The sequence below is a fragment of the Cryptomeria japonica genome, chromosome 7 (assembly GCF_030272615.1).
Source record: "Cryptomeria japonica chromosome 7, Sugi_1.0, whole genome shotgun sequence".
Taxonomy (NCBI): Eukaryota; Viridiplantae; Streptophyta; class Pinopsida; order Cupressales; family Cupressaceae; genus Cryptomeria; species Cryptomeria japonica.
The window spans coordinates 621743408-621804355 of record NC_081411.1 but is presented as its reverse complement, the minus strand read 5'-3'; the positions used below and the strand labels follow the sequence as shown (position 1 = coordinate 621804355).

Sequence of the window (60948 nt, the reverse complement as noted above, 5' to 3'; positions counted from 1 at the left end):
GGTGCAAATGAATTCATTTAGAGGTTATGCTTTAAAATTATGTAGCCCTTATTATAAGCTTTCCAAAATTATAATTTTGAGTTATTATTATGTATATTTTTTATTTATTTCTTGTGAATGTAGGATTTTCATTGAACATTAAAGTGATTTCACACATGCCAAAAAAAAGATTTCTAAAAAATATCTATTCCTTAGGTATTTATGTCTTCACTTCAACAAAAAAAAAGTTAATTCAAAACCATACGAAAACAATTATATGATATGACACAAACCTCTATCCAGATTATAATTACTTTGACTTGAAAAAATAGATAAAACATATATGCAACAAAAAATTATGAAAAAATATCCATGCATTAGATATTGGTTTGACACATCGATATTTTAAAAATTAGAATTTAATCCTTTCCATAAAAATTGTTATGCATTATGACATAAATGTCACTTTTACAAATGTTGTTTACTATTAAAAAAGTTATTAAAAGTTATATAATAATATTTCACAATTTATTTCTAATTTTCTTAAAATAAATATACTTAGAATCTACACACCAAATCTCACAAATTAGTAGTTTGCATTGTGTGCTGAAAAGTGGGGAATCTGCAAGAGAGAGTCAAGCAACATCAAACACACACATGAAACATTATGTTAGAGTTAGGAATCAAAATAGAAACTAAACTAAGTTAGCTTCAAAATTAAGAACCCCAAGCACATCTCATGTTCCTCTATCTCCAAGGATCTTCAAGATTTAAGGTGGCTCTCACTTGGAAGAGCACTTGATCTTTTAGATGTCAACCTAAAGAACGAGATTGAAGGATATGCCAAGATCAAAATGAATGCAACTAAGATCCTAGCTAGATGATCAAATGATATGAAAAGATGAAATGCAAGATGGAATACAAGATATGAGACTAAGATTGATTCCAAATTGGAAACTTAGGTGTGCTAATTAAACTAACATAAAGATTGCTATAAAATTGATATACAATGACTATGCATTAAGCTAGCATGAAAATGGGATTAGCATGATACTATCAACATGATGAAAGCTAAACTAGCATGCAACTAAGATGATCTAAGTGCTTGAAGATGACAAATTGAGCTCCTTGATAACCTGCAAAATGACTATAAGTTTGATGCACAAGATGATGGATCCTAAGATTGAAGAAATGGGCTCTATTTATAGAGAAAATAGAGAAATGGATGACCAAGATTGAACAATCTTAACAAGGGTTAGGATTGAAAATTATCAATCCATGAGGGGGATTCAATCCAATCCCAAGTTAACAAATGCCACCTTGAGATGGATTGAGAGGATCCTAAGCAAGAATTAGATGCTAACTAAGCATTAGGGATAACCTCAAGAGATGACATCATTGGATAATGCTATTATCCAAGGGAGCATGCTATTGTCCAAGAGGTAAACTCTTGTGCAAAGTTGAAGGATGGCCAAAGGGACAACCATCATGGGCTAGGGTGATGTCTTTGTAAGAGGCATTAAATGCCTTTGAAGACTTTGAAGGTTAACTTGTTGAAAGTTAGATAACCTTCAAGGATTTTGTAAGAGCCTTACAAGTTTGGAAGACTCAACAAGTTAACTTGTTGAAGAAGGTAAAGTCTTCAACACATTTTGAAGACTTTTTCCCAAATTTGGAGAAGTGACGCCCCAAATTTTGGGACGTGACATGATTAGAGGAATTAGGCTAGTTCTTGAGGGATTAGAGGGGTTCTAGAAGAATATTAACATGCTAATGGAAAATGTAGGAGAATGCAAGTGGAGGGAAATAGGCAATTTTAGATAAAATAAAAGATTTATTTTAGCCAAAAGGGGTGCAACTTGCATTTGTAGGATTTTGCAAGTGGGGGGACTATTCACAAAGAAATAATGATTTATTAAATGCAAAGAGATTTTAATCAAATGTAAATTCAATTAAAAGGAAAAGGGGATTTTAATTAAATAAATAAGATTTATTCAATTAAATGGCTAAAGGGTATTTAATTAAACCTTAGTTTAACTAATAGATTAGGCTAGAAGAAAATGATTTTAATCAAATCTTTAATTTGATTAATAGGCTGATTGGAAGAATAGAGATATTAATTAAACCTTAGTCTAATTAATAGGTGAATAAATGATGATAAAATGAATAGAATTCATTTAACTAGTTGTGCAAGTTTTAGGTGTCTACATGCATCATCTTTGAATCCTCAATTGTTTAGCTTCTATATGTGTTAAAAAGAAACGATTTGGTGAAAAAATGCTAATTTAACCATCCTAATTTGGCCAAAAGGTGGGAGTTATTATTGTGGGCTAAACTAACATCATGAAGAAAATTGAAACTCCATGACCAAGAAAGAAAGAAAGAATCATATCATCAATAAGAAGATATGCTACACGATTAAGGATTGTTCAAGTGGCTAAGACATGAGTGCAAACGTACATTGTTGACATGACTCCCATGAATTATCTTGGTCATTCAACAAGAGAACACAAGATCTTTGAGCTTTAGGCCAATGTAGATGTCATGGTGGCGAGAATAGAGAAAGTCAAAAAGAAGAAGCAAGAACTGGAAGCTCTTGTGATTGAACTAAAAATCTATATCAAGCAATTAGTTAGGTCAAGCCAAGCAATCGATTAGTTGACTTCTAATGGGCACTATTTCTATCCTAAGATGAAATATCATCTTTGGAAAAATGTGACACGAGGCAGGCATGCCATAAAATTGGATAACGGAATTGATTTCTCTGGGAGAAGAATAATCTAGATTGTTGTTGGTAGGTACAAGGAGGCATCAAACTAGGATAAAAGAGCAAAGAAATTCAAGAAGAATTATGAGGATTGGCTATCACAAAATGATATAAAGTTGATAAGGCTAAGGGAAGTTGGATGATGAAGTTCTATTAACAAAGAAGATAGCTACAAAAGAGACCACCCCAAAACTTAGGACATGGATCCAACAATTAAAACTTGAGGACATGCTTAGAGTATATTGAGATTAGATGGATGCTCTTCATCAAATGGTAGAAGACCTTATGGCTAAAGTTGCAACTATTATTGATGGGTTAATTGGCCAAGGCAATGATATGAGCAATCTAGAGGATGATGGCTATATTGTGGGTAAATTTAAAGAAGATTTTTCCAAAGCATTAGATCCTATCCATAACATGAATGAAGAGGTGCTAGAAAGGTGGTGAGAGGAAAGCTATTGATAAAATACTACAATAGGAAAACCAAGGAGAAAAAAACATACATAATGAAATGAACAAAGATAGATGAGAAATATAAATATACATGTCCAAACATGTTGCAAGACTTAAGGATACAAGGGATCAATAAGATGTTGATAGCTATTAGTGAGTATAGAAGGAAACATGAAGCCTTGGGACAAAAATTAACAAATGAAGATGATAATTAGATTGGGTAGATCATGATTATTACTTAGTTTTTTAAAACTTCAATTGCCACTAGGCTTTGGTAGTGAATTCATTTGAGGGTTTGCTACCAAAATTTGCCAATTTCACATATCTACAATTTTGTGAGATTTTAGATCTAGTTTCTTTTCACTTCCACGACACCATGATTTCTGAGATGTATGCAAAGAATCTAGTACAAAATATTTTTCCACTTGTCATACAAGTGCAAAGGTGCAAATCTATAATAGGATATTCTCAAATGCCAATTGGAAGATATTGATCATGACAGAATATAATTCTCATGCCATTTTGAGTTGCTACTATCAATTGTGTTGATGAGTCTTGGACTGCCAATTAATGTAACATTTAGCTTCGTTGATAAAAGGGCTAAATTTATTCTTTTTAAGGGGAATGATAAATTGTTGATAATTGTTGTAAAAATATTGAAGAATTATCAATATTTAGTCTACTTTATGATTTTTTCTCACATTCAGTGTGATTACTTTTATATATTCTCGTGTAAAATAGTGAATTTTGAGAGCACTTGTAGGTCATTTATAGATTAAAAATCATACATGACTATACATTTATCATTTTCTTTGAAATACCAAATTATTGCACTAATATTTGGATGCATTTGAATAATTTCTTTGTGTAATAAGTCTCCTCTAAAGATTTGCATTATCTATGTGTAGTTGTGAGATATTCTAGCAAATAATATTCTAATTTAGATCTCTATTCATTTCTTCGGTGGGGTACTCATGGGAGCACGAGTGGAATGAGTAGAATGTGTGGAATGTGTGTGAATCGATGAGAAGTGTATGAAAATGATATGCAAGAAAATTTGAGTTTGTGAATGTGTGAAAGTTAGATTGTGAAGAGATTTGAAGGTGAAATATTCAAGAAGTCAGTGTGCAGAGATAGAGACAATGTTTAGAGATGTTTGCCATGATATTGGTTGCTTGATTATGTTGTTGAAGGACAATTTCATGTTCTTGAGATCCTTCTCATATCAGTTCTACTATTTCTGTTGTTGTTGAATGACATTGAGTCTTCTAGCAACATTTTTTGTATCTTACCCTGAAGAAACGAGCCTTAGTTGAGCAAGTCCTTATCTTGTATCTTGCCTAAGGTTGTGCTCAGTTTTGCAAGTCCATTAGGTGTTGTTTCTTCATGACATTGAGCCCAAAAATTTGTAATCATTGTTATTCATATTGTAAGTTAGATTCTCACCATGGTTTTTCCTAGTTTGTGTTTTTCATGTAAATTTTTGTGTTCATGTGTTGGTGATTAGTAAGTTTTTCAGTAGCATTTTGTATGGTTGAATGTTGTTTATAATTAATCTATTTTGAAGTTTCGGACTGCTTCACCCCCACTCTTAGTTTTGCCTTGGGTTCAACAATAGATCTATACACTTAATAATTCTTTAAAATATATAGATAGTTTAAAAAGAATTAATCAAAGCTATCCTGATTTTTGAAAATTTGTCAAAATAACTATTGATCTTAGCAAATAAATGATAGATCCCATGAATAGTGAGATTGTATCATTTAAGGCTCTAGTATGTAAAATATTGTGGGTATGTCCCTTTGTTATTATAGTCTGTAATGAACCTTGAGTGAACCTAGTGTGTCAAGAATTGACAATCAAAGCCTTGGGCTTCTAATTTCTATCTTAGAGTATGCATATTTCAAGAGAGGGAGGATTTTGTTGTAGAATTATATCTATTTGTATGTGACTAAAAATCACATCAACACTTCCTTACCTTAGTTGTAGACACAATTTGTAATGACATTGGCCGATACACCCTGTGAAGTTCCATGATAACTCCCTATTCATTTAAACATTTTACTACCTTTCCACAATATATATATTGGCCTCATGTTCTTCTAACCAATGTAGTCCAACTATTAAAAAATAAGGACCTACCAAGGTGACAAGGAGAATAATCTAGGTTTTTAAGGCTCTCTTCTTAAGGGCACAATTCTTAAATTGGTTGAGAAATAATTTCCTATGAATATATGTCATTTCCACCATTCCTAATTTAGGGGTTAAAAAATAGTTATACTATATTTCTTAGCACAAGATGGAAAAATAAAACTTTTGATTCATTGTGATGAATTTAAAAATTATAGATTCAATTTTGACCATAATTGGAGCTTCAACTACCATGGATTTATTTTTAGTTGAGTATTACTCCACAACTACATTAATTTCATGATTCAACTATACATCCTCTTTAATGATCTTCTTCTACTCCTAGATTACATGCTTCCAAGGATGATATAATTTGGTAAAATGAGGTCCTCCACAATTTAAATAGGATATTGATGAATTTTTCATGTTGCCATTCAGGCTCATTACATTTTCCATTTGGAATGTGGTATTGAAACTTTATTTGATTGGTTTTATTTTTAGAACTCCCTTTTAATATTTACTAATCTCTTTGTTAAAATATATCAATTCTTCACATGAATTCATAGATTCTTCTTTGTCCAACTTAGCATAACCCATATCTTTAATTTTTTTGTTATGCAAACTATCTTTCTTTTACTCATTGGGATGACTCTAGTCATTCCTTTTGTTTTCTTTAAAAATAGGATTTCTTGGTGACTTCTTTAGTTTCTTGTTCCTAACATGTTGCATCAAATAATGTTGTTGCTCTAAGATTCACACTTTCATCTTGATCTCTTAAGATATCAAATTAATATATCTATTTTCTTTATTCAATTCGTCATTAATGTAATTTATATTATTCAAAATATAGAATTTAATTCTAGCATCATGTGTTGCTTCTTTAAGGAATACAATACATTCATCTAAGTATTGTACTATGCATCCATTAAATAATATTTTTGAAATTTCTCTGTAAATAAATCTTAGGACATATTGTCATTATTCATAGCCAACCTACTCTCTTGATGGTTGCATAATATTGTAGTTTCATCAATGGGAGGATATGTCAAAAAGTCAAGCTTTCTCATTACTAGCTCTCTTTGAAATATTAAAACACATCCACATGCCCAGTAGCCAAACTTTGTCTTTAATAGTCTATAAAATTTTTCCATTAACTTTGGAAATGTTTTTTATTATGACCATGTACAAAGACACATCAAAAGGCCATAAATAATTGGTCAAGAACATGCTATTGACAACAAGGGCCCAAATAGATCACTTACAATGCACTACCATAACAACTAGTACCCACATAAAGAGTGGGGAGAAACATCCACAACTCGAGGAAGAGTTGGGGAGGAGGAAGGATGATCTCTTCTTTATTGATGAACCACAATCCAAGCAATAGTATTGTTTGGAATTCCATCACAAGGGAGATCAGGAGGGGGAATCCCCATAGTGAGTTTGTCAGCACAAGGAGCAGAATATTGACAAGGAAAAATGTTAGCCATGAAAATGAGAAACAAATAGAGAAGGGTCCATGGGGTCAGAGGGGCCCACGTCAACGATAAGAAGCTGAGATTGATCCATGGGCTATGAGAGGCCAAATTAGTAGAATGAGGCAAAAAATCCTCTTGGGAGGAACCATCAACAACCTGTGAAGAGTTATCAGAAGAAGAATCAAAAGCCTAGACAATCAGGTGATTATCATGAGCATCATTCCACCAAGAGGCAACACCCTTATGATGTGAGAGAATAATCCATGGCCAAGTGACCAATAGAGAAGCAACAATGACATTGAAAGAGGAGGCCCTCATAATCTAGTAACTGAGTCCGTGGCCTATCTGCAACCATGAGAACCATATCTCTAGGAAGGGGTATGAAGATGTCGATATCGAGCAAGAAGCGTGCAAAAGCATAAAGACCCATGGAGGAGGTGGTCTCATCAACCTTCAAGAAGCAGTTGGTAGAGTTACCAATGGCCTCAAAACAAGAGCTCCCAAAAATGAAGGGGAATATTGGAGAGACGAACCCACACTAGACACACATTGTGTGGTTTAGTAAGAGGGTTAAAGGAGAATGTTTGAAAGGTTTAACCAAGAGGGAGTGAACATCCCAAACCCATAGCTTGCTCAACACCAAGTCTTGACCATCAGAAGAAACAAAAGTAGCAAAAAAAAACCCTTGACACAAGGGAACAACACTATGATACCTACAACCAAGGGCTTCCTATAATCCACCACCCATTGATGAAAATCTGTGAGAGAGGGCCAAAGGCTAGAGCAAATCTACACACCAACGCACAATGCTGGTAAAAATCCACATTATCCACCACATCTTGGCCACAAACCACAATAAGGGAGGTCTTGGCACAAGAAAGAGGACAAGAAACAACATAATTGACAACAAGAGCAAAGCTACGCCCACCAACATAAGACAAATTTTTTGGAGGGGGCACCCTAGCATCCATAGCCACAAAAGGAAAAATACCCTTATGAGAAACAATTGTACTAGGGAGAGGAGTCTTGTGCACCATAGTTGTAGAAGAAGGGGCATGAGCATCCATTGTTACATCAGATCCACCCACTACCTGTGAGGCAGAGGGACCGTCCTAGCCACGCAAGCTTGCAGTAGCAACGAGAGTTTTTGAAAACACACCAAGCGGGAGAGACATTGTGGAAGAATCCATCGCGATTGATTTGTATTATTGTTTTGGCCCAAGACATTGGAAATCATTCAACATCTATTGTTGAAAGATACACATAGATAACACAAGTAATTTTTTTATTATATTTTAGCAGTTTACAAAACATGTGTAGACACCTAAAATTAATATTTAATTAATTTAAGCCTATCAACATAATTAATTAATTTAATTGTGTTATCCTTATTCCTCTCAGAATCAATTAAATCTAATTTAATTAATCCAGCCACTATTGTCCAATAATTAATTTATCAAATAAATTAATTATTCCCTTATTCTTCTAAAAGGTCCCCTCCAATAATTACTTCCTTTAAACCCACTCAGTTAATTAATTCTAATTAATTAACCTAGTCATGTGATTCCTACAAATCACTTTTCCTAATCCCACTTATCCTAATTAATCCTTCTAGAATCTCTCATAATCATGCTTGTCATTATTCTCCTATTTTTAATTCCCACTCATGTCACATCAACATTGAGTCTCTCAAAGAAATTCAAATTTCTTTGAATCTCTCAATGCATCCTTATTTTGGAATTTTTAATTCCTCAAGTTTGAAATTCAAATTTCTCCCCCCTTTTTCCAAAGGAATTTTATATTCCTGTTTATTTTCCCAAGGCACCCTTGATCCATGCCTTCTATCTAAAATCAATCTCAACCATTCATAATCAAATCAATTGTGGCCCTCCATTGGCCTCCTCCAATTTATAAATTGGAGCTTATTATCCTCACAAATCATCCACTTCTCATGCATTGTCATGCTGCCTATTTCTTCTCTCATCCTATTCTAATCCTCCCTCAAATCTATCGAATCCTTAAACCATCATTCAAATCCAATCCTATCAAATCCTTCAATCCACCTTGTTGAGCACAAAGGAGAGCATTCCACATCCAAAATCAACCAAGGAGCATATCAAGTGGAGCTTCATCAAGGGGTGCCTTCACTTCATCAAGCTCAATCCGAAGGAGAAGGTAAAATAGCAAGGTAAAATGGTCTCTTGATGTTTTTGGCATTTTCATGTTTATTTCATTATGTTTTGATCATTTGACCTTCTAATCCATTTTCCCCTCTTCAACATGACTAATGTAAAACATAACATTTAAATAATATTTTGTGGGTCCTCATTATGAGGTCCTTAGGGCTTTGGCTTAAATAGTAGTCTTAATCAAAACAAGTGATTATAGTGCGTTATACATAGGGTGTTATAAGAGTGATAAACCCTAATTCACTTTTGGGCTCTACTATCTATCTAAGTATCACATAACATAAAAAAAAGTATCATGTAACATTAACATTGAACATTGGAATTTCATTTTATTATCAACTTACATTAGTATTCCCATCATTAGTGACATCCTAAGCATATTGCATGATTGCTTGGTGTCTCCTCATTCATTAAAAATAATGTTAATTTAGATCTAAGGGTTTGACATGTAAGGAGGAGATCCTCACTCAGAAAATTTCCAAAAGTGTTCATCAATATCAATTTAGTGTTTTAGACATAAGTTTAGACACCCGAGGTGAGTAAAATCTGGGCAACACAAGTGTGTACATCATCTTTACAATCAAAGGACATTTTTTGTGAATAAAAATACCATTTTCATGAATAAAAGATCAACTCTGCAACGCACAATTAAATTCACGCAAATTCTTAAAATGACTTGGTTCAAATTTAATTATTATGTTTCAAACTTTCCAAATTTAAATGATTCTCAATTAAAATTCAAAATTTATGATCAAAACAATGAATAGCTATTTATCGATCATTGAAACAAACTACATATTCACTCTTTTTAATCTTCAAATTTTTATATTTTATTAAATAATATCTTACAACTATATGAGTTCAATTATATTAAGCTTAGTAACTAAATTTATTGCATTTCTTTACAGCTATACAAGGTCTTCAACTAAGAGCAAGGGGATTGCCATCATCATACCTAGCTAGTTGGGACTGGCCATTGGTTAGCCAAGGACACCTAGACATGAAAACACTGAAACGAGTGTTTGTATACATAGATATACAAGGTAAATAAATGAACAAAATCTCTAGCATACATATTATATTGCCAATTCCCTTGCTTTATTTGAACACTATGCGTAAGCCACGTATATATAAAATCTTCAAGACAAAGAAGCCATTACGTGCCCAAAAGAAGATGATCTTGCAGTCATGCAATGCAACACCATTCCACGAACGAACTCGAATCTTTGTACTTATCCAAAGTAAACCTCTGTATACATTATTGCGGTGGAGAGATTGAGAAACATCAAATAATAGTAATAAGAAGTTTTGAGCAGAGAAAAATGGCGGAGCTCCCTTCATGTGAGAAGATAGAGAGTTTATCAGTTAATTGTGACTACAACTTCAACATAGGAAGTGAGCATATTGGTCAACAATGTGCTGCCAATAAGAGTGATGAAAAATTACCATCTGTGAGGGGGATTGAAGACATTGGAGTGCGTTATGGATATACAGTAGTGTTTGTCAAGGATGTTGGATTGTCTCTAAGCTTCTATAGGGATGCTTTTGGTCTCCAACCAAAGTATGTGGATGAGAGGAGGACATGGGGCGAGCTGGATACTGGTTCTGCCATCATTGCCTTCACTCCTTTACATCAGAGGGATGCCACCATTGCATGTCAGTGAGTTTTACTCTTTTACTTTTCGATGGAAATAATTGGATTATATAGATATTGACATTTTTGTCGTTTTAAGTCGGTCGCTGAGTTTTGTTTTTATCTAAAACATATGTTTAGAGTTGATAGAAATATTGGATTCTATATATAGTGCAATCTTTGTTTTTTTTAAGTGGGTTATTGTTTGTTTTAGTTCTCGATGGAAATAATTGGATTATATAGATGTTGTGATCTTTGTTTTTATGAGAAGGTTATTGTTTATTTCATTTTCATTTGAAAAAGTTTAGAACAGCCAATGTGTTTAGTTATGACTGCCTCTTCATTTATAAATTGACATGTAGGGGGTTTACTTTGAGCATTATTTTTATACACATCTTTTAATCCTCATAAATCTTTCATACAATTAGATTATATAGGTATTGACATCTCTATCATTCTAAAATGAGATATTGTTTATTTTCATTTCCTTCGAAAAAAAACTTAGAAGAACCAATATGTTTAGGTATGACTATCTATTCATTTAGAAAACAACATTTTTATTTTTTTAATGGTCAAACAAGAATGGTTAGTCTAGTTTCTAAAGATTCTTGTTAGACAATGGTCCAACAAGAATTGTTAGTCTAATGTCTAAAGATTTTTGGTAGACACTAGACTAACAAGAATAGTTAGTAGCATGATAAGTGTCTATGTTGAAGCTATTATATTAATAGTTATATTTATCTTAAGCCCCCACAATCACTAGATATTGGAATAAAAATTCTTTAAATTAGGTATGATTGTTTTCTCATTTACAAAACATCATATTTCATTTCCACTAAAAATCTTTAAACGACCAATATGTTTAGGTGTGATCACCTCCATGATAAGTGTCTATGTTGAAGCTATTATATTAATGGTTATATTTATCTTAAGCCCCCACAATCACTAGACATTAGAATAAACATTCTTTAAATTATGTATGATTTTTTGCTCATTTACAAAACATCATATTTCATTTCCACTAAAAATCTTTAAACGACCAATATGTTTAGGTGTGACCACCTCTTCATTTATGAAACAAAATGTGAGTTGTTTACTTTATACATTACTTTTATACACCTCTTTTAATTCACATAAAACTTTCATAAAACTAGGTTATATATAGATTGACATCTCTATCTTATTTTAGTGAGGCATTCTTTATTTGCATTTCGAAAAAAACAAAAAAACAAAAACAAAACTTAAACCAATATGTTTAGGTATGATGGTCTACTCATTTACACATAAAATATAGATCTTGCCTACCGCTTTCGGTCTTATGCCTTATTAGGTGGTCATTTAAATAATTATTTTATTCTAATAAATAGACTTACCTCTTTATATGCACTTAAACCTTTCTAACTAGTAACAAAGATTTATGGATCAACTTAAAAATCTATGATGAGAGAACAATTTTGAAGGGGAAATTCAAGGATTCAAAGTATATTATGGATAAAAAACCCCAACATTGATTCTAGCTATAGAGATGCATACATATAAACCCACAAATCATAGTTTATGCACAATATATAAATTAAACAATAACACATGATATACACAACATTGAAGATTATTATTATGATTACAACAATACACATTTTTTAGACATAGGCCACCCTTGCTTAAAGGGTACAACTTTGAGATTTTCTCACTAAAAATTATTATAGAACATCTAATACTTTTCTCAACTTTCAATATACTCACTTATGCATAGGAGGAATGTTAAGATAGATGCAAGACCCTCCTAGTTTCCTAGTTTTATAATAATTTATCTTCTAGAATTATGTAGGTGCACATTGCTTCAACGCAAGCAAGCCCATGCTTTTGATAAATGTAGAATATTTATTGGCATGTGACACCAACATAACCATTTGCTTGACCTCTTACACATGCATCTCATAAAAATAAGATACCAATTAACTTATTTAATTACTAATTATTATCCTAAAGTTATAATGATAAAGGCTTCTTTTAATTAGCCTATTTAGGGCAGCAACATGGCCTTAATTTGTCTCTAAAATCTATAATCCCTCTTTTACTTAATTTTTTGATGATAATTTCTACTTCACTTCAAATTTATTGTTGTAAAGGACAAGTTGATTTATTTTGAATCAATTTAATAAAGTAGTGATGATGAAACTCTACATGTTTTGTTATGCATGGTATACATAATTCCTTGTTAGTTTTATTTTAATTTTTTGTATCACAAGACGATTTAAGGTTCATTTTATAGAAAATACATACCTCCTAGTTCTCTTTTGAATGATTTTACTTCATGTTGTTGTATACTCTACTTTTTTTGTCTATGGAGATGATATCTCCTAGGAATTGATTTGAAAATTGGATGGATCTACAATTTCAATTCAATATAAGGTTAGTACATTTAGATTAGAGTTGAACTTATTGAACAATAAAATTGAATAGTTGTAGCAAAACCATATGGCACATCTTGAATGACCACTATTGATTGGTTTGTCAAATATTAAGTATTTTTAAGGATCCATTGGAAGCCCAAAAATGTTAACCTTAATGAAAGGAAATTATATGTTATTGATTATGAGAAGAGTTCAAGATTTATAGTGACTCCTATATTTTAAATAAAAGAAAAAATGTCTAGTGTTTATCAAAACTAAAACTTTAATTACAATATTAGTCAATATTAAGTATTTTTAAGGATCCATTGGTAGCCCAAAATTGTTGACCTTAATGAAAGTAAATTATATGTTATTGATCATCAAAAGAGTTCAAGATTATAGAGTCTCCTAGATTTTAAATGAAAGAAAAAAAGTATCAAAACTAAAACATTATTTATAAGATTAGTCAAGTAGGTGTTTAATTTAGGTGATATAAAGAAAGGCGTAGATTTGAAATTGGTTTAATTTACATTTCCTGCTATAATTCAAGTTCAAACTTGGTGGATTTTAAGTTATATCAAAATATTAGTGTATAATTTTGATAGACGAGGAAAGTCAATGGGAGTTAATGTAGTAACCCAAGACTTATCTTAAGTTATTAATAGATAAATAATATATATTTTTTTGGCCATACACATGTGACACTAGGTTTGCCATGTTGTACTTATATGTGCACAAGATTGCATGAAACAATGCAGAAACAGAATTGACATGCTTACCAATTCAAAAGACTTACTACACCATGACCTCAAGTACCACATGATGGATTCAAGCAATGGGATATAGAGGAAGCTTTGAATTCCTTTACTAAAGGATGATGCCCTAAATGCTTATTAGTGAGCCATTCCTTTTACAACTCAAATTCAAAAAGATGAAGTAAAATATACATGGGTTCAAAATTTAGAGGGATATTTTCACAATTTCATACTTTAAAGTCACTTCTAAATTTTTTGAACTTAAGAGTCCAAACTACATGTTCCTTTACAACTCAAAATTAAAACCTTGGAGAGAATTTATTAATCTAAAGGGCCCCTTCATATCCCCAGGATGGAATTCCAACATTTCATAAATTTTACTCTAACTCGAAAGATATAAATTTAAATTTTAAATTCAACCAATATGACTCATGCAATCAATTCAAAATTTGAAGATTTAAAGAATTTATTGTGGGATTTAGCCTTTGAACTATAATTATATCTTTCAAGATAGGGTGAAAAATTTGAACCACCCACAAGTTATACCTTAAGATCTCAGTGTCTAATCTATCCCAAGAAACTTAAGATGCAATCAATTCCAAAGTTAAAGATTTAAAGAATTGGTCGTGGGATTTAGCCTTTGAACTATAATTATATCTTGCAAGATACGATAAAAAATTTGAACCACCCACAAGCAATAGCTTAAGATCTTAGTGTCTAATCTATCACAAGAAACTTAGGATTTTGGCTATGCGAAACTAAGCATGTAAAATAGAATGTTTCCTCCATTAAAAATTAAATGCTTAATGTGAACCACTCAAAATTTAGAGTCTATCATGCACTATACACTTTATAATTTAGTATAAAAGTACTACATGGTAACAAAAACTAGTCCAAACACAAATCTCCTAAGAACTTCACCTTGAGATTTGAACTTTACCCAAGAAATGTATTTTTTATAGATGACAGAATACTAACCAAGTGCTGAATATTTAAAAACACCAAGGGATACAAAATGAAATTTAGAGTTTAAGAAACAGAAAATAATTTACAAATTCTAAAAAAAGAAGAGATAAATTCTACCTAATGAGCATCTAGGTTGAAATTCAGAGTCTAACAAAGAAAGTTAATTTTAGACTTTGGATTCAAAGTTTATCTAATAAAAAATATAATTCACAACAATATTTTGAACTCCTTGAAGAAGACAATTAAAAATTAATAGTAATCTTGGTAGTGTATTTTGGACTTTAGGGTTTCAAGTGCATCTAGAAACACCTAGAATTTGAACTAGAATTTTTCATCAAGATGCCTACAATTTAGACTTTAGGTTCTAAGAGACAACCTACATTTAGAATAGCACAACATTATTCACAAGGTAAGGTCAATTTTCAAATTAAATAGGAGGGGCATAACTCTACCATTTTGTGTTACATTTGAAAAAATGGTCTAGAACAAGTACATAGGCAGACATGGCCCCCAAATTATCTAAAAAATGAGTTTTTCAATCACCTTGCGAATCTATATAAGCCCAGGTAAGGTGGATTTTTTTTAAAGACCTTTCCTTGCAATAAAATAGTCAATTTATATGAAATAACTATAGATGATGATGAACCCCTACCAACCAATATTAAAATAATTTTACAAATAATTTTACTCAGAAAGGGGAATATGAATCCCCCTTAATAATATGATTAAATTGGATTAAAAGGAAATAAATGACACCATAAAATTAATTTCTATAAAACTTAATAAATACGATGAATAAAATTAAGACAAACATACACTATTATAATTTAAAAGTTGGTTATAGTCTATCAATTATTCAATAATTGATCACCTTCAATTGTATGACAAATAGCTATCCATTAAAATACCAAAAAATTTAAAACTAAAAAATAAAATTATTAATTTATAATACCTTTCTAGAAACAACAAAGGATAACAATAACAAATGTTGGAATACATAATTGAAAGCTCTCCAACATCTCCAAGAACACATGGGATTCCTTAAAAATGATTAACCGCATGATTGACCACCATTCAATTATGTGGAACCATTAGGAATAATATTCTAAGTTATGTGGCAACTTGTTTAGGTAGTCTAAAACAATCAAAACCACACATAGGGTTGGATATGCACATAAAACCACCACACACACAAGGATTCATCAAGAAAGCATACAAGAGGGATTCTATTTAGCATTCAATGCATGAACATGCCAAGTGCATTACAAAATATAACACAAATTACAAATGAAAGAGAAGAGCATAAAAAACCACTAAAAAAGCATTTGAAATTTTCTACAAGGCTTACACTGGGAAAGGGACACCATTCATGCATAGGCATGGAAATCATAAGATACCATCCATGCATAGGCATGGAAATCATAAGATTCCATTAAAAAATCAATTAAAGGTACAAAATAAGGATTTGATCACTCATATATTATACACATGTCACATATGTGGGCTTATATACAATACACATGAAAGAGAAGGGACCTCCACTCAAGCATTTGTAAGCTAGTTACCCCAATATATGTATAACCAAGCATGCACACTCAAGCATTTGTAAGCATTTGTAAGCATTTTTTTTCTATTTTTTTTATAAATTTTAATTCCCTAAAATCCTTTTATAAAAAAACTAAAATACGCTTAAGGAATGGAAAGATCTCCCCTTTTCTTCCCAGCACCCATTTTTCTCTTCTGAATTTTTTTTCTTCTATTTTTTAATAATTCCCTAACATCATTTTATAAAATTAGATGAATTAGGAAATTTGATGAAAGCATAATTAATTAAGCTAAGTAATAGGAATCGATATATTTATTAAAAAATAATTAAATAAATTAAAACATAAAACTAGAAAAAATAAGGGATATGATCAATAATGTAATCATAGCTGTAAAGTTTCAATTAGGTCTTTAATAGAATTTTTTTATATCTTTATTTAAACGAGTAGTCTTTACAAAGTCAAGATGCTTGTCCAGTCTGATATTGATTTACATTAATCTTGTTTCTGATTCTTTTTATTTCGGTTGTAGCCCAAGGTGTACTGGGACCCAACTTGTGGCCCCTTTGGGGTGAGTTGAGGAAAGACTAGTCCCTCGGGGCAACAGAAAAAACTCGTAAGCTCATCTACCATTGGGTAAATTGAGGTGGCATGAATATTATTCTAATTCTATTTCTTCCTCGGGCTCTTCTTCAAAAGTTGGAATTGTAGACTCACTCTTTGGGTGTGGAATAATGTTCTAATATTCATTTATTGATTTGTGGTGCATTCCTCGCACATCCAAAAGGAAAAGCATGAATTTTTGAGGGCTCACTTTCTTATGTGTAGGCTCTTTTATTATTGATTTTCGTTTAATTAATTTTATTTAGCTTATTTTTGAAGCCAAAGTAAAATTAAGTAAAGGAAAATAAATAATAAAGGAGATTGTGTAGGCACATAAGAAAAGTAAGCCCTTGTCCATTTATGATTTCCTTTTGGATTTGGGATTCCCCAAAAATCAATAAAAGAAATATTATAAAATTATTCCCAAACACATCCAAAGAGTGAGTTTCAAATTCTAAGTTTTGAAGAAGAGCCCGAAGAATAAATAGAATCATAATACAATTTTGAAATTTGAAAATATTTACTAACATAAATCAATATTGGATAGGGCAAGCATCTTGACTTTGTAAAGGCTACTTGTTTAAATATAGATATTAAAAAAAACTATTAAAGACCTACTTGATTCTTTGTATGTGGTATCTGAGCATTAGTCAAAATAAAAATATGATTCAAATCATCATACTTTGTAAACTAAATTAACATCCATTTATTAATACAAATCAAAATTTAATTCACTAAATATTTTGTTAGGTTTCATTCTCAATGTCAATGTTGATACTGATTATTATCTTAACTCATACATAGATCAATCATTTTTCAAATTTGTTCACAATCATAGGTATATGCACAATATGCCTTGTTTTTTCTAAATGATTCATGTTATACATTTAGCAAGAGCTCTTTTTTTCTCTCAATAGTATAATTCCGCAAATATTAAGATCAAACACATTCTTTACTAATATCTGTAATAATTTGACTACCTATATATGCAATAATAATAAAATCAAGGAAATTTTATATTTTTTTCCTTGATGATAGTATTTTAGATTAAATTGGTATTGTGTAAATAAGAAGGTTATTTACATATAAATTATGTTTTAAAATTAAATTCTTAGTATAAAATTATTTTTTTTCATTTCCTTTTTTCCACGTTTTATGCCTTTTAGTTCATCAAAAGTAACAGTTGTTGTTGATATATCATTGTTAATTTAAATAAACCATCTTAATATTCTCCATTGCGTGAAATATTTGGAATAAAAAATTAAAGAGAGACGGACAATAGTATTTATACATGAACATGAGAATACGATTATATATTCTTGAAAATACTATTTCTATTTATTTAATTACAATCAATTAATGATTGATATGATGTAGGTGGTGTACAAGAACATGATGCATCAATCCCTCCAATAAATGTTGCAATTGGCTTTTTAGTGGAAGGCTGTAAGAGTGAGGGATTAGAAGATGATAAAAATGTTACAACAAGAGTACAAAGTGTGCAAAAGGTGTATGATCGAGCTATAGATATAGGGGCAGTACCAGTACAAGCACCTGAAATGAAACCATGGGGTCAAATTGTTGCTTATGTAAGGGATCCTGATGGAGTTCTTGTCCAACTTGGAAGCCTTGTTAAAAGATCTAAATAAGATTAGCATGACACTAATCCATAAATTATCATCCAACATTGTCAATATGTATATGTTTTCATTTTTACATAATCATGCACTATATATTGTATATTTTGTACATGATTAAGTAAAACCATTAATAAATTCTAATGTACTCATTTTCAACTGCCAATTATTATTTAACTTCAATTTTCATTGAGATAACTATTTAAAATGAAATATTTTTTTAATATTGTAAAATTTGGTACTATGTATATTAAATTTTTCTAGAGATGCCATACAATGGATATAAATGATCTATGTAATATTAAGAATGTTATTATGTTCAGGTTAGTTTATCAAATGTAATAATCATTTTTTCTTTAAATCATATAAATCTTTACTAATATATATTTAAAATGTCTAACATAAAAATACTATTTGTCGTATGAGACATATTCTCTATAGTTTCACTTATTTTTAATTTTTAAATTAAATAGTTTACTTAATTTTAAATTACAATATTGAAACTTCTATATTTATCTCTTTATATATTTTAATTATTGATGATCATTTTGCCTTCTAACTTGATTATTTTAATACTTAAAACATAACTATAAATTTTTTAAGTATGATAATTTTAATTTTAGATTAAATTGGTATATATTATACATTACGTTTTCTTATTAAAATATATAGACCATATTTTTTTAGCTTTAGTGGATGGTAAATAATGCAAATATTATTTTATTTTATTTGGTATTCTATCTTTTAATTCATCAAAAGTGTTACTTTTTTATCCTACTATATACTGTGGGTTACAAAAGTTATTTGAAGAAGGTTGATAGGATTATAGTGATTTGGAAGATTTTGTGCTTGGATGCTATTTTCTCGTCACGAAGAAACAATAGAGGAGTTTGAGGCTTCACAAAAAACTTTGCTTCTTTATTTGTATTTTTCATTGGCATGCTCTAAATTATTTCATTGTAACTTTCAAACAATGAAGTTATACTTATTTATTTGTATTTTTCATTGGCATGCTCTAAAAGAGATAATAAGATGATGTACTGCCAGAACTTAGAATAGGATTTGTAGTTAAATTTGTGTTTAAGTAGAGGAAGTATTAAGTCAAAGGAGGAGCCTTCCCTTATAATTAGGAGAAAATCAATCTCACAGAGTGTGGCTAAAACCACAATTCTGTGAACTTCCCAAGAGTTTATTTTGAATAAAGGGGGGAGATTAAGAGTTGGGTTTAGTTTTTGAGTTCAATGAATCTAGACATATGAAGAAAGGACAAAGTAGGATATTGTCACATGACTATGAATTAATATTATAATTCATGTGATCAAATTGAAGGGCTAGTATTAAAAATAAGGCTTTGGGGGCTAAGTTGATTTGGAAATTATACACAACTCCTAGTTGTAAATGGGCCTCCGTTGTGCTTGCTGAATATTTAAGGGGTTCACCAAGAGAAAGGATTTTTACTGCAACTTCCCTTCCGAAGGGCTCTGCGTTTTGGAATTTTCTGATTTCTTGTAGAGAGGTGATTTTGCCTCATTTATCCTGGGTTGTCCATAATGGGAGAAAGGCCCGTTTTTGGGATGAAGTTTGGAATGGACATCCAACTTTCTCATCTATCTGTGATTGGTCCCCTTTGCCAGAAATCCTTTCATCTCTTTGGGGACCTTTTGTTGTAGATTATTTTATCATTGACACTTCAGGGCCTTGTGAAATTGTCAAATGGAAGGAAATCCCTCCCCTGGCTATTAACATTAATATCGTTTTAGATTTTATTGAAGAACTTCGTAAGAGACCTGCAATTTTTCAATATAAAGAGGATTCATTGGTTTGGATTAAAAATGCAGCTGGCTCCTATTCGGTGAAAGAGGGGTACAATTCTTTGATCCAGACCCCTGCACCTGCTTGCTGGCCTACTAAGCTATGCTGGCATGCTGCGTGTCTTCCAAAAGTAGGGGCTTTTGCCTGGTTATCAGTTCAAGATAGAATCCTCACTAGAATGCGTCTGGATAGGATTGGGATTACGACAACTTTCCCATGTGTTTTTTGTGGTTATTGCATGGAGTCGGTGGACCACCTCTTTCTGCTTTGTCCCTTTGCCTCTGAGTGTTGGTATTGGTTGTTTGGTATGTTAGGGTGGTCTTCTACCCTTTGCTCAACTCTACTTTCACAATTTCAATCTTGGCCCTTGTTGTTTCCCGCTTCGTTCTATTCATCTTTGTGGATAGTTGCTCCATCTCTGGTGATTTGGAATCTATGGCTGGAAAGGAATTCAAGAATTTTTAATCATAAGTCTACATCTTTGTCAGACGTCATAGGGAAAATCCAAGCCTCCATTAGTGAAGTAGTGCTTTCTTTCATTTACAAAAATTTAGGGCGACTAACAACCTTTTCCCATTGGAATAACTGGGTTACTTGGAAGTGGCCCTCTCTGCATTTATTGCCTTCTCATGGGGCTATTTCAGATGCTTTTTCTTCGCATCTTAAGCGAAAGATGGCTAAATGGAGCCCTCCCCCTATAAGGGTAATCCGGGAAAGTCTGGGATTGGGGTAATTATCTTTGACCATTCTTCAAAAATTGTCATGGCAGTTGGCAAATACATTGGTTATGGCACTAACAACATGGCTAAATTTCAGGCTCTATCCTTTGGTCTTGATCTGGCTCATTCTCTTAATATCAAGGATATTGTTATTGAAGGGGATTCAATGCTTGTCTGTCAGGCGGTTGCTACCAAAAAATGTGTCTCTTGGCATATGCAGTATCTTCTGGAGCACATTCTTCTTCAACGTAATGGCTTCTCCACTTTCTCGATTTCCCACTGCTTTAGAGAAATTAATGTGTTCGCTAATTTTCTTGCAAATAAGGTTATTAGTGATGGTGTAGACCACATAGAACTTGCACCCTCGGACTTTCCTATCTCATGTATGAAAATTCTATCTTAAAATTCCTTTTGGATGTGGCTGTTCTTTCGTATGTGCCCATAATGAGGGTGTTTGACTTTGGAATAATACCATTATTATTGACATTTATTGGGAGAATCTCCCCATTTTGAAGGGAGGTTTTTTGGTGGCAGCCTTGGAAATTCTCCTCGCCTTATGGGGTGTTTACTTCTTTGAATGTCTATAAGGGGGGTGCTGCCTTGCCTTATGACAACACCTTAGTTATAGTCATCCCTGGAAGTGGAGCCGCTTTTAAGGATGGAGGGTGGTAGTCTCTGAGATCAGCCGACATTGGTTTGATAGTTTTTTTTTGTACTTTGGGTGGTGTGGGTTGCTTGGTTTTGATTTCCTTTTTCCCGTTTGGTGGTTGAGGTTGTGTTCCATGTATGTTTGGCAGATTTGGAAGTTATTAGCTCTTCCATCATGATAGTTGGTGGCATTGTTTCTTTTCGGTTTATTGGGACTGGTTTATATTGCTTTATAGGATAATCATTAGATGGCGTGGTTCAACTTAAGTACTCTGTCTTTTATGCCAATCATGTTTTCTTACGGGCAGTGGTGGGCGATTCTGTCATGATTTTTGGGTTTCACGTTCTGCGCATTGGTTCAGTGAATGAAGCATTATGCTTTGCGGATATAAGATTGGTGAAATTTCATTGATTGGGTTTGCTGTATGTGAAGCATTTTTTCATCATTCAGAGGTGTTATCTGGCTGGATATTCTCTTCGTATGATTTTCTGATAATCATATCATGACAATCCCTGCTCTGTTATATATCTTCGATGGGTATATAGGTATGGCTCATTTTTGTCTGTTTCTTTTTTGGATTATGCAATGCTTAGTAGGATGTGGAATCTATTGGGCAAAATTGGTGGGTTGTGGGTTCTTCTGAGAAGTTGGAAAATGTAGTGTTTTGGATGGGGGAAATGGCTCCTTGTCATGTTGTTACTCGTTTGGCTACTCTTATGGATCATTATTTGGATTGGTTTCACCTTGTTTCTTGAAGGTTGTCTCCATCTTCCGCTACTTCTTGTGTGGATAGGTTTATGTATGCTAACCATTTTCTTGTTGTCAGGACTACTTCTCCTTGGTTCCCTCTTCGTTGTGTTTTTTGTTCTCTGCAGATATCTGGACTCATGTGGTGCATAAGTGGATTAATGTTTGGGGATGCCACTGACCTTGACTGCATTTTTGAGATATCCTCTCTATAGAATTACTAGTACAAGCTTGTTGTAAAGCTTCCTTTATATCAAATGTAATTGAAATTGTAATCAGGGTAAATTGGGCTGCATATGGGTTATTGTATTGGGTAGGTAGGCTTATGTTTTTGAGCAAAACTGAGGGGTTTTCTTACTGGTTCTTTCCCCTCAGTGCTCTTTGAACCAGTCACCATGTATATATATATATATATATATATATAATTTTAGTGGTCTCATCCACTTTTATAAAAAAAAAAAAGAAGTAAAGAAGTTTTTTTAAGATGTCTACCATACTATTTTTCAATATATCAATAAATGAGAATGTTCTCCATAAAATAAACATAAAAGTAACTTGAAAATGGCATATACAGTTATAATATTCTCTTTATGGAATAAGGTTAAGTATAGCGATAAGTTTGGCATACTTGTAAACAATACAAACAGAAGGCTTAGTTAAATGAAATGAGTGGCCATGAAAAGCATAATCCTTGTAGTACCCGTCCTATGCAATCTAATTATAAATTCGCCTGGCATTCAAAATATACTCTGTGTGGAGTGGAATAAACCCTTGATAAAACTGAAATATACTCATCGTAAAAGAATATACCCATGAGTAGCTTCCTTTTAAAGTTTAATAAGTTTCATCTGAACACCAGAAAATTTGTATGAGAGAAAGTTTTCAGAGATGAATTTTAAGAAATGGCTTGAGCTCCTGCTGGAGAAAACCTTGCCAGAATGGAGAGATCATTATATCTCTTACAGTCTTCTTAAGAAAAGAATAAAACTTATTGAAGCCATTAAAAGTGATATAATCACAGGAGATTCAAATCAAGTTTTCCTAAATGGATATGAAGTGGGTTTCATCAATTTGCTCAATCTGGAATTAGATAAGCTCAACAGATTCATGGAGGAGAAGAGTAGAGATTGTCATATTCGTTTACAGGTATCATTTAAGTTTTGAATTTGTATATTCTAAGATTAAAGCAATTGTAAAATTCATTTGTCTCATGATTTTTTAAAATTTTATTTTATTTTATTTCATCTGAAATATTTAGATACATGTAAAAATGGATATGGGTTCTTATGAATCAGAGAAATATGAAATGATTTATCTAATTTATTTAATGTCTTAACTTTTGATATATAATCTAGAAACTCAAAGACAGGATTGAAAAGATTAAGAATGGCTATACCCAAGCTGCTGTAATGTCTAGTCATGAAAGAGATGAAGTGATTTTAGCTGGGAAAGATCTAGTAAACCTTCATGGAGAGTTGATCCTTCTAGAGAATTACAGTGTATGGAATTTCACAGGTATTATTTTAACACACACTGTGAAAAGCTTTTGTTTGAGGTATCCAAAGATTGCATTGGGTGTTTAAGTTTTGTTTCAAACGTTATTTAAAGTTTTGAAGTGTATATGTAGGGCTAAGGAAAATTCTGAAGAAGTACCATAGAAGAGTTCATGCTGTAATGGGAGATAATTACATTCACTGGGCCAAATGTCAGCCATTCTTTGCTAATGAGTTTTTATTAGAAATTATAAGTGAATGCCATGAAATTCTGCAGTGCTTTCTCTGCATGGTGCTTCCTCTGTATGTTAATGCAATGGGAGAAATGTTTCAGAAGGAGGTTGAGCAGAGTGTGTATAAAAGTTCAATGGCTGCTTTAGAAATTCTGAATGAGATGACTAAAATCAACTCTGCATACAATGATGTATGAATTTTAAGTCCATCTTGTGTGTATAGATGGACCCATATTTCAGAATTTAAAACTTAAGTATGTATGCATGGATATATAAACTTTTTATATATATATATATATATGTTTGTACTCGTCTATTTTGTTTAAGATCAGGAACACAATTGAAATAATGCAAGACAAGTTTTGATTCTCTATCAGTTAAATATTTATTTATTTATTTATTGCTAGTTGTTTTTATAAATATAAATACAAGAATGATTCATAGGCTTAGACTGATAAGTTGAATGGTATTTCTAGATCTCGATGGTTTATTAATCATTACTGGCAATTATGGATATGACATGATAGTTTTATTATTGTTAGTTTGTGGAATCATCATTGTTAGATGGGAATTTCATGTTTATTATATGGTAGTTTTAAAATTGTAAATGGTAGTTTTTTTTGTAAGTAATAATTTTATTTTGTCTTATTTTAAAATGTTTATTATTGAAATCGAAACAAGTGTATTAGCAGAATCCAATAGTGTCCCTTCCATTTTAAGTAGATCAAGAGTCCTTTAGTGTCAATAGTCTCAAATGTCATATTGTCATTTGAATCATTATTGTAGGTCAAGTATGAAAGAATATCACCCCTATATCATTCAGTCATATTCTAATATTTTTACTATTGAAATTGAAACAATCGCACTAGTGGAATTTGATGTTGTCCCTTCCGTTCTAAGAAGATCAAGAGTCTTTTAACACACATAAGAACACTCTCAAATGTCATATTGCCATTTGAATCATCATTGTAGATCAAGTATAAAAGATATCACCTGTAGATATCATATGAATAATCACTATAGGTCTGAGACTGCCCCTCCTTATTTGGAATTATTTACTTCTAGAATCAATCTCACCCCTTTCATCCAATACCACTTTACAACAACTATTTTGATCCATATTCTCTTTGCCAACAAATCTAAAATCCTAATTTTTGCACAAAATTACTTGATTAGATCCTTTTCAGTTATCACACATTGTCCATATGTCAAGTTATCATCATCATTGTCATAGCATTTACATTAATGCTTGTTATTTTCTAGAATTAATCAAAGTGATTAAATTGATCAATAAGGCTTTTTTAAGGTGAATATTTTTGCATAACACACTCCCAATATCGTTTCTCAATGCTACTACATATTTCAATTGTAGCATAAGCATAGATAATTATTTTATTGCAAGAAAACGCAATCTTTATTGAAGGTATTAGATATTTGAAGATTATAAGGTCTTATCTATAGAAAAATTATCAAATCTATAGGTGTGCCTGGATCAATAAAACATGAGCTACATGATTGAACCACTTTATTACATTAGTTAAAAATTGATAGCACATAATCATCTTAGTCAATTCAGCTCAAATCCAATACCATTTATCAAGTGTCAAAATTTATCATGATCCTTTTATCCTCCTATTTCTCAAATTGTGATTCAAAAGTATTTTTATTACAATAAAAATTATCTAAGTTAATTTAATTATTAGTTTTTTTGTAAGTCATATTTTATTTTCTTAAATAAATTAGTGAACTTAGTTCATTTGAACTCCTTTAGAGTTTTATCTTATGGTTTTGAGCCTCAAATCAAATTTGATTAGGGTATTCATTGTTTGCTACCTCTTTGATCCCTATCTACCCATCTTTTAGTTTACTTTATTGCTAGATAATTCAATAAAGTAATATCAAAGCCCCATATTTGTCATGATTAATTCATATATATCAAGGATTCAAATAAGCTTTCACTATTTTATTGCATTTTACCCATGGATCATTGAGATAATTTTTCTTTGACCATATGAAGGATGATTCATGTTCTATGTATCCATTTGTTATTAATATATCTCATTTTTCATCTTCCATAGAGCTTCTAAGCATTGCCCATCTATCTTATATGACTTTCATCCATTTATCAACATGATTCATCATGATTAAGTATCTTATATGATAAATGACAATGAGTTTTTATCTCCACCTTTTCATCATTTCACAAAATTTTATATTGACTTAGTATAACCTTTCCACATCTCAAGATAGTAATCTTTATGCATATGAACTCTCTTACATATACCTCTATTTTTATATCTATCTTGGAGGAGCCTTGTAGTTTCTTTATTAATTAAGGATTATTTATCCATAATGATTATTCTAGTGATGAGCTTTATGATGATTATATCCCTTCTACCACTACTAATATACCCATATAAATGATCATACTCGTTCTTCATCTTGTCATGGTTTTTTGATGACTACTTCATATTGACACTAATGATAAAATTAAAAATTCTTCATTACATGATGATATTATAGTGTTTATGTTTCAAATGCATACATTATTTGTGATCTCCTATGTTGTCTACATATGATGCTTGAGCCCTAATATGCATGGATACATTTAAGGTGCATGATTCATGTGATGATGTTTTCACAACTAATGTTTTGTTAATTTGTTATAAATGTTTGTTTACTTGATTATGATATTTTAATCTCTTGATCACATGATAAACAAATGGTGATCATTCTTCTTCAGTAAAAAAAAATAACCATAGAACTATTGAAAATGTTTCTGTAACTTATAACATTTTATATATTATGCTTTATAATGCTCATATTATTAGATACAAGTGTGGATTAATGTAGTTTACAATGATATGATTATATATCATAGAGATGCACATATACATTTTATTTTTTTACCTAATATATTATGCATATCTCAATGATGATATGTTCTTCATGCACATGCATAGAGAAAATTCAGTCAATGAAAATTTATTATTGTTTTCATCTAGATCATTCTTTCAAATTTCATTTATGAATCTTGCACATTCTTCATAGATTTTTAATTTTAGTCTTGATGAGTTCTTGTAGGATTATATTCATCTTTCAATATCAAGAGATTTTATATTTATGTATGTGTGTCTATGTGTGCAATCTTATTGAGTGATTGTAAAATCATACTAGTCTTTCAATGTCAAGAAATTACACACACAACCATTCAACATGAACAAAAACATGACCATTCCGTTACATGTTTTATCAACACTTTGCATCATGTTCACATAAATCCACCACAATTAATGCATTAAAACAAATTTAGAAGGATGGAAGATCTTCCACGTGTGATATTAAAAAAATTGTAAGAACATTTTTTAAAGTTTCCTCTTATCATTATTAACCTCTATGACTATCACTAAATACACTAACATGTTGTAGGTATATGTGTCACCTTCAAGCAGAATATACATATAATCAATCTTATTATAGTAGAGAGGATCATTCTACAGGTAGTCACAAGTTAATTAATGGCTATATATATATATATATATATATATATGAAGATCAATACACAATGATACAATGCATTCATTTTATGATGGTGCATTTGAGGATTGTAATATTATCTTTAATTATATTTTTAAGTAATTTATTCATTTTTTTGATGAAAGATTCAATGTCAAATTCATTTTTCTTTTATAATCCAATTCAAGAGAATGAACCTAAGTCAATATCTCTTCAGATAAGAGCCAAAAATTAAGAGGTATCCATTCCTACCAAAATCATTGAGATCACAATCTTGGCCTTATCTCTTATGATATTAAAATTCTTACAATTAACAAAACAAACTCATTTAAAATAGTTCAACTTCACTAATAATTCAGAGATCTTCTCACCTTTCATTTATTTTAGATCTATAATTTCTTTAATGTGATTTATACCCAGTGTGTATGGTGCATTCCTGTCATTTTAAAAAAAAAATCACTAGTGATTTAGTGAACACAAAACACCTTTGAATGAATTTGAAAAAATAAATGCTCTTCTCACCATTAACGAAGAGGTCCCATTAAAGCATAAACTCAATGTAATTGAGCAAATAGTTATTGCACAACAGCATACAAAAAGAAAAAGAAAAACCTGTAAGCCCTCATTGTGACTTCTCAGCTTACAAAAACTTCTTTTACATCCTTCTAAAATGAAAGTTCTCTATGACTGAATCCACTGGTTTAGCCATCACCATTATCGACAGAGTTCAGTCTATTCATGTCATTAAGGATATTCAGAGCAGCAACTAAGTTTGTATATACAAGATGCTCGTTCTCATTGTCTAAAAGTAATATCTCTCTCATAATATTATCCTGATCCTCCTTATCTCTAGAGAACAAAGAATAGATGAACGGCAGGATGCTTTGGCATTCACTTATAAGGCTTGAGAGAGTTTCAGAAGCAAAGCTTGACATGATAATATTTTCCCCAAGTACAGCTCGTATTCTTCTACGGTATTTCTTCAAGATCTTCCTTAGCCCTACACACACAATACAAAATGTTAGCAATCATATCACAATTTTTTATTAGGGACCACCTCTTCCTTCTAGTGTTCTTGCTTTTTTGCGCTCAACAATGGAACCATCTCCTCTTTCTAATGTTCTTGCTCTTTCACGCAAAAGATTTATTGTAATTGTTTGTTATTTTAAATTATAGACCCATTTGAATTTTTGGGTCTAACTCTCTTTTTTCACTTTTTTAATATATGATATATGTAATACTATTTATGATTGATAATATAGACACTTATTCATCATACCTGTGTAATTCCATACACTATAATTCTCAAAGAGGACCAACTCTCCATGCAAGTTCACCAGATCTTTGACAAGTACAATTATTTCCCCCCTTGCACTGGCTTGTGCATGACCATTCTTAAGCTTTTCAATCCCAACTTTCAGTCCCTGTATAAGATATCAAACAGTCAACTTATTGCCCAGAAAAAGAATGCCTTGGGAAATTATGACTGAAATTTACCCATCTCTCATGAATCATGCCAACGGAGATTCTCTTTCAAAATTTGATGACCCAAATAGAACTCATGCATAAATATGATAGCTGATACCTGTAAACGTATACTACAGTCCTTAGATTTGTCCTCCATGAATCTGTTAAGCTTGTCTACTTCTACCTTGAGTAAACGGATAAAATCCTCTTCATATTTATCCAAACAATCTTCATGTGGGTCTCCTGTATTTGTGTTGTTTTTCTCAGATTCTGAGAGCTTGATTAGAGTCTTGAAAAGGCTGTAGGAGAGATAACGATCTCTCCATTCTGGAAAAGTTTGCTCCAGAAGATATCCTAGCCATTTCTCAAACTTCATCTCTAATAGCTTTGTTTTAATGGTGCTTAGCTTCAATATTTCAGCCCATATAAAAGAAACAATCATAGGAATGAGCGTTAAGTCAATAGCATTACGACACACGTCAAGGTTTCCCTGTCACCTAATCAACTCCGCCTCTCTCTATGTCGTTTTATGTTTTGACACCTTCTGTGAGAACATTTTTGTGAGTATTCCCACATATGTGGTTGTCTCTAGTATTATCGTTGTTGGAATATATCTTTACTAATTCGCCCATACTATTTTTAATTGAAAAATTGTCTCTAGCATTCATACATATCCATACAGCAAAAGAGTGGAATGATCAAAGAAACGGGATTTGGACTCGGCTTGGACTCGGCAAGGTCGAATTGGACTCAGACTCGGGATTCGGAGTCAGACTTGGCTTCAGACTCGGCTGGACTTGGGAAAGTGAAAAACTCAAGAAATTTAGAGATTTTTAAATATTTAAAACTTGTTTCATGCACCATTTATTGAATACACCTTAAAGACACAATAACATCATCAAACTAGGCTCATTTGATTACATACACAAATATACATCAATCACATTAGCATAAACACAAATTGTAGCTGAAGGAAATAACAAACATAAATATATAAATATTGTCAAATGTATACAATATTACAAAACTCATAGAATAAAAAATCCATGTCATCATATGATCATCATCAAATGTTCCACACATATACCAAAGGTAAATACAACTACAAGCCTATGGCTCAGAGGAGCGTGCACCCTCTCACCCTGGCCCCCTGTGAAGGTGTTTAAGGTAGGTCTTGGATGATTCAGCAGCCATAGTCGCTCCCCGTGACACCATGCCATGCTCACCAACATCAGGAACATCTCTGTCACTATCAGTATCTCCTGTCTCTGCTCATGCTCTCTGCTCCTCCTCTGCCATGGCTACAGCCTCAACCTCTATATCTACCTGGTTGATCGAATCAGTGTTAGACTCAGAGGTTAAATTTTCTCTACTTCTATCAACGTAGTTTCCCCCCATATTTTTCAACGGGGGTTTGAGGGACAGCACCCCTTGCGTGCTCCCTGTCGCGATATAGGGCGGGGACAAGGGGCAGTGCCTCGTGAGGCCAAAAAGACTTTTATTATTTAGTAAAGGCATCACATGTTATTTTTCTATTTGTTGACATGTTGTAACCCTAATTTTTCTCATTCTCAGGCAGAGGTTGTAGTGAACAAAGACGAGATTATTCATTTTTAAAAAACTTTAAAAAATGCATTTTTTTGGCCTTTTTTGGGCCTTGCCGCTGGCCGAGTCCCAGGCACAGGACTCGCCGAGTTTGGAGAGTTTATGCCAAACTCACCAACTCTGGCGAGTTTGCTCGCCAGACTCGGCCGAGCCCGAGTCCGAGTTCTAGAGACTCGACGAGCATGTCTCAGACTCAGACTCGCCAAGTTTGGCGAGTTTCGGGTGATTTTCTAATCTTTGGGAATGATCCATACAACAAACGAGTCCAATAGAAAACTTGAAATAAAAGTAGGGTAGTTAAATTCTTAATTTGCAACAAATCACAATTAAAGAGTTTTCCTCAATCATTTAAGAGGTCTTATGTAATACCTCTTCAATCTTAATGCAACAAAGTAGATATTATGATATTGAACTTATACTTATATAGAATGAAGTAAGTAATGAAAAGATAATTGAATAATTGAATATATTTTTCTTTTACTACATGAAGGATGACATGTTCTATCTATTGATTATTAAGATATCTCATTTTTCATCATTTATAGAGTTTGTTAACTCTTTTCATCTATTTTATACGACTTCTACTCATTTATAAACAAGATTCGTAATGATCAATCTTATGTGATATATACATGAGGATGAGCATTTATCCCCATCTTTTCATTACTTTGTATGATGTTTTATATTGACTTAATATAATCTATCCACATCTCAAGATATTAATTTTATGGATATAAACTCTCTTGCATCTGCCTCTATTATTATATCTATCTTGGAGGAGCCTACTAGTGTCTTTGTTATTTGGGAATTATTTATCCATAATGATTATTTTGGTGATGAAATTTATTATGATTATATCCCTTTTACCACTAGCAATATACCCATATACATGATCATACTTGCCCTTCAAATTCTCATGAATTTTTTTGATAATTATTTGCTTCATGATGACACTATTGATAAAATTAGAATTTTTCATTATGTGATGATATTATAGTTTATGTTTCAAAAGCATACATTATTTTTGATCTCCTATGTTGCCTACATATGGTGCTTGAACCTTGATTTGTATGGATACATTTAAGGTGCATGATTCACATGATAATGTTTTCACAACTAATATTGATGTTAATTTGTTAAGGATGCTTGTTTACTTGGTTAGGATATTTTAATCTTTTTATCACATTATGTTGTAAATGGTGATCATTAATCTTCACTAAAAATTTGATATATAGAACTATTGAAAATATTTCTATATCTTCTAACATTTTATATCTTATGCTTTATAGTGCTCATATATTAGATACTTGCACTAGATTGATGTCATAGAGATGCATATATACATTTTATATTTTTTACCTCATATATTAAATACATATATCTCAATGATGATATGTTCATTATGCATACACATAGAGAGAATCTAGACAATAGATATTTATTACATTTTCATCTAAATCGTGCTTTCAAATTTCATTTATGAATCTTGTGCATTCTTTCATTGAAAATTTCAATTTTAATCTTGAATAGTTCTTGTAGGATCATATTCATCTTTCAATATCAAGAGATTTTATATGTATGTATGTCTATGTTTTTGGCCCTATCGTGTTCTTGTAAAATTGTATTAATCTTTCAATGTCGAGATTATACAGACACACACTGCCATGCAACATGAGCAAAAATATGATCATGTTGTTACATGTTTTATGAACATTTTGGATGATGTCCACATCAATTCACCACAATTTAGAGCATTAAAAAAAATAAATTAAAAGGATGGGAGATCTTCCGCATGTAATACTAATTTTTTTGTAAGAACAATTTATGAATTTTCCTCTTATCAATTCCATTGTTGGCCTAGACACGCACCAAAATCATTCACTATTTTTTTTTGCATCCATCAATAGACACACTAACATTTTTTAGGTATATGTATGACGTCACTAAAGTATAAAATTCAATTTCTTGTTTCTAGTAAGATGATATAAATTAAGGATGTTTTTTTTTAAAGAAGCAAAACAAGGGTGTTGACCCTATACAGAGATAGACCAAAAAGGCCACAAGCAACTGGTCAAGAACAAGTCATTGACAACAAAGGACCAAATAGACCACTTACAACACACTAGCAGAACAACTAGTAACCCACTTCAAGGATGGGGAGAAACAACATCCATAACTCGGGGAAGAGTTTTGGAGGAGGAAGAACAACCTCTATTTCATCGATAAACAACAATTTAAGTAATACTATCATTTGGAATGACATCAAAAGGGAGATCAAGGGGGGGAATTCCCATAGTGAGACTATCAACATAGGGAGTAGAATGCTGGCAAGACAAAATGTTAGCCACCAAAATCTAGAGAAGAATAGGAGCAACAAGTAGAGAAGGGTCCTCCAAGCTAGAGGGGGCCACACCAGTAGCAAGAGGTAGAGATAGATCTCTGAGGTCTGAGGAGGCTAAACCAACAGTAGGAGGCAAAACATCATCCTAGGGGGGATCATCAACATCTTGTGAAGAGTTATTAGAAGAAGAATCAGAAGCCAGGACAATCAAGTGATCATCATTAGCATCCTTCCACCAAGTGGCAACAGCCTTACGATGTGAGAGAGAACAATCCATGACCAAGTGACTAATTGAGAAGCAATGATGACATCAAAAAGGGAGGCCCTCATAATACATTGATTGAGTCCATGACCTATCCCCAACCATGAGAACTACATCTCTAGGAAGGGGAATGGAGGTGGTTATGTATACATATCCCTCATAAATTAAGGATGTTGATGGTTATGTATATCTTTAATATCTCATCACAGTCTAAAGAAAATTATTCTAAAACTAATCCCAAGTTAATCAATGCATATGTGGTAAAAAAATAATTAATATCTAACATATCATGTTGAACATGTTATATCTAACACAATCTTGAGCTTATCCCTTAAAATATTAAAATCATTCAACTTCACTAATAAACACAAACCTTCATACTTTTTATTTATTTTAGATCTATAATTTCTTTAATTTAATTTTTACCCATTGTGTATGATGCAATCCTGTCATTTTCAGTGATTTAGTAAACACAAAACATCTTTGAACGAATTTAAAAAATAAAAATCCTCACCATTAACGAAGGGGTCCCATTAAAGCATAAACTCAATGTAATTGAGCAAATAGTTCTTGCACAACAGCATACAAAAAGAGAAAGAAAAACTAGTAAGCCCACATTATGACTTCTTAGCTTACAAATACTTCTTTTACATCCTTCTAAAATGAAAGTTCTCTATGACTGAATCCACTAGTTTATCCATCACTATTATCGACAGAGCTCAGTCTATTCATGTCATTTAGAATGTTGAGAGCAGCAACTAAGTTTGTATATACAATCTGCTCGTTCTCATTGTCTAAAAGCATTATCTCTCTCATAATATTATCCTGATCCGCCTCCTTATCTCCACAGAACAAAGAATTAATGAACGGCAGGAGGCTTTGGCATTCACTTATAAGGCTTGAGAGAGTTTCAGAAGCAAAGCTTGACATGATAAAATTTTCCCCAAGTACAGCTCGTATTCTTCTACGGTATTTCTTCAAGATCTTCCTTAGCCCTACACATACAATACAAAACTGCTAGCAATCATATCACAATTTTTTTTTTTAGGGACCACCTCTTTTGTGTGCCCTTATGCGCATAGGATTTCTTTTATTTTTATTCTAGATTATAGATCCATTTGAATTTTTGGGTCTAACTCTTTTCGCCCACTTTTTGATATATGTAATACTATTTATGATTGATAATATATCACTTATTCATCATACCTGTGTAATTCCATACACTATAGTTCTCAAGAAGGACCAACTCTCCATGCAAGTTCACCAGATCTTTGACAAGTACAATTATTTCCCCCCTTGCACTGGCTTGTGCATGACCATTCTTAAGCTTTTCAATCCCAATTTTCAGTTCCTGTATAAGATATCAAACAGTCAACTTATTGCCCAGAAAAAGAATGCCTTGAGAAATTATGACTGAAATTTACCCATCTCTCATGAATCATGCCAACGGAGATTCTGATTCAAAATTTGATGACCCAAATAGAAATCATGCATAATTATGATAGCTGATACCTGTAAACGAATACTACAGTCCTTAGATTTGTCCTCCATGAATCTGTTAAGCTTGTCTACTTCTACCTTGAGTAAACGGATAAAGTCCTCTTCATATTTATCCAAACAATCTTCATGTGGGTCTCCTGTATTTGTGTTGTTTTTCTCAGATTCTGAGAGCTTGATTAGAGTCTTGAAAAGGCTGTAGGAGAGATAACGATCTCTCCATTCTGGAAAAGTTTGGTCCAGAAGATATCCCAGCCATTTCTCAAACTTCATCTCTAATAACTTTGTGTTAATGGTTGTTGCTTCAATCTTTCAGCCCATATAAAAGAAACAAGCATAGGAACGACCGTTAAGTCAATAGCATTAGACACGTCTCGGTTTCCCTGTCACCTAATCAAGTCCGCCCCTCTATGTCGTCTTATGTTTCGACACTTTCTATGAGAACATTTTGTGTGAGCATTCCCACAATTGTGGTTGTCTCTAGTATTGTCATTGTTAGAATATGCTTTTACCAATTCGCCTATACAATATCATTTTTAATTGAGAAAATGTCTCATTCATTTATACATATCCATACAACAAAAGAGTGGAATGGGAATTTTGAAACAAAAGTAGGGTAATTAAATTCTTATCTTATATTAAGAGTTATAGAATTAACAAGTAACAATTAAAGAGTTTTCTTTAATAATTCGGAGATTCTAATCATTACGAATTGGCTCTCATCATGTGGTTTTAGTTTTTCAATTTTCTTTTAGACTAACTAGCTACTTTTATAATAGAAATAAATAATATCAATTGACAAATTTTGTCTCTATTACAACACCATAAGCACCCCTATCACAAGGTTGACAAGATATAGAGGGAACATGTGTCTAAGACCATACATGTCCCAATACTATGGAGAACCACGAGAATTGTGTATGGTATGATGATTCTAGTTTCAATCATGTCTATTCCCTAAATGAGGGGATGTTGGCATGCACAAAGTAGTACAAGGTGCATTAGCTTAATGTTCAATAATAGTTTACAAATGGACAGCTTGTATGTTAACTTACAATTGAATCTATAGAAGAACATTAGAGAAAATGATAGGTTTAGTGCATAAGAAGAATTAATAAAATATAAAAAACTCTTGAAAACAAAATCAAGTTCCTATCTTTCTAAATAGTAAACAAAATCTCCACTCTAAAAGTATGCCAAATTCAAGTGAACTTGGATATCATTCATAGTTATTCACCTAGGAGAAGCATGTGCCAAGAAAAGAGCTCAAGGTTAAAAGGCTTAAGAAAATATCTATTCAAGTTTAGGTAACTAGAAAATATGCTTGAGTGTTTTTAGATGACCACAAGAAATGGCAATGATTAAAAGAACTCAAATATCGAATCAAATGAAATCTATTTTGGAGAACCTGTAGTGTAGTAAATTGTACACTTCTAAAATTTCACACTCATTTTGGGCTCACTTTGGTGGTTGTGCCTCATGCTCCTAATTTATGTCTAATTGTGCTTAGTTTCAAGACTGTTTCTAGAAGCTTGGTGCAATCCCTTGTTCACTGGCCTTTTTTGGCCCAAAATGCCTAAACTAGGGTGCATAGCCCTCTTGGCTAGACATTTTGGCCCCAAATTTGAAATCATAATGGTTGTCTTTGCAAGTAGTGGGAAAGTGCTCCTTGATGTCACTCTTAACCAAAAATTAAACCAAAAAGGTGTAAGTTGTATATAAATGCAACTCCTTTTCACATTTGAACATCATCTACAAGTTATCTCACCTATCAATTCAATTCTTATGAGAATTCAATCTAGCATCAAGGATTCAAGCATTCAAGTTCAACAATCATGATCAAGTATGTGTTGCTCCATGATGAAGGCATGCTTTAACATCAATCAACATCAGGCTTTGTGCGAGACTTCAAGACAAGGATTTCAGATCAAATCTATCATTTATCATTTCAAGCATTTCCTTTAAGGTTTGAATCAACCTTTATACTACTAGGGTAATATCTCTTTCATCCAACATTGTTGTAGTGAATTTGGAAACACCAACAAAGGGATTGAATTAGGTAAGCATTTAGACAACACAACATTTTTCCCTTTATGTGTGTGCAGGTATAGATCCAACAACTAAAAGTTATAGGATTGCATAGAGTGGACTAAGATGAATACTTTCATACTTTGAACAAGCGAAAACCCTTGGACTATGTCTATTTGCAAACCTATTTGACACTTTTAGGCTATTTTTTTAAGATAGATCTATAAAGCCTCCTAATACAGATTCCAAAGATTTATTTTCATAGACACCTCCATATTAGAGTGTCTAGCACATTGGTCTAACATATACTTTTCTAGATTGCTATCACAAATTCTTCTCCATCTCCTAATTCTAGATATGCAATTTTGTGTTGGTTTCTAGTTCTGTATCGTTTTGTTTATGCTAAATGTTGCCAATTTCCTATCATTTAACGTAGATCTTACGTATTCATATCAAAATCATATCCAATCAAATTAAATCAAGAAAGGGGAACAATTAGTCAAAGTGTTTAGCTCTCCTTGAGGACTTAAGTTGAACCTTGTTTGTTGTTCGTCCAATGAAATGATCCAAAGGTTGTAAATGGTGAATGAGAGTTTCTAGTTTGAATTTCTAGGCTAGGACTTGTTGTGACTTATTTCACACATCGCCCCATTGCAAATGGGGACCCTCAATTGTTTTCTTTTTAGGGTTTTGTCTTAGCATTGCAATTTCATAAGTCTTTCTATTTTCAAGAGTTTGAGTTAGAGTTTTCGAGGAATCATCTTAGCCAAATAGAGAAATCATGCCCCAATCAATGTTTGTACATCGCCAATGCACTCAAAAGGCCCAAAGGACGAAAATTACAATTGCTTAGGGTCAATTCTGACACCTTCCTATTTTTTAGGAATTTTGCTTTTTGCTTTTTTGATTTTTGGCACTTTGGGACCAATCCAGGAAGCAACTTTTTTGGCTTTATTTTTGATTTTTTGATTTTTTGCTTTTTTTTTGCTTTTTTGAATATAGACCTAGGATTGGGTCCCTTAGGTCATGGTGACAACGTTCCTATCTTCAAAATAAAAATTTTGTATCTCCAAATGTAAAAAGCAGGGTAAAATATTCGAGCAAGGGTTTGTTCAAGATGTTCTAGATAAACATACATAATGGAAGGAAAGTTTGTTAAGTGTCTATACCAAGGGTGAGTTCAATGGTAGACTATGCAAGGAAGGAGGCAAGAGGAGATGGCAAAGGTTATGCCAAGTCTACCATGCTTTGGCACAACAAGGTTGAAGTCCACCTAGCTAGAAAGAAGACAATGTCCGACATAAGGTCGTCCTCTCTCAAGTATGGCAAGACATGTATGAAGTCCGCCCACCTTATGGCATGCAAGCCTCAGAGTCCACCCAAATTCAAGGTGTATATGGCTAGCACACCTCAAAGTCCACCCTAGCACTTCAAAAAATATCCAAGGCCTAGCAAAGTCCGCCCAAGAAGGAATGTGAAGATGGCTGGCCAAAGACAAAGTCCGCCCAAGGTATTAAGCAAGGATGGCACAAGTATAGGTAAATTCCACCCAAGAGGAGATGCCAAGACAATGACAAAGTCCGACCTAGGCATGAAAAGAATGTCCAAACACTCCCAACGTCCACCATATGCAAAATGCCTAAGATAAGGTAAAGTCCACCTAAGGGGAAGTTGCATATGTCCAAGAGAAGGTAAAGTCTACCTAAGGTTAGATGGTATGAAGAAGTAGAGGTCTGCCTAGATGAGAAAGTTAAAAGGCTAGCCAAGTGTGAAGTCCGCCAAAGGAAAGAAAGAGAGATGTCCAACAAGATGCAAAGTTTGCCCTCCCTTGGAAGAACGTCCAACTCATGCTAAATTTTGCCATGGCTTATTGAGCCTAAAGTCCACCTTGGCTTGAGAAAGGTAAACTTCGCCCTTGGAAAGAATTTGAACAAATGACAAATGACTTGGAAATTATGGGGTTCCCCTAGATCAAATTGGCATGAAGACAATCAAGTTCGCCAAGGAGAAAGAAGAAATGGCTAAGGAAAATAGACAAACATGGCATGGAGCAGATGAAATCCACCATGGATGAAGGTTTAATCAAGTTTGAAGTTAGAAAAATAAAAATCAACACTTAGAATATGTTTTTATTTTTCCAACGCTTAGAAGAAATTTTCAAAAATGTCCAACACTTGGAACAATTTTCAAAAATCCAACACTTTGGAAAATTTTTGAATTTGAGAGGAGGATCTAGAAGGTTCTATACCAAATCGCTTGAGGAGAAGATTGAGTTTCCATTTTGGAAGAAATAAAACAAGTCCAAGCTCAATGAACCTACGGAAAATAGAAAAACATAAAAAAACAAAAAAAACATGAAGTTCCTAACAATTGAACTTCTCAACTTTATATTTGTTCAACTTGTCACTCTTAATTCATTATCAAGTTTCAAGATTGGAGTTTGATTGTGAAGAGGTTTTCTCTCTCTCTCTCAAGGTTTCAAAAGATTAGTTTTTGAAGAAGTAAAATTTCTGAGTTGAGGGACATAATTTCCAAAAATTAAAGTGCTTTTTTTTAGTTAAAGAGAGAATTTTTGGAATTAAAGATAGATTTTCAGTCAAAACTATAATTTCGAAGGTTTAAAATCTGAGTTTGATTGATTGCTTACACCCTCCTTTTGTCTTATGCATTTATTCTCATGAAATTTACCAAGTATTTAGCCAAATTTGTTCCTTTTCAATCTAATTTTTCACAATAAATTTAGCTTTTAGATAGACTGAAAGTGAAAATTTCAAGCAAAAGGTCCAAAAGTCAGAGTTAGAATCTTCAATTTTCTCAAAAATAATGTTAAATTTTCAAGTGTATTGCAGGTTAATAATCACCAAAGGAGGACCTTCACGAAAAACTTAGATGAAGTTCGTCATTAAAGGGTTGCAACTAGAGTTAAAGATAAATTCCAAATGGAAAATGTCATAGACACCAACCCCGAGCACGTAGACTTCAAGGATTTTGAAAGGAGAATGTATGGGCTAGATGGATTTTTGTGAACACCTATTGCTTGTCGAATGATGAGAAATGGCATCGTCCAAGCAGCTGGATTTCCACTAGCTATGGAATGTGCTGAGCTTATGGTTTAATATGCTATACACTACAATACCCAAGAGAGAGGGATCGTTGCACCAGATGGAAGAGCATTGGCTCATGTTGGAGAATTGCCATTCAGGAAGCATTTTGACTACCAAATTACAATTGGACTTCCTATAAAACTAAAGAAGAAACCAAGAAACTCTATGAAGACAAGCTTGAGCTCTGTGTGACTAATGCCAATAAGTTATGGTTAGAAAAGCCAAGGCCCAACCTCAAGAAAGTACCAAAGAAATTGCTTCGCACTGACTTCAAGGAGGAATATAGTGATATCATCTTAATACTGAATAGAGTAATGGGCGGCCCTTAGGGTGTACCATTTGAAACATGGATGTATTATTTTATCAACGAGATCACCTCTGGTCAAAATATTTAATTTTTCCAAGATAATCAGTGATAACCTAAATGAGCAACTGGAAAACTTGAAAAGGACCAAGTCCTTTTACATGAGTTCCTCCATTGTCTATCTACTGGCAAGAAACTATAGGTACACTAGATTGATTTGCAAAGGCATAGTAGGCAATGATGAAAATAAATTTAAGTCCTACAATTGTTATCCGCAGTTGCAGCTTATCGAGAAGGCCCACTTCAAGTGGGTAAATGATGCCTTCTTAATGTATATCACCAAAACATTGCAAGGGGGAACCCATCAAAGTCTTACTCTAGAATCCAAGAGCTTGATAAGCAAATATGGATCCTGGTTTATCTAGTTTCCAAAATTCACATACATAAGAATCCAAGGATTTACCAGATGTCCTTATACTTCCAATTTATCCCATTATTAGAATGATCTTGATAGAAGTTCTAAGGCAATTAAAAAAATATCAAGGATTCTAGAGAACAAAGCAAAAGGCAGCCATTTCCTTTCCATTTTTCATTGGAAATATGCTCGAGTCTTGTCCATCAGCACAAGAAACTGAGAGTGCTAGATTAGAGATGCAGTGGTACCCATTCACACTTTACCGATCCAAGATTGATTTGATCCTCATAATCATATCAGATCAGTGAATGGAGAAAAATATAGACATAAGGTTGATTTGGAATATTTTTGGGTGAATGCTGTAGACGAGTATGACATCGGGAAAAGACTATGGTCTTAATTGCTAATAAGCTTGATCAGAACAACTGAGATTTTTTGTGTGCCTGATCAGTTAGAGGATGATGGAGAATATGTTCAACTGCTCTTTGATGAGAATTGGCCTCTTCCTCTTATATGATAGTCAAAACCCAAACTCGCAGATCCAACCACCTTGATGTGACCAGTTGTTAAATATTCACAATGGTCAGTTGATCAACAAGTCCAAGTGCTAAGGCAAATAAACTTGACTCTTACTTATAACTTAATGGGTGCCATGGAATCATACTCTTCCAATGAAGTGACATTTCAAAGTTCTAGGCCAATCGAAAGCATCAATTCAAGAAAAAGGAATGAAACAACTAATGACCCTTCAAGGTCAAAATGGAAGGAAGTCACGAATGAGGGATTTTCTCAAAAGAAGAAAAGATTAGAGTCATCCCATTCTATTACATCTAGGAATTTGGAAAGCCTAATGATTATTGAGGATCAACCACTTGATGAAATGAAAATTCCTTCTCCAATCCATGGGGGAAATGTGATTACAATCTAGTAGGAAGATGAAGAACCTCCATCTCCTATAGGCACAAAGATATTAAAATCAAATAGTAAAATGGAATTTTTGGGTGATGACTTTCAGGAGGGAATGATTTCTCCTCTTTGAGGAGATCAAGATATTCCATCTAAAGAAAGTAATTAGGAAGAGGAAGGCATTGAACAACCTACGATTCTTGATTGGTTAAAAGAAAGGTTGAAAGTAAAAGTATCAGTGGAAGTCCAGGAAGAAGAAGATGACATGATCAATTTCTTGGCCAGATTAGGGAAGGTTGCTGCAAAGAAGCCTACCAAGAATTTTTCCACAATCCAGAGAGATGAGACAGGCTACTGTACAGTTTAGATTGTTGTACCAAAAGTGGACAAGTGAAAAGAAGATATAACTCATCAGGACTATGAAATTACCACTTTGGACTTGGGACCAACTACAAAGGGTCAAGAGGAGGAAGACTTATACAATTTAGTCGCTTCCATGAAGGCAAGACTAGATAAAGAGGTAGGAAAGAAGAGAGAATGCAAAAAGAAAATTGAGCGTCTAAAGGAATACATTCATCACTTGACCAAGCCACTTAACCAAGGCAATCCAATAGCTCCTCCACTTTTGAATTCCTCACAGGAAGCAATTGAAAATTTTGAAGAAGAAAAAGTGATGGCAAGAGAGACTAAAGAATGGATGGCAAGGAAAAGAGAATAAGCAACCACATTCGTGGACAGATTGATGCTGACATATAGGAAGACTTCCTTTTTTCTCTCTGGAATTGCGAGTGTGGTAGAAGCATGGGCTGACCTTCAGGATGTTCAAGATAGAATTATCCCATGCCTTAGAGTATTGAAAGGGATTCCGAAATAGGAATTGATTGATAGAAAGATAATTGCAATAGGGGCTACATATGATTTCAATGCATTGCATTGGGCATTGGTTGCATGAAGCAAAGTCCTGGAGAGGGTGAAGGATGATAGTACTAAAGCCAAAGAGAAGATTAAAGAAATACAAAGAAATTTTTTCCTTGCAAAAAATATTTTGTTTGAAAAGGATACCATTCAAGAAAGTGATATATGGCTAAAAAATATCAAACTCAAAATTTAGGAATTTTTCCTCATCAACACTAGACAAGTCCTGAAGCATAATTTGACCAAGGCATCAAATTTCTTGTCCATCCAGGATGCCTTATAAAAATAGGAGTTGGAATGGGAGATTGGATTTTCCGCTTGTGCAGATGACTTGGACGGATGGGAATACAGGATCAATATGTTGCCGCATGTCACCATGGAAGAGGTCAACTCGATCGTGTCCAAGTTCATTGAACACACTAACACTCAAGAGAATATGGATGCGCCTTCCTAAAAGATAGCTCTTCACTCCACTTGTCTAGCATGAATTTGTCTCTAGTCTTATATTGGGAAACTCTATCTAGGGTTGTGTTGTCTTAATCTCAGCCGTTGGTCTTAGATCGATCTAGGCTTGTCATTTGTTTTTAGAAACTCAATATAAACACTCATTCTCTCATTTCGTTGTTGTGGACTGATTAATGAAATTTTTGCTTAGAACTATCTTGTTAATATAAGTTCTTTTTGCATTTTGCTTTGAAATCTTATTGTTACCACGTACTTGCATGGTTGCATATCTTTCATCAACTTAGAATAGTTTTGTTTAGAGTAAATTTGCTTTCAAAGTTGTTAAATGAATGAAGGATTTGATAGTATAGGTTGGTGAAACTATTTCTCATACTTTCTTTGAATAGATGATTTTTATTCAATGCATAAAGTTATCTTGAGCTTATATCATGGATTCTTAACTTTTACTTTGGGTGAATATTGTTCATTGGATGTTATCATTCGTAGTCTAAAAATTTCAAGCACAACCTTAGAAGATTGCACCTACTTTGTCTAGCTGTCCATAGTGTGGTGAAACAAAGTATCGTTGATTGGTTTTTCTTCCTCTATCGTCTCCCAAGTTCTTAGGAGTAGTATAGAATTTCTAAACCCTTATCCTTTTATCCTTTTTTGAAGCCCAAATTTGAAAATCAAAAAAGAAAAGAAAAGAAAAGAAGAGAGCATTCATTGATTATATTTGTCTAAGTCCTAACTTGTGATCAGTATTAGTTGAGCATAAGTCCCCCTTGTATTTCAACATACATAACCAAGGAAACTATCCAACATAATGCTGCCCATTCAAACATATAAACCTTGGAGTCTCTGTGTGGTCTTTCTTTGCAATCTAGGCACACATAGTGATTTTGTTCAAGAGAGGGTAGAGTGCCCTTGACATTGTATTCTAATGTTCAGCGAATGATAAAATGTACACCAACGGGACCCCATTTTCATACATTTCAGTTTAGTGAACCCAACTCGTTTTGCATTATTTCTAATTTCGATGTTTAGATCAAAGTTTATTTCCATAAAATTTTCAAATTTAGAAGCACTTATTTTTTAAATTTATTGCATATATTCTTTCATTCATTAATTAATCACCATTTTTTCTATCTCATTTTTCTTAATTAAGTATATCATTTCTATATCACATTGCTTAATCAATTGTATCATTATTATCATTTTTTCATGTCATTTGATTAATTGGTTAATTGATTGCATTATCATCATTTATATTTGCAATAAATTTGTGAATTAATTAAAGGCATTGCAAGCATAAACCTATTCCCTTATCTTGCCTCTATTTTTCCTTTCTTGTTTCATAGTAGAAATGATGTGTTATTGGATCTTGTACTTTTTTAAGAGTTTCATAGCCCATTAAAATTAATTTGAGAGTCTTGTGAGAAGAATTTATAGGCTCATTGTTTCATGTGCTTTAAATAGTATGTTGAGCTTGAGTTGCATGATAATTTATTCCCACCAAGAGGCTTAGAAGAACCATCTTTCCTCAATCCAATAAGTGCATCTTGCCTAATTTTTTTGAAAATAATTCCTCTTGTGCTTCTCATGATGAGGGTTACCCTTCAATACAATATCTAAAAAACAATTTACAAGTCTTGACAAGGAATTGGAAGGTCTTCAACAATCTATGAGTAGAGAACACTTTTCTGAAGAGACAATCCCCTTTACTGAGAATATAAGGAATACGATACAAGGTGATGCATGTGGTGTGGATTCTATATATAGCATAGCTCATCTAATGGATGAAAACACTCTAAAGGAAGCTACTTTCATAAAAGTGCTTGGATATTCCACTCATATAACCTGAGTGGAGATAACAATGCTTATGCCTACAACAATGCCCAATGTTCCTACTATTGGAAATCTAAGTTATGTTGTCATTGATGTCAAACCTATTATTTTGGATGAAGTACAATTTGAATATGATCTTGCACTATTGTAGGTTTCTTTGTCTGGTTTTGTTGTTGAGTTTGATGCAGATTTCTTTGTTTGGTGTTGTTGTTGAATTTGTGTTAATGAAGTATCTTTAGAAATTTATAGTTGTGGCAAGTTCAATATGTAGGACAAAGTACTTAATGCTCTTACAATGGTAGAATTCTTTGCATTCCTCTGAATTATGAAGGCTATGTTTTGTCATTTTGAATAATTCTTTGAGCTCTACGGATGTTGCACCATCTGGTTTTTAGGTTCACGAATTGTAGAAATTTGTTTTTGTTGTTGTTTAATAATGATAGCATCTATTAGACTGGTCTGAAAAGTGTTTGGTGACCTCTGGATATGTGGAATCTTGTGCCACAATTTGGAGGACACATTTATTTAGTACATGCTATATTTTAGTTCAACTCTCTAGTGGTGTTTCTATTCTGCAAGTGAGTTAGGTTGGTCCGTGCTCGGTATGTTTAGTTGTGTTATTCTTTTTAGTCTGCCCAATTGGATTATCTTCATTGGATCATACTCTTTTTTTGGATATGCATTGGAGGTTGAGTTAGAATATTGTTATGGGTCTCACTATGGTGTGTGGATATACGTATTAATTAATTTGCATTGGAAAAAGTTTTTGTTGACTGGTTACCGAGTTTTATTGCTTATCTACATGTTACATTTGCTGCTGAATTGGGAGGATGCATTGGTATGTATGGTATGTTGGATTCAACTCAAAAGGATGTTGTGTGAAAGATTTGGGTCCCCTCTTTCTCCTAGAGTGGGCTGCATTGGGTATTTTTGGTATAGGTGGCTTATTTTGTGCAATATTGTGTACCCTATTTGGGGCCAACCCTCAATCAAGTTTTTGATGATCTAACTAGTATTTAAGGAGTGCGGATGTATGATTTGGTGTGTGGAAGGAGTGCAACTTGATGTGAAGTTAATGTGAATAATGTGCAAGTAGATTTGATATTGAAAATGTTTGATGCCAGTTTGTGAGTAGCATTGATGGAGATATATTCAGTGTGACAATGTTCTAAAACAGTGGTTGATGTCAGATGTGTTTGCCATGATATTGGTTACTTGAAAAAAAGGTTCAAGGACAATTTAATGATCAAGAGATTCTTCTCATATCAGTTATGTTATTCTTTTTATTGTCAGAAAAAAGAAAGTGAGCCTTAGCTGTGCAAGTCTACATATCTTTCCCTAAGGTAGTGCAACTTAGTCTTGCAAGTCCATTAGATGCATGATTCTCCTTGGTAGTAAGCCTAAAATATTGTAATCAATTTTATTTATATTGTGAGTATTATTCTCACCATGGTTTTTCCTTGTTGGATTTTCCACATAAATCCAGTGTTCATGTGTTAATGGTTGATATTTTCTAGTGTTGTTTTAGAATGGTTAAATATTGATTAAATTTTGATAGATCAGTTTTATAAAGATCTAGACTAACTCAACTCCCCTCTCAATCATGTCATGAGTTCAATACCTACATACACATCCTTTATCATGAATACCATTTCTCAAAATGGTAATGCTATTCATGTTAGAAATGGGACTAATCCTATCAATTAATATGCCAACCAATCTTCTTTTTATTTCTCAAAATCCTCATTAACCATTTCCCATGGACTCATTTGCCATAATGTTCCACATACCTACTATAATATCCCTTTAAACCCTCCATCAAAATCCAAATCTTCACAAGAAAATTCATCTATTGATGCTACCATAAACCATTTGTTGCACAATGTGTCATCTTTACAACAACAATTGGCCAACATGTCCCAATCCCAATCCACTATCCCATCGTATTCCACAAGTAGCCCACATTCCACTGCCATCCTTAAAAATCAAATTTTACAACATATTGATATACTTCATTTTGGGAAATACAATAGAAAAGGTGATCCCCATACTCATTTGTTGACATTTATCACTTTATGCAATGACTTTTTCTTTGAATAAAATATTCTTGCAAAACTTTTCCCTAGATACTTGAAAGAAACTAACTTGGAATTATTTTTCTCTTTTCCTAGTAATTCAATTGACAATTTTCAACAATTGAGGTTTGGATGAATTTACACAAAATTTTCAAAATAACATTAGGTCACAAGTTACCTTAACTAATCTGGTGCATAACAAACTAGGTATTAAGGAAAAAGTTACTGATTTTATTGGTAGATATCAAACTTTGTATTCCCAAATTTCTTATTCTCTTCTTGATGCTAATATTCAAACAATTTTCATTGGTAATTTACAATTACACATTACAGATAATATTTTGCTTATGAAATACCCATCTTTCATACACTTTGTGAATATCAACTCCAAGTTAGTCAACATAAAGGTTCTTCATATATAACTTTTTGTTGATAATTCTAAAGAGGCTCATCAAACTTATCAAGGCATCAGGAAATAAAATAAAAATTTCATTAAGATAAACACCCATTCTTCTAACAACATTGAAAGTGAATTTGTAGCCACAACACCTTTTGTTGTAGCTCACTTTTCTTCTAAACCAAATAATTGCAACTTGATGGGAATGGGAATGGGATAGACTAGCCTAGTCTATGCTCCCTGATCCTCTCCTTGGATCACCAGGTGTCTCAACCACACCCTAGGGTCTCTAGGATTTCCCTTGCTTGTGGAATCCCCTAACCTTGCCCAATCCACCCACCAAAAATTTGTGATTCTCCTCCTAAAGTCACACCTACCCTCAAGCATCAAAAACCCTCACATAGGCTAATAAGGGTTTGTCTCCTCCTTCACCTTCTTAGGTCCTAGCAAGGTTAGGATAGGTCTCTGACATGGTTATCCACCCATTCATGTGCCCTCAATAAGTTTTAACCTTCCATTTCATTACCGATCTCACTATTTTGGTTTTTTCCTACAAAATAGGGCTACAAGGAATGTGCCTAATTAGGCCTCCATTTCGGACTTTTAGGGCTCCCTCTTGCAAACGATGCACAAAATTGTGAAACTTCCCAAAAGGACTGCTAATCATTTGGCAAGGGTTCAAATATTTTTCTGGTTTTGGGCCTCCAAGTGTCCGTACACTGCCCTAGTTGAATTTTGGGGTTTTTGAGGTTTTTTTACAAGGGTTTTAAGGCCTGCCTGGGTCACAGTGTTGGTTTACTATCTTTGCCACCTTATTTGGATTGGTGGAAGCTCCTCCTTCTCACCAATGGTGCTTCACACATCCCTCTACACCTCCTCTAAAGGGTGTCTCCCTCCTTGTCCCACCTTGCTCTCATGGACCTCTGCAACTTCAACCCTTCCTAGCCGGGCATAGTCTAGTCTCGCCTAGGACTGGGTCTTTGAAAAAATTTCCCGTATCTTCAAGGGCCCTGCTTGCTTTGGGATATTGTACAAGGTTTTCACTCCTATTCCCCATGGTTTCATGTTGTCTCCACAATGGGGATAGGAGTTATCATTCCATTACACAAAACAGTCCAAAACTGGATAGTGATAGAGTACTTCACAAAAATAATTACAAACACACAAAAACCTGCACAAGAACTTACCCTAAGTGCTCAAAATGAAAAGATAAACACAATGCAAGTCTCACAACACCACTCAGTTTACAAAACAATCCATTATCAAACTGTTAATGCTTCATTTGTGCCAATTGGAAACAAAAACATAGTCACAGTCAAGGTCTTTTCTCTTGGCCATACAATCTGACATCCAACCCTTCATTTTAGGGTTTGCAACAGCTTATAGTGTCTCTAACTCAGCTGGTGTGCCATGGTTAGGGTTCCTAATGCCAAACTAAGGTTATGACCTATTTGGTGGAAAAGTTGCATGACAACTTTGAGAAGTTGTCATGCAACTTTTTACAACTTTTGAGCAACTTCTACAATGTTGCTTTTCTTGGCTTTTGAGCCTACCTTGGGCTATCCTATGTACACAACCATGTCAAAAGGACCCCAAACACATCAAAGGCACACCTACCTTCTACTGCACAAGAAAACTCAACCTAGACTTATAAACCTAGGACCTAAACAAAACCAATGAGCTCTTAGCTCTTATTACATTTACATGGCTTCTTAAAGAAGCAAAATTCCAACAAAGGTCACATGGAGAAAGACCTTAGAAAGGTGCTTCTGCACCATACTCCCCCTCTGCAAAAAATTAAGGAACTAGGGGAGAGATGAGAGCCAGGTCAATACCAAATTTCTTGAACCTGCTCTCTTCAACCCAAGTGGCTTCAGACTTAGGTTGACCTGCCCACTTCACCAAGTGTTCCATGTAGACCTGGTGTCTAGTAGACTTCTTCGCCCTTGACTCCAAGATCTCTTTTTCTATGGGTTGCTTCACTTGAGGTAAGGCATTCACATCCAAGTCTTGTAGTACCTTGGCTTGATTCTCAGTTTGACTTGCTATTTCACCCTTGTATAGTATCATATCAGCAACATTGAAGACTGGTGATATAGCCAAATCTAAAGGAAGATCCACCTTGTAGGCGTTTTCACCATATTTGGATAGAATTTTACAAGGTCCTACCCTCTTCATTTGTAGCTTAGTAGGCTTGCCGCTTTGCATTCTAGCTTTGCTCAAATGGACCATCACATAGTCACCCACTTTGAACTGAACCTCTCTCCTTCTTTCATCCACTTTTGCTTTTAGTTTTTGAGTAGACTCTAGGATGGCTTTCTTGACCAGTTCTTGTACTTCCTTGATGGTTTGGGTGAAGTCCTCTGCTTGCCCATTCTTCATCTCCATGGAACCAAGTTCTCTTAGTTCACACACCCCTCTTGGATGTCTGCCATAGACAACCTCAAAAGGACTCCTTCCAGTGGTCCTATTTACACTGTCATTGTAGGCATACTCAGCTTGTGGAATAACTAGATCCCATGTCTGCCCATACTCCTTGGTTAGACACCTTAACAAGTTGCCTAACACCCTATTAATGACTTCAGTTTGACCATTAGTTTGTGAATGGTAAGCTGAGTTGAATGACAAATTAGTTCCTAGTCTCCTCCATAAGGTTTACCAAATATGGCCCATGAACTTGCTATCCCTATTTGAAACAATACTTAATGGGAGTCCATGAATCCTTACAATCTCATTAAAGAAGAGATGTGCAATATAGCTAGCATCATGAGTAGTTCTACATGGAATGAAATGGTTCATCTTAGAAAATCTGTCTACCACCACATAGATGCTATCCATACTTGTCTTTCTCTTGGGGAGTCCTACCACAAAGTCCATGCTCACACACTCCCAAGCCCTATTTGGGACCGGTAGTGGTCGATAGAGGCCTGCATTACTTGATCCTCCTTTTGCCCTTTGACACACACCACATTGCTCCACATACTTTCTCACATCCCTTGGCAACTTAGGCCAATAGTAGTACCTCTGTACTAGATCCAAATTTTTATTGACTCCAAAGTGTCCACTTAGACTACCATTGTGTTTCTCTTGCATGAGATTTTCTCTCATGGATCCTCTAGGTACACATAACTGATTGCCTTTGAACAAGAGACCATTTTGGAGAGTGTAATCTGCATACTCACCATGAAAATGATTCTCAAATTCCTTGAAGACCTTGTAGGCTGATGAGAAGTCCTCATCTTCTCCATAGAGATCCTTGAAACCTTCTATCCCTATGCTCTGCAATTGTAATTCTTGGACAGTCAACAACTTCCGGCTCAAAGCATCTGCCACCTTGTTAAGATGCCCCTTTTTATGCTTGATGGTAAAGGTAAAGGATTGGAGGTACTCCATCCACTTCAAATGTCTATTGCTAAGATTCTCTTGAGTGTTGATGTAACTCAAAGCCTGGTTATCTGTGAACACCACAAATTCCTTTGGGAGTAGGTAATGCCTCCACTTCTTGAGAGACTGAACTAGTGCATACAACTCTAGATCATATGTTGAATACCTCTTCTTTGCCTCATCAAGCTTCTCACTAAAAAATTCCATTGGCCTTCCCTCTTGAATCAATACACCCCCTACTGCAATTCCACTCGCATCACACTCCAATGTGAATAGTTTGTCAAAAGTAGGTAAGAGTAGGATGGATTTTGTGGCTACTTCTTGCTTCAATAATTGGAATGATTTATCAGCTTGTTCAGTCCATTTGAACTTAGTGTTAAGACCTCCTTTTATGGTGTCCAGTACTGGTGCACATATGCCACTGAAGTTCCTCACAAACTTCCTATAGAATTGGGCTAAAGCATGGAAACTCCTAACTTCAGTCCCTGTTTTAGGGGCAGGCCGATTCAAGATTGCCTCTACTTTGCTTGGATCCATCTTCAAGGTTCCCTTAGACACCACAAACCCCAAGTAGACTAACTCTTTCTTAAAAAAGTCACACTTATCTAAGTTGATTGCCAACTTCTCTTCATGCAACCTCTCTAGGACTAAGCTCAAATGTTCAAGGTGCTCCTCTTTGGTTCTACTATAGATGAGTATGTCATCTAAGTACACCACCACAAATCTGCCTGTGAAGTCCTTCAACATCTCATTCATCAACCTCATGAAGGTGCTTGGGGCATTGGTAAGTCCAAATGGCATCACAAGCCATTCATACAATCCTTCTGTGGTCTTAAAAGTGGTCTTCCACTCATCACCCTCCTTAATTCTAATATGATGATAACCACTTTTAAGGTCCAACTTAGAAAAATACATGGCACCTCCTAAACAGTCCATCACATCCTCTATTCTAGGAATAGGAAATCTGTACCTTATGGTGATCCTACTGATTTCCCTTGAATCAGTACAAAGTCTCCACTTGCCTGCCTTCTTTGTTGCTAGTACTACCGAGACTGCACATGGGTTGATGCTCTTCTTGATCAGTCCTTGATCCAACAACTCCTGCACTTGCCTTGCCACCTCCTTATTTTGGTCAAGTGTGAGCTTATATGATGCTTTATTGGGTAGGGATGCACCAGGTACAAAGTCTATTTGATGGCTAATAGACCTTCTTGGTGGAAGTGTTGTAGGTGCTCCATCACTCACTATATCTTTATACTCTTGCAACATTTGTTTTACCTCCTTAGGTACCTTTGTCTACAACTTATCTTCCTCCTCCTTTGGCTTCACAAAAATGACACTTCCCACTGTCTCCTCTTCATGTAGCAGGTGTAAGAACTCTTTACCAGTATTTAAGTAAAACACTAGGTGTTCTTGAGGTTCCCTCGTCATTCTCTGTGAGAGATTGAATCTTAAAGGTTTTGCTGTCCTTCTTGAAGGAAATGGAGTTCTCCTCTCCATCATAGATCATCTTCCTATCAAATTGCCAAGGTCTACCTAGCAACAGATGACAAGCATCCATGGGTAACACATCACAAAGGATCTTGTCCTTGTATCCTCCAATAGAAAACTCCACCCAAGTTTGTTCATTGACAAGCACACTCTGCTCTTGATTCAACCATGTCACCTTGTAAGGGCTAGTGTGGGGTATCTTTGTGAGTTTCAACTTCTTGGCTGCCTCATCTGATATGATGTTATCAGTTGACCCTGATAACTATCACCTTGTAAACTTTACCAAAGATTTTGTATCTCACCCTAAACAATGCTCTCCTATGCTTAGGTTTATCCTTAACCGGTTGTCTTATCAAGACTCTATTGAACATTAGATTCTCCCCAATCTCTGATTCAATGATGTGTCTTCATGAGCATAAGCAACCCTCTTTTCACTGTTTGATGAGGTAGGCTTATCAGGGCATCTATAGGCCAGGTGTGCCAATTGACCACAGTTGTAGCATTTCATGGTTGCAAAGTAGGAGTTACCCCTGCCGGTACCTCTACCCCTACTTGGACCCCCTTGTGCACCTCTTCCTCTAGAATGGCCTCCTCTGAGGTTGGTCTCACTGCTATGTTCAGTCAACTTGGACTCTCCTTGATTCCTTTGCTCATTTTCCTTGCTTTGGTAACCACCTCGATGATTCATTTGGTCTCTACCTCTACCTCTACCCCTGTTGTTAGAGTCTCCCTTCCTTTGGTTCCTCTCTTCCACCTTGACAACAAGCTGATGACATTTTTGGACAGTAGTAGGAGTCCATACGCTTATCTCGTCTTGGATGTTCCACTTTAGGCCACTTAGATACCTAGCCACCTTGATAGATTCCTCCTCTTGGACTTTTGATCTAAGACAAAGCTTTTGAAAGTCCTCTGTATAGGAGGTCACATGAAGGTCTTTCTACTTCAATCCCTATCTCTTCTTATGAAGTTGGACTTCACAATCCTCTGGTAAGTAGTTCTCCTTGATCTTACTCACCATGGCCTTCCAGTTGGCTATAGGTAGCTTTCCCATGCTAACTCTCTCTTCTTGCAAGTACTTCCACCATGTCAAGGCTGCTCCCCTTAGTCTTGATTTGGCTACCTTAACCTTTTGAGCTTCTATCACACCTTCACACTCAAAGTGGTTCTCCATACCCTCAATCCATTCCATGACAGTGTTAATGTCCATCCTTCCACTGAAATGTGGCAATCCTTCAAAAGCTTTTGTATTCAAAGCCTTGATGGCCTTTACAAAAGGTTCTTCATTGATTAGGGGGTTTGGCTTAGGTATGATATCATCAAGATCAATACCTTTCTTGCCTCTTTCACTAGTTTCCGCACCGCAGAGTTCTTGTGCTCTCTGATCAACAACTTCTTGCAGCTTGTTCCTTATCTCACTCATAGCATCTTCAAGGAGTCTATTTTTCTCCTTTTTCTCTTCTACCTCCCTAGCCAGCTCTACATTAGTGACCATTATGTTCTCCCCTACTGATTCACCAGAACATAGAGACATGCACGGTCCACCAAATCTTTAAATAGCTCTGATACCAATCTGATGGGAATGGGAATGGGATAGACTAGCCTAGTCTATGCTCCCTGATCCTCTCCTTGGAATCACCAGGTGTCTCAACCACACCTTGGGGTCTCTAGGATTTCCCTTGCTTGTGGAATCCCCTGACCTTGCCCAATCCACCCACCAACAATTTGTGATTCTCCTCCTAAAGTCACACCTACCCTTAAGCATATAAAATCCTCACATAGGCTAATAAGGGTTTGGCTCCTCCTTCACCTTCTTAGGTCCTAGCGAGGTTAGGACAGGTCTCTGACATGGTTATCCACCCATTCATGTGCCCTCAATAAGTTTTAACCTTCCATTTCATTACCGACTCACTATTTTGCTTTTTTCCTACAAAATAGGGCTACAAGGAATGTGCCCAATTAGGCCTCCATTCCGGACTTTTAGGGCTCCCTCTTGCAAATGATGCACAAACTTGTGAAACTTCCCAAAAGGAATGCTAATAATTTGGCAAGGGCTCAAATATTTTTCTAGTTTTGGGCCTCCAAGTGTCCATACACTGCCCTAGGTGAATTTTGGGGTTTTTGAGGGTTTTTTACAAGGGTTTTAAGGCCTGCTTGGCTCACAGTGTTGGTTTACTATCTTTGCCACCTTATCTAGATTGGTGGAAGCTCCTCCTTCTCACCAATGTTGCTTCACACATCCCTCTACACCTCCTCCAAAGGGTGCCTCCCTCCTTGTCCTACCTTGCTCTCATGGACCTCTGCAACTTCAACCCTTCCTAACCGGGCACAGTCTAGTCTTCCCTAGGAGTGGGTCTTTGAAAAACTTTCTTGCATCTTCAAGGGCCCTTCTTGCTTTGGGGTATTGTTCAAGGTTTTCACTCCTATTCCCCATGGTTTCATGGTGTCTCCACAATGGGGATAGGAGTTATCATTCCATTACACAAAACAGTCCAAAACTGGACAGTGACAGAGTACTTCACAAAAATAATTACAAACACAACAAAACCTGCACAAGAACCTACCATAAGTGCTCAAAATGAAAAGATAAACACAATGCAAGTCTCACAACACCACTCAGTTTATAAAACAATCCATTATCAAACTGTTAATGCCTCATTTGTGCCAACCGGCAACAAAAACACAGTCACAGTCAAGGTCTTTTCTCTTGGCCATACAATCTGACATCCAACCCTTCATTTTAGGGTTTGCAACAACTTATAGTGTCTCTTCCTTGGTTGGTGTGCCATGGTTAGGGTTCCTAACACCAAACTAAGGTTATGACCTATTTGGTGGAAAAGTTGCATGACAACTTTGAAAAGTTGTCATGCAACTTTTTACAACTTTTGAGCAACTTCTACAATGTTGCTTTTCTTGGCTTTTGAGCCTACCTTGGGCTATCCTATGGACACAACCATGTCAAAAGGACCCCAAACACATCAAAGGCACACCTACCTTCTACTGCACAAGAAAACTCAACCTAGACTTATGAACCTAGGACCTAAACTAGGACCTAAACAAAACCAATGAGCTCTTAGCTCTTATTACATTTACATGGCTTCTTAAAGAAGCAAAATTCCAACAAAGGTCACATGGAGAAAGACCTTAGAAAGGTGCTCCTGCACCACAACTTCACACTCCTTTCCATGTCCTTACACTCCATTATACTTCAATAATAATTTGATGAAGCTTGCCACTATGTATCCAATAGATATCTCAAATCCTTTGTCTTCTTTGTTTAAATTGGAGACCTTTTGTCAATATCATTATACACCCAAACATGTTATGGAGATATGTATGCATCTTAAAAATGAAATCAAGACCTTATTGACTCTAATATAATTGTGATGGCCAATGTGAATGATAAAGGGAATAAATTTCTAGCACCAACTAATCAAAACATGCAAATCTTTACCAATCCTTTTCATTCCCATTCCACAAATGTTGTTGAGCCTAATATTGGTAGTAGTGTAAAAATTAATGACCAACTCAATGAAATTAACAACTTTGTGAATATCATAGAACAAAAGAAACCTAAGCCTAAACATGAACATAAAATAAAATTTACCTCAAGTGATATCTCAAATTCACTTGATGGACCATTATACATTACTATTAGAATCAATAAAAAAATCACAAGTGGGGTTCTTATATATCCAATATGTATCATGAATGTGATTACAAAATAATATTTTTACATATATGAAGTATATCAAAACACTTATGATAAATCTAAAGTCTTGATTAAGGTGTGTGATGATTTAACCTACCCCACTATTGGTTCTATCAATCTTCTAGTTGAAGTTGGATCTAAATTCTTAGATGTTTCTTTTACCATTATTCCTACAAATTTAACCTCAAAAAACTTATCCAACCAAACATTGTGAAGATGTCTTATTCCTATGTTACTGAAATTTTAAAGCCTTGAGAGAATAGTTGAGTTATTTATAGGTAATCCTTTGGGATCCATTTTGGTTTCTATTCCTAAGGATTATTTAATATCTATGGATATAGAAGTATCTCTTCCTACCCAATAGCTATCAAGTGAACCACATCCTAGACCGAGAATCCTCCCCTCCTAAAGTTACTAACATGTATACTGCAGTTCCACCTCCACTATCTTATAAAGGACAAAGAGACAAATGCTCAATATCATCTAGAACTCCCCCTATCTCTTGAACTATAAAGGTTCCTTTTTTACCTCCCTCCATTCCTAGAACAAAGGAAGAAAAAGGATCAAAATTGAGCGTACTCAAATTCCATCTACACAAGCTTTGAATCATAACCAATGAAATGGTAGTGTGACAGAATATTGATGAAGACCTGATGCCAAGGCTTGTAAGCTTGCTACAATAAGTGATTCTTCCCTTAAGAAGTCAAATGTTGAATTGGTATTTCTTTCTTAGCCTTCCTTAGTAAATCACACCTAGACATGAATGTCGATTAATTTGTTAGACAATTCAAATAACCAGAAGACAACTGAGAGGGGGGGGGGGTGAATCAGTTGTCATAGATTACCGAAACTATTAGCAATCTAAAACTTTAATACCAAAACCAAAAACATTAATACCGGAATAGCAGTTAAACCAATTAAGCATAAACAATAATCATAGAATAAAAACCATCCACATGACACCAAGATTTATATGTGGAAAACCCGGTAGAGGGAAAAACCACGGTGGGAAGCCTACCCACAGCCAGATAATACTTCTGTAGTAAGTATGTAAATTATAATTGAGGGGCTTACACTTGCAAGAAGGCCAACAACCTAGAGCGCATTGCTCATCACAAAAGGAGCCTCACTGACTACATAGAAATCTAGACTACAATCCAGAGAAGTGTTGAACTGCAAAAGATAGAATCTCCTATGCCCGAGTACAGTTCTGGTTAAGCTCAATACTGGAGGATTGAATCCTCTTACATAAACCCAATTCGATCTCCAATGATCAACCAAATCCTCTGCCTGAATGATATTACATTATTTTCACATTACATTCCTTGACCATGACCTCTAACATAACCATGATGATCTACAATGAGATCTTACATCTATATATACAAATCCTTGACCATAAACAATTAGGTCAGCCACCAAATAATAAACCAATTACATAATTACAAACCATGTCAACCTTAGACCAAAAAAATAATATCCAACACACAAGACATCCCAAAAATACATTGAGAGGTCCAATCAACATGTTACGTTAAAGTCGGTCCATAACCTGGATTATCTGGGACCCAATATAGGTCCTCACGCTTACACCAATGATCTCCATCCACCAGAAGCTGCATCAACACCACTTATGCAATTCATCAAGGATCTTCATCAAAAGCTCTGTCGGTGAAACCCTCGCCGAAACCATAAATTAAGCTTCTAAGCAAGCATGATAGCATCTAATCACCAGAACAAAACCAACTGACCAAATATGAGCATGAGTATCATGAACAAGACAATTCCATCACCGAGCTATATCGGAGCCTACTGAATCATGTCAGATCTGAAACAACCAGAATCCACTCAGCTTACCGAGACCAGAAGGGTGTTGGTAAAGCATCCAAACAACTAGTGTTAGCATCAATGACAAAATATCAATGCAAAACATAATCAATTCCACCAAATGGCCAACAATCTCCTCTTTTGGCATTCATGGCAACACTAGATGTGAAAAACATCTAAGTACCAAGAAATGACAAACAAGTCTCCCCCAATGGAAGGCAACCAACAATCTCCCACATACAACTCTAAATATCAATATCTCTTCCCTTTACTTTTCTTATTCATATCTTTCCCCCTTTGAATTTTTCTTTTTCTTTCTTTGTCTTTTTCACATCAATATCTCTCCTGCTTTGACATCAGTGCCAAAAATCTGACAAAGATATCAAAGCAAAAACATAAACCACTGAATCCCAAAGCTGACTACTCGCCCTGAGCAGTAGAATCCCACATCAGTGCCAGAATGAATAGTATCTCTAATAGTGCATGCCAGATTGATGCCAAACCGCATCAATCAAGTCTCTACCGAAGGGGCAAAAACTCCCAATCTGTCTCTCAGGTACTCAAATGATTCCTTGGGCAAAGGTTTATTGAAAATATCTGCAATCTTCTCTTTAATGCTCACATAAACCAGTCTAACTTCATTTGCTTCGACCTTTTCCTTCAAAAAGTTATACTTGATAGATATGTGCTTTATTTTAGAATGAAATACTGGATTCTTTGATATATCAATAGCAGCAGAGTTATCACAGTGAATAACTACCACTGCATCACAATCCACCTTTATATCCTTCAACATTTTCTTCATCAATAAAACTTGTGTACAGTTAGTAGCATCAACAACATACTTAGCTTCAACAGTAGATAAAGAAGTACAAGATTGTTTCTTGCTGATCCATGAAACCAACTTCTTTCCAAGAAAGAAAGCTACACTGGAAGTTCTTTTCCGGTCATCAATATCTCCAGCCCAATCAACATCTATATATCAAATGTCATCTCTAGCACTTGTCCCTGCATATATACATTGTACAATTGGTTTCCCTCCATGTCCCAACAGGCTATGATGGTAGCACGTGTGGAATTCATGGGGCAACCATTTTACATAAAACTACTATATACAAGCCAAAACTGGCTGTTTGCAAACTAAAACAAGAAAACACTAATACTAACTATCTACAAAGCTTGAAATGGAACTAACAAATATATAACACACCAAAGAAACTTAATCCATTACTGGATCAATGGATTCAATCCATTTGCATTTACAAAATGAACAAAACAAGCCAAAATACTGCCAACTGGTCTGAAAATGAGTAGTTTCAGATTGTTGATCTTACAAAACAATAGCTCCAACCTTGGTAACTGTGCAAGAGAGGGTTCTTACATTACTCCCCACATGTGGATTCATCCTAGGATGTTGGAAAATCCCTAACTCCATCGCTAACCAATTTAGGACAAAAGTTGTCATGACAACTTTTTGCAATTTTGCATTTTTTGGCCTTCTCAACCTATGAGGCCTATTATAATTCATCACACATGACTTTTAAAACATGTCTAAGACTAATTTAACCCTCCCTAATGCCTATAGAAAGTTTTGACACTTTTGACCATCAAGAAGGTCAACTACCTACTCAAACCACTACTTATGCACAAAATGCAAACCTAAGAAGAACTAACTCAATCTAGGCCTACATTTTACTCATCTCACTCACTCTTGGACCCTCCTGGAGTCCTTAGTATCTACTTGACTTGGCTAGGGTCAGTACAAGCCAAAATTGAGAGAAGACTACTATCCTAAGTCCCAGGTGCCCCTGCACCATTCTCCCAAACAAAAGAAAATCATGCCACCTCCTTGGGAATCAGATTCTGATCAATGCCTAGCTTCTTAAACTCTATCTCAAGCATCCATGTAGCTTCAGTATCATCCATACCCTGCCATTTGATTAGGTTCTCCCAATAGGTTTGATGCCTTGCCTTCTTGGTGATCCTTGAACTCAACACCTTCTCGGCCTTTGGAATTGGTTTGGCTAGTAGTTGAAGATTGTTCACATCATCTGATACCTCTGAGTGATTGCAATCTGAACCTTGAATTGGTCCCTTGTATGCAACTAAGTCTGCTATGTTGAAAACCGGTGACAATCCTATGTCACTAGGTAGGTCCACCTTGTATGCATTTTCTCCATACTTGGCTAGAATGGCGCATGGACCTAGCCTTCTCATTTGCAACTTGTTAGGCACTCCTTGCTATAGCCTTGCATTGTTTAGGTGCACCATGACAAGATCTCTCACTTGAAATTGTAGGTTCTTCCTTCTTTCACCAACTTTTTATTTGAGTTTGCTTGTGTTTTCCATCAATGCTTGCTTGACTGATTCATGTACCTCCTTCATTGACTGAAAAAAGTCTTTTGCATATCCACTTCTTTCTTCTGCACTACCTAAGTCTCTCAACTCCAAAATACCTCTTGGGTGCACACCATAGACCACTTCAAAAGGGCTCTTGTGGGTAGTCCTATTCATGGTGTCATTATATCCATATTCAACTTGTGAGAGTACTTGATCCCATGTTTGACCATACTCTTTAGTAAGGCACCTTAATAAGTTTCCCAAGCTTCTATTCACCACTTCAGTCTGCCCATCTATTTGAGGATGGTAGGTTGATCCAAAAAAGAGGCTGGTGCCAAGATTTTGCCAAAGTGTCTTCTAAAAATGACTCATGAACTTTGAGTCCCTATCTGAAACAATGCTCATGGGTAAACCATGTATCCTTACTACCTCTTTGAAGAACAAATGAGCTATTTGGCATGCATCATGAGTAGTCTTGCAAGGCACAAAGTGAGCCATTTTGCTAAATCTATCCACAATGACATAAATGCTACCAAATACCTGCTTTTTCCTTGGTAAACCTACTATAAAGTCCATACTAATGCACTCCCAAGGTCTATTTGGGATGGGAAGAGGTTGGTATAAATCGGCATTTGAAGAAGTACCCTTGGCCTTTTGGTAAACTATGCAGTCTCCACATACTTTTTCACATCTTGATTCATCCTTGGCCAATAGTAATACCTCTAAACCAACTCTTGAGTCTTATTGACTCCAAAATGTCCACTAAGGCTGCCATTATGCTTCTCTTGTATGAGATTTTCTCTCATTGAGCCTCTAGGCACACAAAATTGCCCACCTCTAAACAATAGTTCATTTTGCAAAGTAAAATTAGAATGCTCACTATGGAAGTGATT

The 60948-nt window shown here is 34.4% G+C and overlaps 4 protein-coding genes across 4 annotated transcripts; 2 read left to right on the top strand and 2 right to left on the bottom strand.

The window, feature by feature from the left end:
- Positions 1 to 10248: 10248 nt before the first annotated feature.
- LOC131069219 (uncharacterized) lies at positions 10249 to 18668 on the top strand. Its single transcript, XM_058004580.2, has 2 exons — positions 10249 to 10652; positions 18268 to 18668. Exons 1-2 carry the CDS (start codon positions 10319 to 10321, stop codon positions 18537 to 18539), a joined length of 606 nt encoding a protein of 201 aa, XP_057860563.2. The 5' UTR covers positions 10249 to 10318; the 3' UTR covers positions 18540 to 18668.
- Positions 18669 to 23292: 4624 nt separating this feature from the next.
- On the top strand, positions 23293 to 24428 carry LOC131069221 (SPX domain-containing protein 1). The gene is made up of 3 exons (XM_058004581.2): positions 23293 to 23600; positions 23810 to 23969; positions 24082 to 24428. Exons 1-3 carry the CDS (start codon positions 23343 to 23345, stop codon positions 24375 to 24377), a joined length of 714 nt encoding a protein of 237 aa, XP_057860564.2. The 5' UTR covers positions 23293 to 23342; the 3' UTR covers positions 24378 to 24428.
- Positions 24429 to 28397: 3969 nt separating this feature from the next.
- LOC131069227 (SPX domain-containing protein 2-like) lies at positions 28398 to 29539 on the bottom strand. The gene is made up of 3 exons (XM_059208825.1): positions 29282 to 29539; positions 28976 to 29126; positions 28398 to 28696 (listed from the first exon to the last, which is right to left on the bottom strand). The coding sequence occupies exons 1-3, from the start codon at positions 29537 to 29539 to the stop codon at positions 28398 to 28400; spliced, it is 708 nt and encodes a 235-aa protein (XP_059064808.1).
- Positions 29540 to 33887: 4348 nt separating this feature from the next.
- Positions 33888 to 35164, bottom strand: LOC131069222 (SPX domain-containing protein 2). Its single transcript, XM_058004582.2, has 3 exons — positions 34884 to 35164; positions 34578 to 34722; positions 33888 to 34366 (listed from the first exon to the last, which is right to left on the bottom strand). The coding sequence occupies exons 1-3, from the start codon at positions 35139 to 35141 to the stop codon at positions 34065 to 34067; spliced, it is 705 nt and encodes a 234-aa protein (XP_057860565.2). The 5' UTR covers positions 35142 to 35164; the 3' UTR covers positions 33888 to 34064.
- Positions 35165 to 60948: the final 25784 nt, after the last annotated feature.

Bases quoted from the DNA above. Each gene is read 5' to 3' on its own strand.
- LOC131069221 (XM_058004581.2), top strand. From the start codon at position 23,343: ATGAATTTTAAGAAATGGCTTGAGCTCCTGCTGGAGAAAACCTTGCCA. The intron at 23,601-23,809 runs GTATCATTTAAG...TATATAATCTAG, and splicing joins ATTGTCATATTCGTTTACAG to AAACTCAAAGACAGGATTGA. The intron at 23,970-24,081 runs GTATTATTTTAA...GTGTATATGTAG, and splicing joins CAGTGTATGGAATTTCACAG to GGCTAAGGAAAATTCTGAAG.
- LOC131069219 (XM_058004580.2), top strand. From the start codon at position 10,319: ATGGCGGAGCTCCCTTCATGTGAGAAGATAGAGAGTTTATCAGTTAAT. The intron at 10,653-18,267 runs GTCAGTGAGTTT...GATATGATGTAG, and splicing joins GAGGGATGCCACCATTGCAT to GTGGTGTACAAGAACATGAT.
- LOC131069222 (XM_058004582.2), bottom strand. From the start codon at position 35,141: ATGAAGTTTGAGAAATGGCTGGGATATCTTCTGGACCAAACTTTTCCA. The intron at 34,723-34,883 runs GTATCAGCTATC...TATCTTATACAG, and splicing joins ACTGTAGTATTCGTTTACAG to GAACTGAAAATTGGGATTGA. The intron at 34,367-34,577 runs GTATGATGAATA...TTGTATGTGTAG, and splicing joins TAGTGTATGGAATTACACAG to GGCTAAGGAAGATCTTGAAG.
- LOC131069227 (XM_059208825.1), bottom strand. From the start codon at position 29,539: ATGAAGTTTGAGAAATGGCTAGGATATCTTCTGGAGCAAACTTTTCCA. The intron at 29,127-29,281 runs GTATCAGCTATC...GTTTGATATCTT, and splicing joins ACTGTAGTATACGTTTACAG to ATACAGGGACTGAAAGTTGG. The intron at 28,697-28,975 runs GTATGATGAATA...TTGTGTGTGTAG, and splicing joins TAGTGTATGGAATTACACAG to GGCTAAGGAAGATCTTGAAG.